At 38.2% G+C, this 53,279-nt stretch overlaps 2 protein-coding genes across 3 annotated transcripts; one reads left to right on the top strand and one right to left on the bottom strand.

Annotated features, from left to right (window-relative positions):
• Positions 1-11,063: 11,063 nt before the first annotated feature.
• LOC130429838 (uncharacterized) lies at positions 11,064-18,473 on the bottom strand. Its single transcript, XM_056758664.1, has 6 exons — positions 18,376-18,473; positions 16,730-17,053; positions 15,317-15,625; positions 13,636-13,785; positions 13,374-13,411; positions 11,064-11,186 (listed from the first exon to the last, which is right to left on the bottom strand). The coding sequence occupies exons 1-6, from the start codon at positions 18,419-18,421 to the stop codon at positions 11,064-11,066; spliced, it is 990 nt and encodes a 329-aa protein (XP_056614642.1). The 5' UTR covers positions 18,422-18,473.
• Positions 18,474-20,695: 2,222 nt separating this feature from the next.
• Positions 20,696-48,171, top strand: LOC130430560 (uncharacterized). Of its 2 annotated transcripts, XM_056759704.1 has the most exons (12): positions 20,696-20,796; positions 21,828-22,148; positions 28,308-28,634; positions 31,381-31,698; positions 33,332-33,652; positions 41,611-41,928; positions 43,118-43,444; positions 43,638-43,964; positions 45,160-45,486; positions 45,787-46,117; positions 46,496-46,575; positions 47,775-48,171. In XM_056759704.1, the coding sequence occupies exons 1-11, from the start codon at positions 20,754-20,756 to the stop codon at positions 46,527-46,529; spliced, it is 2,994 nt and encodes a 997-aa protein (XP_056615682.1). In that variant the 5' UTR covers positions 20,696-20,753; the 3' UTR covers positions 46,530-46,575; positions 47,775-48,171. The 2 variants fall into 2 exon arrangements, with proteins under 2 accessions (XP_056615682.1, XP_056615683.1); XM_056759705.1 differs by lacking the exon at positions 28,308-28,634 and having other exon boundaries at positions 47,775-48,170.
• Positions 48,172-53,279: the final 5,108 nt, after the last annotated feature.

Here is a 53,279-nt window from a genome sequence, read left to right as displayed (position 1 = left end):
CTGAACTGAACCCAACGAAGACGTTTCATTCAAATCACAAAATGAAATGTAATGTTGTGTGTTGACTAAAGTGAACAGGAGGTGAAGAGGTGTGGCTTTAAATGTGTATAAAAAGAGAAGGAGAAAGAGAGAGGTTCTGCTATTATGCTATTATTCACACTGATATATATTGTAAAAAGTTTGTGTTTTTCTTTAAATCTATTGATGTCAAAAGGTTTGCTTTAGATTATTAAGGAAAGACAAACATTCTCCTAAAAGGACAGAATTCAGCCTCCTCAAAACGGGACATCAACTCCAGAAGTGGGGGAGTTGACCAACACTGCTAAAATAACAATTCAACATATTTACGATCAACATTTAAACTCTGACATCAGCTTCCATAACATTTGTGAAAAATCTCTTTTCTTGAGGACACTTCAGTTACTGCACAGCTGACATGAGCTTCACATGAAGACTTCCTTCAGTAGAGCATCAATATTGAGCGATGCATTTAAAATATAAACATGTAAAACTATATAAGACTGCAGCGGTATAATGTTGAGATGACTGCAGTAGTTTGTGTGTCTGTGTCTGACTTATCAGATCATCATGTGTGAACTTGCTGATGGTGTATCTTGAACTTCCCTATAGTTTATCTTTAACTTTATTTTAAACTTTAGAGTATGCAGAAGTGTTTCTTGTATTTAGGTCTGAGGTTAATGTGTTCCGGAAGCTTTTTAAAGATGTTAACATTGAAATGTGCTTATTATCATTCATATGTACTCAAATAAAAATGATATATTCTCTTATCATTCCTTGGGTTAGCATTGTGCTAGAAATGTATGCACGCGTGATGCATTTAACAGATTTATTAGTTTTAATAAAAAACTGTCTGATATACTGTCCAAAAAGACAGTCTCCTCAAACCTCTTTTTTTAACATAATAGTTTTATAATATAAAAAATAAATTCATTTCCACTGTGATGTTGCCTGAGAGGGATTTAAATGTTTTTTTGGTGTGTAGTGTATAAACTAACATATATTGTGACAAAAGCTGCTTCTTATCTGAACAATTAAAATAAAAAACTTCATACCGATCATGTGACTTCAGGAAGTGCAGAGTGGCTTGTAAAGTGGGAGGAGCTTACGGGCAGGAACAGTAATTGGGAGGAGCTTAGACCGCAAGAAGGCTAATGATTAAATATGGCAGGAACTAGAGACAGTGATGAAAAACTAAAATTATTTAGATTGGTTGAAGAAATTGAGCTATAAGATGACCCTGATGTTTAGTAGTTTAATTGTTGGGTTTTTATCTTTTTTAATTTTTTTAAATTTAAATTTATTTATTTTCACTCTTTTGTATTTGACTTTGTACTTTTGTTTGTTTTCATCATAAGTTAGTATATTTTGAATGTGCTGTTTTCCTCAGAACTTCCTATTTAATTTTGAAATGTCGTATTGAATTTGTATGTCTGAAGCTCAATTAAAAAATCTAACTTATAAAAAAAAAAACAATTTTCATTGTAGATTAAAGTTTTGTATTTAATAAATGTGTTCAAATGCATCAAATGAATGTACAATAAAGCCGAAACGAAACTATTCATGGACAAAGCACGTTTTAGTCCAGTTCTAGATGGCTATTTCAAGCGCTCCGGGCACGTAGACGCGTCCGCCATCTTGGTGCGGTCCAATGACGTCACTCACAGTTTGCAAGTGTAGCCCAACTGCGCAGACATGGCTTTGAAAGCCACGGGGATTTAAACTCTCGAAAAATGGGATAACCTTTCGTTGCTATCATGCGTAAGTATATCAGATATGTTCGAGTTTATACAACAATTAATCTTTTTCATAATCTTACACAGTCACCAGCATTGTAGCCGTTCACATATGGCGGACGACCTTATCGGATCATAGAAACAGATTTAAAAAACGGACAGGGTTTACAAACTAAGCTGAATTTATCTTTATACATATAAAGGTTGTTGTTTAGATAATAAGTGTGGCTGTTAAATGTCCATGTTTACGGATTATTTTGTTATTTGTTTTCCAGAAACACACCTGCTGTACATTGATACTTGAGTAAAGCTTCAGTAAACTCATTGTACGAGCGTTCTGATCAATCGATGGAGAATAATATTAAAAAATTATTAATTTATTGTATAAATTCTCACTCTAAAAATGTTGTGTTTTTTAATCCATGGCTGTGTAAATATGAGAGAGAACACACTGCTGGTTAAAAATGACCAAATTGCTTGGATGTTATTACTCAACCATGGTTAGAGACAGTTTTTAAAATATTCACTTAATATATAGCTGTTTTACACGAGTGTTCATGTTTATATTAATGTAGTGTTCTGTCTGACATCTACTGCAGTTTCATCACTTCACTACTAGAGGTCACAATCACAAAGCACAACTCAATTAGATTTTATTTATTTAGCCCTTTTCACAATGTGAATTGTTCCAAAGCAGCTTGACAAGAGAAAAATAGAAAAAACACAGAAAGGTAAATGGTGTTTATCGAAAAAGTAAGATCATTCTAGTAAATGATATATAATAAATGCAGTCTCCTGGTGAGCAAGGCAGCCAACAATGCCGCTGTGGCGAAGAACCCAAACTACAAAGATAAATAACTGGAGAAAAATAGGAGTAAATATTTATAAAGATCAGGGAGAGTTTTTTAGCTGTGATTTAGAAAGTTTCATTGGTTGGAACTGTTTGGGTCTATTTGTCTTATTTTGTATTAAAAAATGTATCGATATGAGGCAACACAGGAACGTTATAATAATAATGTCATAATGTAACTGAGTGCAGCTATAACTTCAAACTGCTGTCATATAATGTAAGTTTAGTTTAACTATTGTAAATTTAGCATTTATGTGACGAGTAGTCCGTCCTTGATCTTGGTTGGAGATAGAATGGTCTGAGATGGAGCTGGGATGGTCAGTCCCTAAGCAGGCTCTGCAGGAGGATGACACGGAGGAGGGAAACAGAGAATAATTAGTGTAGCAGCCGTTCATTAATTTATTATATTATGCATTAGTGAAAGCTTGGCTGAAAAGATGTGTCTTTGATCTAGATTTAAAGTGGAAGAGTGTGTCTGACCCTCCAATAGTATCAGGAAGACTATTCCAGAGTTTAGGTGCTACATATGAGAAAGCTCGACCCCTTTGGTGGATTTAGTTATTCTAGGTGTTATCAAAAGACCAAAAGTGTGATTGGTTGCAGGGCTCTAGACTTACTTTTTGCACTGGTTGCACTGGTGCGCCTAACTTTTTTTCTTCGGTGCACCAGCACAAAAGTTAGGTGCACCCAAATTTAAGACCGCATCACATTTAACATTTACCTGCTTTTACCAGTTCACTTTTTTTAACGTCCATATAGGCAACATTTAATTGTAAATGTTTATCTTACAAACAGTTTAACATTAAGTTCTTTATTTGAAGCACAAATCTACAAGAAAGGTAACTTACTGAAAAAGTGTTGGTGCTTAAAGTACTTCAGTGAAGTGAAATTTAAAAGATCTCAAGATAAATGGACAAGGCCTTGACATAAACTGGGAGGTTGACGGCTCCGTGTCAGAGCATTGCTTATGATTTTCAGGTCTTAACTTTAATCAGGCCTTAACTTTTTACTTTAACATTATTCACGAAAAAGTTGTGAATTGTTCTTTTCATCGTCTCTCATCATCCCCTTCTACATCCACTCTGTTTAACTGATGTCATAAGGCTGCTCACCTCTCTGTCTCACTGCAGCACACGCAGTTTCAAACGTACACACCAGAGGTTGCGCTAGAGTTTTTATTTGTCCATCATTTTGACTGACATGTTCGTAAAAAATCCGTCATAATCTGTTATTACCTGTTTGAATAAAATGAAAGTAATGAAAATGGTGCAGGTCAAGAACGAGAGCTCTGCCATTATCACTACACAAGGAAACTAACAAACATTACGGACAACAAATAATAAACAGTGAAGCAAGTTTTACGTTGTTTATAATGTGCATAGTGTCTGGACTTTTGATCATCTCTTGTATGTTTTGTGATCGCGGTCCGGCTCGCATGAGCAGCGGAGGGGCGACAACTGCTGGTGCTGTAGACTGTGAGCTCTGTCAACTCACAAAAACATTGTATAAAAAAACTTTGCGTGACATAGTTTACACAGGACTGGCGGGAAATGTGCATTAATACTCCTTCATTCTTCATGTTATGTGGTTTACTTTGATAGGTGAATTGTCTTTCCCGCGTCCCAGCGCGACATCCGACAGGTTTTCCCAGATCTTATCACATGTCTAGTCAGTAGCAATGAGGGGTGAAAACACACAGGTCGCTTCGTGAGCAAATCACGCTGAAGGGAAACAGGGATTTACAAATTGCCCTCATTGTGATCCGACAAAATGACGGACGGCCTTCAGATTTTTTGAGAATTTTCAGTTAACGTAACCTCTGGTACACACACGTGCAGGAATGTCAGGACCGCGGCCAATCAGAGGGGGGTCCGCCCTTCACTATCATTGATTGGTTTAGACCACGATATGTGCCTAATGTGTGTCTGTTGTTGAATCACAGGAAGACTTTCAGAATTGCGGAGACTTTTTTCCCTTCGAACGGCTGGTCGCACCGATGCGACCTCTGATAATTTTAAATCACACCATTGAAAAATAAGGTCGCATGTGCGACTAAATTGGTCGCACTCTAGAGCCCTAGGTTGTAATGTGATATAAGGCCTAGGTCTTTAACATTGTTTGTTGGAGTAACAGTGCAGTTAAGAATTTGGTTATAATCCGAAATATTATGTTTACGTGTCTTTGGTCCGATAAGTAATATTTCAGTTTTATTAGAGTTTAAAAGAAGGAAATTACCAGTAATCTAATGTTTTATATCTATGATGCACTCTGTCAATGTGGATAACTGAAGGAATCATCTGGTCTTGAAGAGATATATAGCTGAGTATCATCTGTGTAAGTTTATAACACGCACATACAGCAGGATGTTTAGATGACTGTTCACAATAAGCTTCAACAATAAAACAACAACAATAAAATACATTCAGTGTTGGGACAACAAACTTTGTAATAATCAGCAAATAATATTAACAAACTTTTTGTTGTTGTAGTCAATCCATAACAGGTAACAGAGGAGTCTGATCTTCTTTAAAGCTGTAATATGTATAAACCACCTTCGTCATTTCAGATTCCTAAAAACACAAAACACACAGGATGACAACAGATGACAACTGTCACACTCACACAAACCTCTTCACAGCTTTTCTGTCACATGAGTTCAAACAGTAAAATCTATGATGTAAGATGTGTGAGACAGCACTACACAGAGACATAAAGGACAGAAGGACCTGAGATTCCTCAAGAAACTTTGATGAAAGAGTGACATCATATGACAAATGTGATTCGGTCATGATGAGCAGATGCACTGCAGATATATTTGACAGTATATACAGTACATATAAGGTTGATAATAAACATGAGTGACAGCTGTCTGAGAGAAGTGACACAGAGAGAAGAGGTAGAGAGGATAGATCAGTCGATCTGAAACAGATCCTTTACCTGTGTGTTGTGTTTGCTGAATGTTGAATCAGAACAGATGATTTGGTTTTCATAATCTGAAACAATAATGACAGATGAACATGTTTTATCTGTTAGACCTTCATTGACATCACAGATGGTTTCCCAACATTCCTCATAATGTTAAATATAAAAAATGACATTCTGTGTAAATAAACTACTGCATCAGATATAACATTCGTTAGAAAATATTTATTGAGTAAAGAAAATATGTATTTTAGCCGCACACACACACATTCATGTTTATTTCTCTCTCCTCTGACAGTCTCTCTGATCATCTGTAGTTGTCATTTACCTTGTTGTTGTTGTTGATGTGTGCTTGTGTGTTTTCTATGGATGAAGAACATCAGAAGTGAAGCTACAATCATCACACATCCAACAGCACAAGAGATCACAACTATATAAACTGAATGTGTTCCTCCTTCAGTAAAATAAACATCTACTGCTGCTGCAATAATAAACAACAATAAAACACTTTTAGTTTTAAGAGTGAACACATCTGATCTGTAAATCTGAGTTTATTTCATTCAGAGAATTCTCACCTTCATCATGTTGATCTATTGGATGTTTGTCAGCATCTAAAGAGCACAAAAGCAACACGTATTAAGAATGGGTTGCACATATGCAATATGTTTCTGTATCTAAATGTTCATTTTACATATGCACAACATTAAAATAATATACAAAATATAATAGATTTTTGATAGTTCCTAGTGTTAATATTTAAATAAATACTTTAGTAAAAAAATCAGAATAAAGTCTAATCAAATGTCAATTACAAGCTTTTTATTACAAATAATTAAGGTTTTTTCTTCATCTATGCTCTACTATCTTAATATTACCGTCTCATAATGTCTTCATCTTCTTTAATCCCTAACCAAAATAAGACATTATGTGTGTTAGTTAATGTCCGTTTCATCATATCTGCTGTCAACTCCACTTGAAGACAAACTTCACAGTTCAGACAAAACATGAAAATTATTTCATATTTTTTAAGTGCATTGGACAGGACAGTGTGTAAAGATGATAGGAAACTTTAGGGTGGAGAGAGGGAACAGGATCGGCAAAGGACCTCGAGCCAGTGTCACATGATGCCATCATTTATCTTCCTCATGTCATGTCAAACCTCTATGAGTTTCTTTCTTCATCAGAACACAACAGAAGATATTTTGAAGAATGTTGATAATCAAACAACACTGAACTCCATTGACTTCCATTGTATGAACACTAAACCACTGAGACATTTCTCAAAATATCTTCTTTTGTGATCTACTGAAGAAAGACTCATATACAGTTTCACAAACACATGAGAGAGAATACGTGAAGTTGTATTCTGTATATAAATCATGTTTCAAATGTGAATTTCTAGTAGAATCAATCAAACTGGTTGGATAAACACAGCTAACACAATAAAACATGATAACATAAAAAAACATGATATTTGAACATTTTTTGAAACTGAGTTATCTATTTTTGCAAATGGTGGTTACTTAAGGAGTATCAAGTTACTTTGGATTTATTTATTAATGCCGTTCCAGTATCTGTAAGTATATTCCTACTAAAAACTGGTTAATCTTGGGGAAGGCGGTTTAGTATCCTAAATGTATGTAGACTGACATGTCTTTGTGTGACTAAACTAAATGCCCGAACCGCCAAAGATATAACCCAATTTCAGTCGCAAAGAGCCATTTCTTAAAACCATTTTATATTCTGAAGAGCTTTTTGTGACACAGAAGGTTCTTCAGACCTACGATGGTTTTTGGATCCATCAAAATAAAAGTTCTTCTATGTCATTCTTTAGTATATTTATCTGTGTAAAAGAGCTCAAATAAGCAGACAGTTGATATAAAACTACTCACCATCAATAGTAAGATTGAATCTCTTGACATTTCTCCCAAGAATATTGAATGTATAAAATCCAGAGTGTTGAGATGTGATGTGTGTGATGGTGAGATCTCCAGTCTGATTGTTCATCTTCAGTCTGTCTCTGAATATCTCAGTCTCATCATATGTGGGATTAATGTTGACTGATCTCTTGATTCTGGCGATGCGGATGTCTTTAAACCTCCACTCGATGACATCATCTGTCTGTATGTGAGTGAGATCAGTGTGTAGAGTAACATTCTGTCCCTCCATCACTGACACTGACTTCCCTTCATCACCAAACACACCTGAACAACACAAACCAAATTCAGATAATTTATTTCAAGTGCAATAAGTATGTTTAAAAGTACAATAAGTGTTTTAAAAAGTGTATTTAAATGACAAATATAAATAACTGTAACTAATAAAGTTTCTGACTACAAATGCTTAAAAAAGAAAATAACAATAGATTTATTTCAATAGTAACGTTACACAAAAACGTAACACAAGAAACAACAGCTGAATCCATCCATGGAGATGTTATAGAACCCCAATTAACTTAAGTATTGAACATTGTCTTCTGCTCCAGAGAGAGAATATTCTAGCACCAGTACATTAGAGATTACACTTCATCTCCCACATGCTGTTGAATGTTGAACTGTAGTCTATGAACAACATTCTCTTTAAATATTCAGGCCATATTATTTCTATTAACTGGACAATAGTTGCACATTTATAGATAGTTGTTTGTTCTCTGAAAGAATAGAGATGCTGCTTTAGCTTCAGGTTCTAAAGGAGAAAATTCACAAACTGAATGAAAAACGTTTGAACAGTTGTTACTGTAGGAGACTTCTCAACTTTAGAGGCTTTTGCAAATACTACTGCGGATCATTTATCTTTGCTAATGATAAATAAAATAAACTGTTGAGTCAAGCTGAAAGTTGGTATTGTTTAGCAAAAATGTGGGAAATGTCTCCTAGCGATTGATAACAACTGTAATGGGTCTTTATTGAAGAACAAAACTGATTATGTTCATGACATTTATTTTCAAGAGCATAGCAGCAAAATGATTTAAGAGAGTTAATAACTGGTGAAGAACTCATCACATAAATAATATTTAAATCACTAAGACTTTAACTACAAACTAATGTATTATTGAATATAGTGTTGAATCAGTTTACAGACACAAACACAGAATGTAACTACAGTACTACATTTGACATTATGAATTGAGATTTGCTCAAGTTTAAAAACATAAAACAAAGTAAACTTACCAATCAGACACGAGCAGAAACACAACACAAGTAATGTGTGAAACATATTCAGAATAACATGAAAAGATGAAAAGTGAGCTGAACTGAACCCAATGAAGACGTTTCACTCAAATCACAAAATGAAATGTAATGTTGTGTGTTGACTAAAGTGAACAGGAGGTGAAGAGGTGTGGCTTTAAATGTGTGTGAGAGAGAGAGAGAGAGAGAGAGAGAGAGAGACAGAGAGAGAGAGAGAGACTATATAAGACTGCAGCCGTATAATGTTGAGATGACTGCAGTAGTGTCTGTGTTTGACTTATCAGATCATCATGTGTGAACTTGCTGCTGGTGTATCCTGAACAAATGTGTGAACTTTATTTTGAGCTGTACAGTAAATGCAGAAGTGTTTCTTGTATTCAGGTCTGAGGTCAATGTGTTCCAGAAGCTTCTTAAAGACGTTAACATTGAAAATGTGTTTATTATCATTCATATGTACTCAAATAAGAAATGATATATTCTCTTATTATTCCTTGGGTTAGCATTGTGCTAGAAATATATTCATGTGTGATGCATTTAACAGATGTTTTAATAAAAAAAATCAACAATCCCTTAGAATCAAATCCACAAGGTTTTGCACAGATGATGTCATGCTCTACCACAGGAACTAACAAAACATGAAACAAGCTCATCGCTGGAGCTCCTCTTGATGTCTGGAGTAAAGTTTTACCTGCAGCGCTCTCTTACATTAGATGGCCTCCGTTACAGACGTCACTTATTGAATCATTGGATTGAGTATTGAGTATGAATTATAATATTGAGCTCATTCAGTGTCAACAGTTCTCAACTCACACATCAGACCACTGATGAAGTCTGTACAGGAGTTAGAAGAGCGAACAGAAGGGTTAAAGGTCATCACAGCAGATGTCAACCGTTAAACATCACAAATATCTTCACAGCTTTTCTGTCACATTAGTTTCACAGTTTCCTGTGGAACATTTAAACTGTGAAGAAACACACAAAACACATTTACTCAAGACGTTTATCTGTATGATCTCCTCAAACCTGTTTTTTTAACATTATAATTTTATAATATAAAATACATTCATTTCCACTTGGATGTTGCCTGAGAGGGATTAAAATGTTTTTTGGTGTGTAGTGTGTAAACTAACATATGTGACAAAAGCTGCTTCTTATCTGAACAATTAAAATAAAAAACTTCATAACGATCATGTGACTTCAGGAAGTGCAGAGTGGGTGAAGCTTGTCAAGTGGGAGGAGCTTACGGACACGAACTGTAAGTGGGAGGAGCTTAGACCGCAAGAGGGCTTAATGATTTAGTGAATCGCAGGAAATTTAGACAGTGATGAAAAACTAAAATTATTTAGATTGGTTGAAGAATTTGAGCTATTAGAAGACTCTGATGTTTAGTAGTTTAATTGTTGTTTTCTTATCGTTGTTTATTTGTTTTATTTATCTATTTTCACTCTTTTGTATTTCCCTTTGTACTTTTGTTTGTTTTGTAGTTAGTATATTTTGTATGTGCTCTGTTTTTCTCATAAGTCCCTTTTTAATTTTGAAACTGTATTGGTATTTTTTAAGCTTAATTAAAAAAGTAATAAAAAAACTATTTAAAAATACATTTTCATCGTAGTTTAAAGTTTTCTTTTTATTAAATTATGTCAAATTCATAAATGTATGTACAATAAAGCCCAAAAGATGAACAAATTACGTTTTACTCCAACGGAAGTTCAATGCAACGTGATTTTACGTCGAGCGGGGCATAATAAAAGTTTCAACAAATTAACACTCAGAAACGCAAATGTCTTCTCGTTGATATAAAAGTAATATTTATGCATATTCTTGTCTTTATCATTCCATTGGGAATTTTAAATATCTGTTTTCAGTCATCAGATACGCAGCGATGGCGCCATCTTGTGGACATACATAAGACATTCACACTACTGCAGACAAACACGTGTTTGTTGGATCAGTGTGTGAACAAATCTATAGAATGGCCGATTTTCTTTAAATGTCAATAGTATGCTTAAATGTATAGCTAAATATCTTTAAACATGTAAATATTGTTGTTTACATGATAATTGTGCATTTTAAACGTTCATATTCACAAATTATTCTTGTTTGCTCCAGTTTGCGGACCACTCTTCTTTGTGGACAAATTAATTATGAAAGTTTATTTTCGTACTTTGTTTCAGAAACATACATTGATACTCGGGTATCAAAAACACAGCCTTCAATAAAATATCATAGGCCTAAATATCACAATCTAGAGAGAAAAACACACTAACACTCAAACAGACTTTGTTGAGAAATCAAGATGATGGAAAGGCACAACATCAAAGTGACACAAATAAATCAGTTGTGTTAGTATTACTTTAGTCTTTTATTTGTGCGAGCATTATACTGTACTTCACTGAAGTACTCGAACTGTCCTTTAGTACAAATGTCATCTGGTTTAATGCTCGTGTAAACCAACTCTGTCATTTCAGATGTCTGTAAGAAAACACAAAAGAGAAAAACTTAGTTATGAGAGATGAGACTTAGATGAGAAAGTGTTAGAAACTTTCAACAGTCAGAAGGAAAATCTGACATTGATGGATTAGACTGATTCTTGAGTTCAAATTTTCCAATATAAACATGCACAACGTAAACCAATATGATTCATCTAAATGATTAAATGTAAATGATTCAGGTTATGGGTGCACTAGAGGATTTCGTTAACTGGATTTCAATACATTTCAAACGTAATTTAGAATAAATAGAATGAAATTAATGCACAATGTAATGTGATGGACTGACACCTGTTTGAGGTCACAGAGATGAGAGGTATAGAGGACGTGACACATTTACATTTAGGCATTTGGCAGACGCTTTTATCCAAAGCGACTTACAGTGCACTTATTACAGGGACAATCCCTCTGGAGCAACATGGAGTAAAGTGTCTTGCTCAAGGACACACTGGTGGTGGCTGCTGGGATCGAACCAGCAACCTTCGATTTACCAGTTCAGTGGTTTAACCCACTAGACCACCATCTCCCACGTGACACAAACAGATCATTATATCCGGTGGTGATGCCTTTTATATATATTTTATTATTTTTTATCAGCCAGTAGGTTATCAGAATTTTATATGAGCCTCGTCTTCTTAAGACCAACATGGACTTTTATGGCAACATTTTTAAAGCCTCCTCAGAGACAGACTCTTAAGTTGAAATCGTTGCTATAGTAACAGTTCCGCTCTATCCGGAAGTCGTGTTGCTGTAGCGGAGCTGTCCAACTCCGGCAGTCTGCTGGGGCCGAAGTTAATAGTTCATACTTCCTGTTTATTTGTCGATTAATCGATTGTTTTGCATGTGTATCATTAAGGTATTAGTCACTGAAGAAAAAGTCAGTAAATTTGTTACTATGTTTTGGTGATGCGCGTTGAATTATTTACTTTCGGTTTCGATTGGACATGTTCAGACAGGTGCTGATCGGTTTATATTTTCCCGGTTGGGATTATAATTTAATCATTGTTAATTCATTCAAGTATCAATATGCTCAGAGTAAATAATATTGATGTTACAGATAAATACTGTAATTGTTGCTTTCGGTTATATTCTGTTCATTTAGTATACATGCATATTATATATAAAGACAAATGTGAAACTATAGCTTCAGTGCATTTACTGCGAGATATGATTACTGAGATAACTCTTGTTAACCCTTAATACTCTGGGAATATTTTTAGCATTTCCGCCTGGATTTAGCCTAACCAAATTGAAATGCAGAGGTCTAAATACAAAAGTTTGTTATCATTTTACAGGAAACACTTTGAAGTTAGATAAAACACTGTTGAAAGTGATACAAATGATTGTAAATGTTGTCTGTGTTATAAACACACAAAAAACAAGCGCTCTTTGAGTTTTATTACAACCTGAACTTAGAAAGTATATAACTCAGGCCATGAGGGATCCAGTTCTCTGACAACAATCGTATTTGTCTACTGCAAATATAAGTAAATAGAGGAAAAGGGAAATGTGCCATACTCTACCATAATAAATTCAATAGTTATTATAATCTAACTGAGGAGAGGAATAATCCCCTTTTATTACAATTTCCACCAACCAAAAACTGAAGTCTACCAATACTCACATACAGTTGAATAAATGCAGTAAAACTGGTGTCATTTTACAGAAAACCCTTTGAAATTACCTATAAAACTGATGAAGGGAATGAAAATTATTAAATATGTTGTCTTTCTTGTGATAAACCATCTTAATACAAGGGGAATTTGTATTTGTTCTAAAGCATGTCTTTGAAAGTGAATAAATCAGGCCCTGTTATTTGAGGGAGACTACAGACACTTTTGTTTGATACCAGCAGAGGACAGCAGACACCTCTTGTACCGTTATTTCAGTTGTGAACATCACAACAACTAAAAAGCCAGTGCGCAATGCGCAGTGGAGAACAAAGACCAGTCGTCTAGAAAGCGCAATAACGATGATAAACTATGATACAAATAATATATTCAAAAACATTTGGATTGGGAAAGTTCATAATCGTAACTTAGATACACATCCTCTCCCTGTATTTATTTACTTACATATTGTGTCATTGTGTGATTTGGAAATGCAGCATTCACACAGCCCAAGACAGATTTCCCCAAGGGGACAATAAAGTATATTGTATTGTATTCACCTGTGTTTTGTTGTATGTTGAATCAGCGCAGGTTTGATCTGTAAGAATAATGACAGAAGTTTTATCTGTTAGATTATCACTTTATCATATCAGTTTCCCAACAGTCTTAACATGGAATATAATGCATGACATTCTGTGTAAATGAACTACTGCATCAGCTTTAACACTTGTTATAAAATAAATATTTCTTAAATGTCTGGAGAATGTTTGAAGTTTTTCTCTCTCTTTTCAGTATCTCTGATCATCAGTAGTTGTCATTTACCCTGTTGATGTGTGTTTGTGTGTTTTCTGCAGATGAAGAACATCAGAAGCATCAGAGGCGCAGCTACAATCATCACAGATCCAACAACAGCACAAGAGAGAGGAATGATATAATCTGATTGTCCTCCTGCTGATGTATGAAGTTCTTGTGCTGTAACGATACACAACAACAGACACCTTTGAGAGAAAACACATCTATTCACAAAGTTTTTAGTTGAGAGTTTCCTCTTAAATCTATTCACAACACTGCTGAGAGCAACTTTTACAAAGGTGTAAAGTAAAAAGTCCCCATGAATGAGTGAATGGAGAGGCTCAGAAATGAAGTATTTTTGCAGGCCCGGAAGGAAACTCTGCACTGGTTCCTTTGGACGATCGTAAAAATTAAGCTCTGTGATTAACAAAGGTTATGTTGTTTACACGTTTGATCATGATAATCTTTACAAATCAACACAACATTTGTTACTTTTGAAGCCGAAATACAGTCGGCAGAAGTAAAAGCGAACACAATGGTATAAACAGACTTAAGGTCGCTCAATATCAACATCACCACCACCAAACCTCCGACAACTCTTTTCAAAATGTGATCCCTTGTAAGTAATTGAAGAATTTGCATCTACGTTTTGAGAGATTTGTGCCCATGCTGCTTTTTTTTGTGAGCTTTAAATACTTGATGACATCTAACATGCCCGCCAAAGCAAGTAGCTGCTTTTAGCAACCGCCCTTTTAAAAACACAATAAGGCTTTAAAAAAAAATCACAAGCTGGTTATAATGGGTGTGTTTTATGTCATAGATGAAAACGTGAAAATATTTCAAGGTTTTGTTTACCACAGACCTTATTTCGGTGTGATTTACCCAAAATCCATTCAAACCCATAGACTTTGGGCCGATGGAACCGGAAGTCCTAAAATGCTAACTGGCCTCCAGGGTTTGCATACAAACATACTTCATCTCTGTGGCTCCCTATAGCGAATGAGGAAAAAGGGTGGACGTGTATGAAGCTATTTTTGGTGCAAAACAACCAAGCGCCTGTGAGAGTGGAATTTGTGGTTGTAGATGTTGGCCACACTGTGTATCAGTAAACTTGAAGTCAAAATTTGAAATTGCAAACAGTTACACCTTCTTGAAACCTTCAATGCAAGTGTACAAATCCAATTCTACAAATCACAAACTAAGAATGTGCAAAAAACATTCGCACACCTGCACCAAAAGACGTGCGTTCACAGATGAGTTTACTGTGTAGTAAAACCATGGTTCATTTTCGTAAGGGATTGACAATGTAGCTGACCAGCATACTTATTTAATGCCAAACCAAAGTACTCTATTACGGTCAGTGATTTCAGGAAAAATGTTGCTTGTTTGAATCTCACCAACCTTTCACTTGCGTGCTAGGTCGCCACCTGCTGGGCGCCAAAACTAGCTTGTTTGGCCTCTGCAAATGCACAAATCGCTTTTGCTCCATATAACACACAGCTTCAAATTTTGACTTCAAATGTACTGATACACATGTGTGACCGTCCGATTTCTACAACTACAAGTTCCACTTTCACAGTTGTTTTGCACCAAAATACCTTCATTGCCGTGGTTTGTGGACTTAAACACAGCCCAGTTCTGGATATACATTTGTATTGTGCACATGTGTGCAGCTAAAATAAAAAGAAAGATGCTATACAACTCTACTCACCATGAACAGTAAGACTTAATCTCTTGACCGTGTCCTTGTTTCTCCCAAGAATATTGAGTTGATAAAGTCCAGAGTGTTGAGATGTGATGTGTGTGATGGTGAGATCTCCAGTCTGATTGTTCATCTTCAGTTTGTCTCTGAATATCTCAGTCTCATCATATGTGGGATTAATGCTGACTGATCTCTTGATTCTGGCGATGCGGATGTCTTTAAACCTCCACTCGATGACATCATCTGTCTGTATGTGAGTGAGATCAGTGTGTAGTGTGAAAGGATCTCCCTCCATCACTGACACTGACTTCACTTTATCTAGATCACAAACACAAACAGATATTCGGGAACAGATTAATGTTTCATATCTGTCAACATAAAACAAGTCATTGTTGTGTTGAAGTGAGTATAGAAAGTTTTTAAATGTTCACATTTATTATAAACTGAGATACATCACACACGACCTAGTTAATGGAAATGATGTGCAATTGCTTAAGATTCATCATCTGCTGAAACATTATTGGTATAGAATGGGCGAGTTGCACAAGATGGCGCTGGTGAGCATTTTTGATGCAAGAGTTTGTAGACAATTTTCCGGTCGTGTAACACTATCAAGTGGTTCTGTCTAAATGAAGTGCTCAGCAATGTAAACAGGATCTGTCATATCCCTGATATATTACTTCATTATTTTAAACACCCACATTTGCAAAAAATCATATTTTTCCGCCGACTCTAGCATCCCAAAAGCTCACCGGCCTCATCTTGTGCAAACAGCAAATTGTGTGTCATCATGATATTTGGCGATGCATTCCAAATGGGATTTATCGCCCTCCGAAGGGCACATTTGGAATGAAAACAATCATGGCCGCCATATTGAAGGGTCGTTCCAAAACAAAGTGCTCATAACTGGCCACGTCAAAGGGCCCTTCGGAGTGAAGGATTTTATAGGGTACAACTGATGGATACTTCGGCCCCCCATGATTTTTTGCGGAGATTCTTTGCGTGGCGAGGGCTCCTTCTAAAGCCACGGGATGTAATACGACCTCAGGTTGTGTCCCGATTACACACTGTCTCCGATATTTATGTCCGTCATAAAAAAATTGTGTTTGATTCCGTAGCAAGCATTTTGAGAGTTTTTTTGACAATTCAGAGACATCATATAAACGAGTGCCAAAAACAAAAACAACAGATACAAAAATGTTTGACTGTATGTGTCCGGAGGGTAAACCCTTTGAAGAGCTTAAGGCACAGGGGTGAGCACTTCGAAATGGAACGCATGATAAGTTGGTTCTGTTTCTTTTGTTTAGTCCTCCTATTTGTATCATTGATTTTTAAGTTACCGTAATAAACCCTGCACATGCATCCATGTATTCACTGAAGAGTGTAAAAGTGTAAACAGACAGGTGATATAAAACTACTCACCATGAACAGTAAGACTGAATTTCTTGACCGTGTCCTTATTTCTCCCAAGAATATTGAGTTGATAAAGTCCAGAGTGTTGAGATGTGATGTGTGTGATGGTGAGATCTCCAGTCTGATTGTTCATCTTCAGTTTGTCTCTGAATATTTCAGTATCATCATCATATGTGGGATTAATGTTGAATGATCTCTTGATTCTGGTGATGCGGATGTTTTCAAACCTCCACTCGATGACATCATCTGTCTGTATGTGAGTGAGATCAGTGTGTAGAGTAACAGATTCTCCCTCCATCACTGACACTGACTTCACTTCATCACCAAACACACCTGAACAACACAAACACAAACCTGTAGTTCAGTAAGTTTTGAAAAGCTCTCAAGAAGTAATTCGTCTTTGGTGGTTTAAGTGGTCTGGTACATTATTATTTGTGCCAGCTACATCAAAGTTATTTTTCAGATCAATAACTGTAATTTATAAATAATAGTTTGTGAAAAATGCGAAAGGGCAGTGCGCTCAACGCACACTAAACCCAATCTTTAGAAAAACTACATGCTCACTTGGGATGTTCACGCCCACTAGAACAATAGTGCCAAAAACAGGAAATACGTCATGAAAGTAGTCAAGTGGTCAAGTGCAAAGACCTCAAGTGAAAGTATTTGGATGCAGAACAGGCAAACGCAGGCAAAACAACTGAAACATAACAGGGGTCCTTTTTGAACGAATCTTTAAAGTGTCTCTGAGAGTGATTCCTTCATTTTGTGTTGACTGCGCATGTGCAACAGTGATTGTACCAGAAACAGTAATGATAAGTTCATCTCTGGAGTCATTGGGTCAGAGCCCTTTGGTTCTTTTGTCAAATAGCTCCGCAGGCAAACCTGCAGCCTGTCCCGGAGTCTTTGAGTCTTTAAAGACATGACCACTTCCTGGATCATCACTATGTGCTTTATGTTGTGTTATAGGAAGAAATATTATAAAATGATCAAAAGATATGTGCAATAAACATCTTCTCTAAAACGTGGCCTACCGTTCGGTTATTTTTTCTGTCAGCAGCTTAATACTGGTAACACTGGTAAAGTCAGTGTTTATGACTAATGCATATATTACACAAGTGATCTCTTATCCAATAATTGCATATTAAATTGATTTCAATAGCCTCTTATGATATACTTTGCTAACTGCATGAGACGTTTTAGTAAAACAAACATGTAAACCTTATTGCATAGCTGAGTGACTCAAAAATTGTTTATTATTAATACAATGCTTTACAGAAATGCATCAAAAACAAGAGTTTAAAATGACATGGATATGTTATTTTTGAATGTAATACATTAAACAAATATATCGGTCATATCACGTGACAAAAGAACGAACGACTAAATTAATCTGCGTATAGACGTAAACTTTAGATATGTACGACGTTGAGGCAGTTTTGTGACATATATTTAATTTACCCATAATAATATATAAACATTCAATTAAAATAATAACATGCCAAAGTTTAAAAGACACCAAAGGTGTTTCAGGGAGCTAGAACCGCAACTGATCTGAATACACCTGAAACTTGGGAAAAAAGCGTCTGACATAAGGATGATGTAAAATTGTTATTTAAATAATGACTTTATAAAATACAGAAACTAAGTAAACTTACCAAGCAGCCACGAGCTCAGACAGAACACGAGTAACGTGTGAAACATTTTCAGTATATTGGGCTAGAATACCACAAGAGATCAGATTAAAAGACTTCCACCCCATGTGTGAAGATAGGAGGCGTGGCTTCAAGTGTGTGTGTGTGTGTGTGTGTGTGAGAGAGAGAGATGAGGGTCAAATTTACTTAAATCTTCACAGTTTGATCAACATTGACCAAATCATGTTTATCTTCAAATCTTCAGATGTCTCCAGGTTTATAGCAGGATTTGTTTTAGAAGTGAAGAATGACAAACATTCTCTTAAAAAGACTAAACCCCGCCCTCCCTCCAGAGAAGGGGCGTGAACTCCAAGAGGTCGAGGCGTGCCGTATCAATCTGTCAATGGGAGGAGCCATGACAGCACATGTAGTGTATGAATATGGAAATGGAAATGGCTTTTGCAATGTAGCCTCATACTGACGTTATTTATTATGTTTTGATCAATATAATGTAAAAACAATAATAAGAAAATATCAATGTAAAACATTGTATGAGAATGCAACAGTATGTTAAGACTGCAGTATAGTTTGGGTGTTTCTAAATGTCTCATCCTGTGTGAAACTTCTGCAAATGTATTTTTAACACTTTAAACTTTCACACAGCCTTTACAGTATATTCAAATGTGTTTGTGTTCTTGTTTACAGGTCTGAGGTCACTGTACTCAAAGAGCTCTTTGCAATAAAATTGCGCTTCTTACAGACTTATGTTTTTTTATTCACATTAAATTGGTTTAAATAAAATTACTTTGAAAATATGGACTTGTCTAGAGATACATCAGGAAGCCCTTCACGTCTTCTTCTGCATCTGCTGATTTTGAGCTAAAAAGCAAAAAAATATATATGGAGGATTTCATTGTCTTTCAGTGTCAACAGTTACCCTCGACCCCCAACAAGAGAGTTAAAGGCCATCACAACAACACATGCTTACCCTTAAACTATCACAAACATCTTCACAGCTCTACTGTCACATTAGTTTCACAAGTCCTCTGTTTCCTGTGGAGCGTTTAATAAGTGAAGAAACACACAAAACATATTGACTAGTTAAGACTTTTCTGTTTTAATCTTAAATTCCATGTCCTAATTGTATAACTACTTTTTTATGAAGTATTGAGGTTTCCATGAATATTTCCTTTAGGATGATGTCTGGGTGCAGCTCTCCATGTTATCAAACATGAATGTTTTACTTTATTATCACATCACTTCACAACTGACCTATGCATATAAACCGATCAGAAAAAGAAACGACGAGCTTAAAATATACACTTTAGTTAATTTTTATATTTTAGATTAGCTTTATCTTTATTTAACTCTATCTCTATTGTGTTCAGTCATCAGAATTCGGTGAAATGGGGCCCTCTTGTGGACAGCTATAGAATAATGTTTATAACTAGATGCCGCATTCAAGCACTCCAGGCACGTTGACGCGTCCGCCATCTTGGTACGTCAAGTGACGTCACTCACAGTTTGCAAGAATGTCACATCTCTGCTCCGCGCAGTGTAAAAAGGGCAACTTTTCCTGCCAACATCTCACAATATACATTCTGTTATGAGTTAATAACAAGATGTCCATTAGATTAAAATTATAGAGATTGATAAACTTCTTAGAAAAGGCAGTTTTACATCAATTCTAAATAACCGTGAATGTTATTAACATGTATATAAGTTGTGTTTAGATTTTCCACTGCTGGTCTTAAAAACATCATCTACAGTGACAAAATCACTCATCACCACACAAAGCTGCAGTCACAAACACAAATATACAGATTAATAATCACAGTGGCAGAATGAAATCAATAATTGTGTAATTCGTTTCTTTTCAAAAATCCGTAATGTTTCACCTCAATATAATCACATCTGCTGCAGTTTCCTCATCTCACCACTAGAGGTCACAATCACACCGCGCTCAACAATTGCGAGGCGCGCTTCCTGAGACGCACGAAACTATATGAAATGGTGAATAACAGACAGAACAGAGTAACAGTGCAGCACATGTCTTCTGTCAGATCCAAAGAGCTTTTGGGCATAGATCATGAATATAATGTGTGACTCTCTATCACTGATATATTTACACCTCATGTTCACAAAATGTGTTTCAGCATACAGACATTACTGATCAAATCTACCCTGTTAATAAGCTTCTGTGTTCATTTATATAGTAGAGGGGTACATTGTGATTTTAAATAATTACACTGTTTGTTCTGGGGTTCATTTCAGGACACTTTCAATGAGTGTGACGTGAGCAGCATCCTTTGCAGAGATCACGTGACATGGTCTGACTGGTACAGTGCGTCTGTATCACTGATCTCAGACCGTTTGAGAGTTCACATCAGAGAAACATCACCATGAAGAATCTCTCACTACTCTTGTGTTCTTTGCTTCTGAATGGTGAGAGAAATTTATTTTATAGCTTTTACAGATACGATTTCTCTTTAAGTCGGTAACAGAAATTGCGCATTTTTTGCAATCCTCCAGTTTTGTCATTTATTTTAATACAAACATAATATTAATTGTAAGTGGTAGAAAAATATAGTGTGTAAAATGTGTTACATGATTGTGTTCTTTAAACTCTTCATACACATGTTTAGTAGTTGTGGTGTATAAGTTAAGGATGTGGGTTTTGGCAGTTGACCAATAGGAGGCGCGTAACGGTTTTCTGAGAATCCATCAGGAAGATGTTGGGCAACTCATTTCTGTCTTTTGTGAACACAAATGTGTTTAACACTATAACAATAATTATAAGAACGAATGTGATATGCTTGTGTTTATGAGTGGGGTTTGTGGGTCACGACGAGTCCTCATTTGATCTTAGATTTTGTTGAAATAACTTTACAGAAATATAAACACATATCAGTGTAACTGAACAGAAAACACAAAACTACACATTTGTTTAAAATGTAAAAACACATCCAGAACATCCATTCATGAACATCACTGTGTTGATTTCATCAGTGAAATGACACATGAGAGACTGAACTACACTCAGACATCACAGACCGCTGACTGAACGTCTGATATAACACACTTAACTGGAAGCACTTCACCAGATTTGAAGTCGTCCTCTGATTGGTTGAATTCTTTGACGTCTTTTACTGTCTAAACTCTTCATCTGTGGGTCATGTGACCTCTTGGGTGGTCTTTGGCCATTGAAAGCAGCTGTTGTTGCCAGACCTACAGTATGAAAACTAGAACTACAGTCACATGAGCTGCTTGTATAAACACAGCATCACTGTAGACAGCTGAATAAATAACTGTATTTATTATCTGATAAAAGAACACTGTAATCTATCAACACAATGATAAAGCTGAACACATATGACACATTCATCACAAGTCTGTCTATGCAACACACATTTAACAATACAGTGTTATACAAGATTATATTTGATTAAATAACAGTTTGTGTTTGTGTTCTTCAGGGGTGTTTGGTGATACAGAAGTTAAAGTGTCAGTGAAAGAGGGAGATTCTGTCACAATAAATATTAATCCTGAGGATATAAACAGAGCTACTGATCTGGTGTGGTGGTTCAATGACAGAATTATAGCACAGATTGATTTAGAGGTGAAAGATACACCATCAGTTTACCCTGATGGGAGATTCAGAGACAGACTGAATCTGGAGCGTCAGACTGGATCTCTCACCATCACAAACATCAGATATCAACACTCTGGAGAATATAAACTGGAGATCAGAAGCATCATAGGAATCATGAACAAGACATTCAGAGTTTCTGTCATTGGTGAGTAACTTGAGTGTTTTAATGTCATAATTATCTGCATTTAGTGTATGAAAACAGTTGATTTGTTCTGGAATAATCAAGATTCATCATTACAAACAATCATTTTGATGTTTTATTTGTTAAAAGATGTAAAATGCAATCCTTATTTTGTAAGACACAGCATACCGGTATATTTATATTTGTCAACATCAGAACATTTAAACAAACTAACACCAGCAGCAGCATCATTGTGTTTTTAAATGTGATCAGTGAATGAAATAACTGTAAAAAAAGTTTATGTTCAGGGTTTAATCTTCAGTGTGTTTATATACAGAGTTCAAGAATTGTTTTTCACGTGCTTGCAGGGAAACACCAAAACAAACTTACAGGGTTCTTATTTTTCACGTTTTCTGGGTTGCTAGATGAACCGGGGACCTGATCATAGCCCTCAAACACAGAAAAAGTGGTGTTTTCATATGATGTCTCCTTCAAGGCTTATGAGGGGTCCGCAGGCCCGTTATTCTCAAATATTTTCATTTTAGTCTTTATCAACGTTTATGCTACAAGAGTTATTTGTCCACTTGTTAATCTTTATTTGTGTACAACAACCTCGCGACTGTGTTACAGTAAACGGCATTAACGAGAATTTTTGTGTACTTCTTTAGGCTGTTATGACATCATAATTTTTTCGTGTTTGTAAACATGTTGCAATGTAAAAGGATTGCAAGGGATTATCTAATAATGAAGGCTAACTATTGATAAAGTATATATATATATCTGAACTAGTGGTGGGCCGTTGTCGGCGTTAACGTGCTGCGTTAACGTGAGGCTCTTATCGCGCGATAAAAAATGACGCCGTTAATCTATTCTCAAAGTTGGGTTGGGAGCTGGGTCTATACTACGCAAACTATGATGACTTTCACCTTGATATTTTAGCGCGGATATATACCAGCTTAACTGCACTGTACGGGGCGAGAACGAGATTTTTCAACTCGCGTGATTCGCGCAATTCGCCATTCGCGCTGCCATGTATTTACTCTTTGTTTACCCGCTGTCCGCTTAGAATACATTTCTTCCCGACCCGACCGTTCCCGCTAAATTTAAATATCTTTTCCACAATATAACATTTCAATTTCCACCACCGAAAGAGAGAGATAACAAATAAAACTGTTGGTTGTACAAAACATATTTATTTGTATTCGTCTTTTCAAGATGCTTTTAACACTTAGCCGTCAACACAAAAGGAACACGTGTTGCAGAAAAAATGTCTGTTAATAATTTGTTATTTTTATTCAAAGCAAAAAGGGTATGTTTTTTCTATCTGCGTCTATAAAACACGACTCCCATACATCAGACTTGCCTGACGTGGGTTTCTTAGCAGTAAGCGGACTGTTTTCCAGTCCATGTTGTCGAACATCCTTCAAGGACAGCGCGTACCCACTTTGCTCTGCCATCTTTTTTCGGTACAGCCCGCTCTGAGGAGCGTTATTTAATGCTGCGTGCACAGACTTTGCCAAAAATGCATAACGCAGAAAGCACCGGTCTATGTTTGCAGCGCGTGCACAATAGTCCAAAGTGCAGACTGTAGGCCCTAATTGTGGTTGATACGAAGGCGGGTACGGGATGTTTTTAGACTGCCGTTCCCATTCAAATTACACAAAAGTTCCCGACCGCTACCGTATTTAATTTGGAAATGTATCCCGCGTCGCAAGAACTCTGGTCGGGTCCCGCGGTTTCCGCGGGAGAGGCCGCGGGAATGCAGACCTCTAGCTGAAGCCGCCGGATTTGCTTCAGGGAAAATTTACTTTTAAGAAGCTTCCCAATGGAAACCTTGACAAGACTAAGGTTGTTTGCAACTTGTTCAATTTGGAATTGGTTTACTGTACGAAATTGGTTTAAAAAAAAAAGTCTAGCTTTAGTTGAATCCAGTAACTTTGTATTGAGATCTAATGTATTATGGCTCCTGTATGACATATCGCTTGTTGCTCCCTCACTCTTTGTAAGTCGCTTTGGATAAAAGCGTCTGCTAAATGACTAAATGTAGATGTACTGAAGGAGCTCTTGCAGTCTCAAGTACCACCTAAACGCAAAGCATCCCTTAGCTAATGCGGAAGTAAACACAAGTACATCTTATTGAACATAATTTAATTTTCATCACCAATTATCATAGTAGAACAGCTTTCTCAAGCAGTTTGAGATGCATTTTGGAAACAGGAGATGAGCCCCTGGTCTAATGCGCCACCTGGCTTGAGAAACCCGTTCTCAAAGACTTACTTTTAGTCATTATTTGGGTAGCACACATATTCTGAATGCCTTCGGCAGAATTCAAATATGCCATTTTAATCTAGATTAATCTAGATTTAAAAACATAATCTATGCCCTCCACTAATCTGAACATAACAGTGACAGGTTTTATTGAATAGTAAGGCGGTAAGGATTGTAGTTCTAAGGATGTTTTAAGGTCTCTAGCCTTCCTTTTGGTATGTTGCTCAGAACACAAGAGGTAATCACTGGTCAGGTTCAAAAGGGGGTTTATTAAGTTCTTGTATGAGTTTCACGATGTGTGTGTGTTAATCATTCAAAGACGCACAGAAACCCATAAAAGGTGAGGAGAATTTTCCTGGATTCTAGCCACGTCTTTCTTTTATCTCCTTCCTGGTGATCACTCTCGCCACGTGTGCAGAGGCTACTTGGATATGTCATGTAAACCCCGCCTCCAGAAACAAAGGGGTGTTGGATTGTTTGAAAATACTATTCCGTCTCTCAACGTTTTCGAGCTTTGTTTTGACCCCAAAATGCAGAACGAAAGCGCAATTCTCCTGGACTATGCCGAGTCCTTAAGCGTGTTGGAAGAAATGAGGGAAAAGAAAAAAAAGCTTCATCTGAATCTACTTTGAATCCGCCGCCATGTTTTGTACAGCAGCGATAAACTGACAAACAACTCTACAACCCGCGCTTCCTCTTCCTCTCCCTCACAATATTTACTGCTGGTGATTTGTACATTTGTACTATTTGATGCAAGATTAAATGCAACCATAAAAAATGTGCTGAAGGCTATCAGTCTCAATGTATTTTTATTGTACAATTTCACTTTTCAATCAAAATAAATCATCCTCCCAAAACAATGAAAGAGCAGATGTTTTAACTTAGCTGCAAATAACCGTGCTGGTCATATAATTAGAATATCATCAGAAAGTTGATTTATTTAGCTAATTCCATTTAAAACGTGAAACTTGTATAATGTACACATTCATTCCACACATACTGATATATTTCAAGTAATTATTTCTTTAAATGTTGATGATTATAACTGACAACTAATGAAAAATGGAATAAGTGAAATTAATCAACTTTTTGATGATATTCTTATTACATGACCAGCACCTGTATAGCGTAGGTGCTCAGCGCCATAGCGCGTCACTCCCGGATGATGGAGAATGGGCAAAAAGGCAGAACGTGGTTAGAGTCGAGGCGCCTGGTTTGTGACTCTAGTGGCCACGCATCTAATTTGCGGAATTTTAAGGCTCAATACAAGTTAAACGGATGAGTTATACAAATATTCACCATCCTAACTGTTGTCATGAAGGGTAAAGTGAGCTATCTAGACCAAAATCATTTTTTGTACCAGGCTATAAACGTGTTTTTTCCTGCTGTAAAGTTCCCATTTTAACATTAAGGTCAATGAGATTGTGCTCTCTTTTGGAGCCAGTCTCTAGCAGCAAGTCGATAAATTGCAATTAAAGTCACGTCAGTGTTGGCTTCACGAGAGAGACCAGAAGGCTGCCGCTCGTGTGCAACACAACCAACTTTGTATACATCTAAATAAATGTTGTTTAGTGTTTCGTGGCTCTATAAAGGTTACAGACACTTATAATCCCCTTCATTAACATTCACACATCACCACATCACACTAACATTACAAATATCTGCTTTAAGCCCTAAACTGTCCTACAAAGTAAGTGTTTGTGTGATTAGTGTCAAAGCATCTGTGATCAAGAGTTCATGAGGACCAATATTCTACACAAAACAGCTTCAAGCTCAACCAGGAACATTTGTATAATAAATGCCTGATTATGAAACCATAGTATTTTTTCTGTTTGATATCTGATCATGTTTATATCATGAGTTATAAGTTTATACACATCTGACTTTATTTCAAATGATTTTTCTGTGTGTGACGTCATCTTCAGTGTAGTTTGAAACTTTAAACCAGGGTTACCCAGACTTGGTCCTGGAGGGCCACTGTCCTGCAGAGATTAGTCCCATCTTGTCTCAACACATCTGCCTCCAGGTTTATACAGTTGCTGCGTCCCAATTTGATTACTTACTGTTTACTACACACTTAAAGTATGTAGTGTTTTTTCATGGAAAGGTATTTACATTTTAGTGTCTAGCAAAACATGCATGTACTGGGACACACTAACTCAAATCGGAAGTCGTCATTGGTGCCGACAACATTGTGGCCATTAACTGTCAGTCATAAATACAGAGAGACTAACTGAATATATTTACTATCAAACACTCATTTATCAACATAATGATGAATAACAAATGTCTCTATACTGAAGAAACTGCAGTCATTCATAGACAGCACACATTTAACAATACTGTGTTATATAAGTCTATCTGTTCTTAAAACACTGTTTGTGTTCTTGTGTGCTTGGTAGAAGATGTAGAGAATCTAAATCAGTTAGAGGGACGATCTGTTACCCTAAAAACTGGTCTCAATGAACTACACACAGATCAGGAATTACTGTGGAAGTTTAATGATGAAAGTCCAATCTTAGCAAAGATCGACAGAGAAACAAATGAGACGTCAATACCTGGAAATGCTGATGAGAGATTCAGAGACAGACTGAAGCTGAACGATACGACGGGAGATCTCATCATCACACACAGCAAGACCTCAGACTCTGGAGATTATAAGATGGAGATCAGAGACAGCACTGATACAAGACACATGAGATTCAGAGTTAATGTCAGGAGTGAGTAACTCAAGTCTTTTGATTTCATCAGTATCTGAATTTAGTGTCTATTAAGAATGATATGTTCTGATATAATCACAAGATTTATTGTCATGAACAATTCTTTTCATGTTTATTTGTTGTTTTGCTCACAACATCACCTGCTGTACAACAATGACATTACATCCAGTTATTAAAAACTATTAAACACACTGGAGAAACGAAACGTCTCTGTGTTCATTCACTTATAGTCTTTTAAAAGTTCTGTCACACTGTTGTGTAAATTCTTCAGTGATCACAGTAAAGGAGATGAAGTGAGAGTTGAACTCTTTGACCCTTTCATGCCTAGAGGTCACTACCATCATCACTGGTTGTATTTAAGTCTACAGCCTTACTGAATAAAACACATGAATTTCATCTTGACCACCTGCGCTCACATGTTTTTATGCACGTGTGATATTCATCTGGCTTTTGTGTATGGGCTGAGCTCAAGAACCCTCAGGGTATATGAACCCAAACCCAGTGACTGGGACCGTACACCTTTCTCATACGGGACATATACCCTTCGTTCCATTCTGAAGGGCTCACCCCTAAACCCTAAGCCCTAAGGTTAAAGGGTGTAGGGGACCAAACAACTTGAAGTGCCCTTCTGCGTCATCATCCCGTGCCCATAAGGAGGCGCCGTCGCCACGCAAGGAATCATGAGGTGCCAAGTGTTCATCAGTTGTACGCTTCCAAATCCTTCATTCTGAAGGGCCCTTTAAAGTGACCAGCTTTGAGCACTTCAGTTTGGATCGACCATATGGCGGCCATGATTGTTTTAACACCGAGGGTGATGTATTTCATGTAGAAGGAAACAATTGAGACACACATGACGCTTCAGTGAGTTTAGCTGTAAGCCCAGAGAGACATGACAGGGACTTATGATTATCTGTCTCTTCAGATCAAAACAAACAATACATACTAGTCCACTCAAGTGAACATCTAAAAATCTCACTGACTGTTTTATTTTCATACAGCACTTGACCTGCAGGATGATCTGATGATCATGTTACATTTGTTTTTCATATTTTACAATCTTGTGTTTTGTATGAAGATTTACATTTTAATTGTGTCCTCAACTTGAACACAGTTTATGTTTTTTTTGTGTAATTATGTGGAAAAGTCTTTGTTTTTTAACTGTTTAAAATAGTTTTGTGTTTGTGTTGTTCAACAGAGATTATTGTTCCAAAGGAGTATGTGCCGGTGACGGAGGGACGTTCTGTTACTCTAAAAACTGGTCTCAATGAACTACAGACAGATCAGGAGATACTGTGGAAGTTTAATGATGAAAGTACAATCTTAGCAAAGATCAACAGAGAAACAAATGAGACGTCAATACCTGGAAATGCTGATGAGAGATTCAGAGACAGACTGAAGCTGAACGATACGACGGGAGATCTCATCATCAGACACAGCAAGACCTCAGACTCTGGAGAATATAAGATGGAGATCAGAGACAAGACAGAGACAAGACACAGGAGATTCAGTGTTAATGTTTATAGTGAGTAACTCAAGTCTTTTAATGTCATCATTATCTGAATTAAATGTCTGTTAAGAATTGTATGTTCTTACATAATCACAAGATTTATTGTCATGAACAATCCTTTTGTGTTTATTTTAGTGGTGGGCATAGAATTTTATTTTTTAATCTAGATTAATGTAGATTAATCTTGGAATTAATCTAGATTAATCTAGATTAAAATGGCATATTTGAATTCTGCAGAAGGCATTCAGAATATGTGTGCTACCCAAATAATGACTAAAAGTAAGTCTTTGAGAACGGGTTTCTCAAGCCAGGTGGCGCATTAGACCAGGGGCTCATCTCCTGTTTCCAAAATGCATCTCAAACTGCTTGAGAAAGCTGTTCTACTATGATAATTGGTGATGAAAATTAAATTATGTTCAATAAGATGTACTTGTGTTTACTTCCGCATTAGCTAAGGGATGCTTTGCGTTTAGGTGGTACTTGAGACTGGAAGAGCTCCTACAGTACATTTACATTTATTCATTTAGCAGACGCTTTTATCCAAAGCGACTTACAAAGAGTGAGGGAGCAACAAGCGATATGTCATACAGGAGCCATCATACATTAGATCTCAATACAAAGTTACTGGTTTCAACTAAAGCTAGACCACTACCTGTTGAGAGAAAGTGTTAGTGTTTTTTTTTCATTTGTTTAAACCAACTGTATGTAAACCAATTCCGTACAGTAAACCAATTCCACATTGAACAAGGTGCAAACAACCTTAGTCTTGTCGATGTTTCCATTGGGAAGCTTCTTAAAAATACATTTTCCCTGAAGCAAACCCGGCGGCTTCATAGCTGCATCCATGTTAGCACGTCACTTTTGATGTGTTCATTTCACAGTAACGTTATGTTGTGTTCAGACCAGACGCGAATGGCGCGTCAAGCGCGAGTGATTTACATGTTAAGTCAATGCAAAGACGCGATAGACCTACTTGCTGCACGAAACACCTGAATGAAGCCCTGGTCATGAGATGAGGGGCGGCGGGAATCGCGCGAGTTGAAAACTCTCGTTCTCGCCCCCGTCCCCTACAGTGCAATTAAGCTAGGTATACATCCGCGCTAAAATATCAAGGTAAAAGTCATCATAGCTTGCGTAGTATAGACCCAGCTCCCAACCCAACTTTGAGAATAGATTCACGGCGCCATTTTTTTTATCCCGCGATAAGAGGCGCGCTGCGTTAACGCCGTTAACGGCCCACCACTAGTTTATTTGTTGTCTTGCTCACAACATCACCTCCTGTACAACAATGACATTACATCCAGTTATTAAAAACTATTAAACACACTGGAGAAACAAAACCTCTTTGTGTTCAGTCACTTATAGTCTTTTAAAAGTTCTGTCACACTGTTGTGTAAATTCTTCAGTGATCACAGTAAAGGAGATGAAATGAGAGTTGAACTCTTTAACCCTTTCATACCTAGAGGTCACTACCATCATCACTGGTTGTATTCAAACCGTTGGTTTGTGAAGAGTAAAGATGAAGCCTAAAGTAGGCGTAGGTGCTCGTCGCCAAAGCACGTGACTCCTGGATGATGGAGAATGTCCAAAAAGGCTAAACGTGGTTAGAGTCGAGGTGCCTGGTTTGTGACTCTAGCGGCCACGCATCTAATTTGCAGAATTTTAAGGCTCAATACAAGTTAAATCGATGAGTTATAAAAATGATCACCATCCTAACAGTTGTCATGAAGGGTAAAGTGAGCAAAAATCATTTTTTGTACCAGGCTATAAACGTGTTTTTTCCTGCTGTAAAGTTCCCATTTTAACATTAAGCTCAATGAGATTGTGCTCTCTTTTGGAGCCAGTCTCTAGCGGAAAGTCGATAAATTGCAATTAAAGTCACTTCAGTGTTGGCTTCACGAGAGAGACCAGAAGGCAGCCGCTCGTGTGCAACACAACCAACTTTATTTACATCTAAATAAATGTTGTTTAGTGTTTCGTGGCTCTTTAAAGGTTACAGACACTTATAATCCCCTTCATTAACATTCACACATCACCACATCACACTAACATTACAAATATCTGCTTTAAGCCCTAAACTGTCCTACAAAGTAAGTGTTTGTGTGATTAGTGTCAAAGCATCTGTGATCAATAGTTCATGAGGACCAATATTCTACACAAAACAGCTTCAAGCTCAACCAGGAACATTTGTATAATAACTGCCTGATTATGAAATCAAAGTATTATTACTGTTTGATATCTGATCATGTTTACATCATGAGGTATAAGTTTATAGACATCTGACTTTATTTTAAATGATATTTCTGTGTGTGACGTCATCTTCAGTGTAGATTGAAACTTTAAACCAGGGTTACCCAGACTTGGTCCTGGAGGGCCACTGTCCTGCAGAGATTAGTCACATCTTGTCTCAACAAGTTACTGTATACTACGCACTTAAAGTATGTAGTGTTTTTTTTTAGATATGTATTTACATAATGATGGCTAGCAAAACAATATGCATGTGCTGGGACACACCAACTCAAATCGGAAGTCGTCATTGGTGCCGACAACATTGTGGCCATTAACTGTCATTCATAAATACAGAGTGACTAACTGAATATATTTACTATCAAACACTCATTTATCAACACAATGATGAATAACAAATGTCTCTATACTGAAGAAACTGCAGTCATTCATAGACAGCACACATTTAACAATACTGTGTTATATAAGTCTATCTGTTCTTAAAACACTGTTTGTGTTCTTGTGTGTTTGGTAGAAGATGTAGAGAATCTAAATCAGTTAGAGGGAGGATCTGTTACTCTAAAAACTGGTCTCAATGAACTACAGACAGATCAGGAATTACTGTGGAAGTTTAATGATGAAAGTAAAATCTTAGCAAAGATCAACAGAGAAACAAATGAGACGTCAATACCTGGAAATGCTGATGAGAGATTCAGAGACAGACTGAAGCTGAACGATAAGACTGGAGATCTCATCATCACAAACCGCAAGACCTCAGACTCTGGACATTATAAAATGGAGATCACAGACAGCACAGAGACAATACACAAGACATTCAGAGTTCATGTTTATGGTGAGTAACTCAAGTCCTTTAATGTCATCATTATCTGATTTTAATTCCTGTTAACAATTATGTGTTCTGATATATTCAGAAGATTTATTGTCATGAACAATTGTTTTCAATGTTTATTTGTTGTCTCGCTCACAACATCACCTGCTGTACAACAATGACATTACATCCAGTTATTAAAAACTTTTAAACACACTGGAGAAACAAAACCTCTTTGTGTTCAGTCACTTATAGTCTTTTAAAAGCTCTGTCACACTGTTGTGTAAATTCTTCAGTGATCACAGTAAAGGAGATGAAGTGAGAGTTGAACTCTTTAACCCTTTCATGCCTAGAGGTGAAAGGGTTCCCTCCTTGAACTACCACCTTACCGTGGTGGAGGGGTTTGAGTACCCGAAAGACCCTAGGAGCTATGTTGTCTGGGGCTATATGCCCCTGGTAGGGTCTCCCAAGGCAAACAGGTCCTAGGCGACGGGTCAGACTAAGAGAGGTTCAAAAACACTGCGGAATCTAGCTTTAGGGACATGGAACGTCACCTCCCTGGCGGGGAAGGAGCCTGAGATTGTGCGTGAGGTTCAGAGATTCCGACTAGAGAAAGTCAGGAACACCTCTACGCACAGCTTGGGCTCTGGAACCACACTCCTAAAGAGAGGATGGACTCTTCACCACTCTGGAGTTGCCCATGGTGAGAGGCGGCAGGCTGGTGTGGGTTTGCTTATAGCCCCCCAGCTCAGCCGCCATGTGCTGGAGTTTACCCCGGTGAACGAGAGGGGCGCTTCCCTGCGCCTTCGGGTCGGTGATAGGTCTCTCACTGTCGTGTGCGCCTATGGGCCAAACGGCAGTGTGGAGTACCCGGCCTTCTTGGAGACTCTGGGAAGGGTGCTGGAAAGTGCTCCGACTTGGGACTCCGTCGTTCTGCTGGGGGAACTCAACGCCCACGTGGGCAACGACAGTGACACCTGGAGGGGCGTGATTGGGAGGAAGGGCTCCCCTGATCTGAACCAGAGTGGTGTTCTGTTATTGGAATTATGTGCTAGTTACAGCTTGTCCATAACGAACACCATGTTCAAGCATAAGGGTGTCCATCAGTCCACATGGCAGCAGGACACCCTTGGCCGGACGTCGATGATCGACTTTGTTGTTGTTTTATTTGACCTCCGGCAGTATGTCTTTGACACTCGGATGAAGAGATGGGCGGAGCTGTCAACTGATCACCACCGTGAGTTGGATCCGATGGCGGGGGAGGAAGCTGGACAGACCCGGCAGACCCAAACATACTGTGAGGGTCTGTTGGGAACGTTTGGCTGAATCCCCTGTCAGAGAGATCTTCAACTTCCAGACTCCGAGGGAGACTGGAGATATTAAGTCAGAGTGGACCATGTTCTCTACCTCCATTGTCAACGCGGCCACTCGGAGCTGTGGCCGTAAGGTCTCCGGTGCCTGTCAACGCGGCAATCCCCGAACCCGGTGGTGGACACCAGAATTAAGGGATGCCGTCAAGCTGAAGAAGGAGTTTTAGATTTACATTTTTATTGTGGCCTCAACTTTAACACAGTTAATGTTTGTTTTGTGTTATTATGCGGAAAAGTCTTTGTTTTTTGAATTTGTACAATAGTTTTGTGTTTGTGTTGTTCAACAGAGGTTCCAGGGGATTTTCTGGTGGTGACGAAGGGACGATCTGTTACTCTAAAAACTGGTCTCAATGAAATACAGACAGATCAGGAGATACTGTGGATGTTTGATGATGAAAGTACAATCTTAGCAAAGATCAACAGAGGAACAAATGAGACGTCAATACCTGGAAATGCTGATGAGAGATTCAGAGACAGACTGAAGCTGAACGATAAGACGGGAGATCTCACCATCAAACACAGCAAGACCTCAGACTATGGAGAATATAAGATGGAGATCAGACACAGCACAGACACAATACACATGAGATTCAGAGTTATTGTCAGGGGTGAGTAACTTAAGTCTTTTGATTTCATCCTTATCACAATTGAATGTCTGTTAAGAATTGTATGTTCCTACATAATCACAAGATTTATTGTCATTAACAATTGTTTTCAATGTTTATTTGTTTCTTTTGCTCACAACATCACCTGCTGTAAAACAATTACATTACATCCAGTTATTAAAAACTATTAAACACACTGGAGAACGAAACCTCTTTGTGTTCAGTCACTTATAGGGCCCTATTTTAACGATCTGAAACGCAAGTGTCAAAGCGCGAAGCGCAAGTAACTTTGTGGGCGGGTCTGGGCGCTGTTGCTATTTTCCCAGCGGGATAAATGGCTCTTGCGCCCGGCGCAAATCTAAAATGGGTTGGTCTGAAGTAGCTTCATTATTCATAGGTGTGGTTTGGGCGTAACGTGAAATAAACCAGAGCGTCATCCAACATTCCCTTTAAAAGCAGGTGCGCAAGTTCCATTATGGATTGCTATTATTATGGCGTATTTACCAGGCGCACGCCAGGAGCGGTTCACAGCCGAGGAGACTGATGTTCTTGTAAGAGCAGTGAAAGACAGCGAAGTTGTGTTGTATATATAAATATATAAATAGCGTCGGTTAACAGGCGTGGGAGGAAATAGACACAATTGTTTCATCAGCTGGCATCCCCAGGACATCGCACCAGTGCCGCAAGCGCTACAATGACATCAGAAGACGGGGAAAGTCCAAGCTTGCCAGCATCAATCGGGCACGCCATGTAACGGGAGGTGGATCTACCTCTACTCAGGACCTGACGCCATCAGAGGACATCGCTGCGTCCACCCTCACCGCTGAAAGAGTTGAAGGATTTGGGGGTTTTGAAATCGGCACCCAATCAGAAACGCATGCAGTCCAACCCCAAGGTACACAAATTCACATACAAGGTTTCTTATGAAAATATTTTAATCGTTATTTACATGAAAAACATTTAACGCAGCCACACAATAAAGAAAAACAATGTAACAGCTTCGCAGGAAAACCCTGGCCTCGCGAGCCGTGCGCACGGGCCATCTGAAGAGGGAACAGCGCAACCATCAAGGTCCAGACCCACTACACGCCGTGGCAGCATTGCTAGACCGGAGGACCACCCCTTCCTGCAGCTCCAGCAAACCGGATTTGAAATGCTGGGGCGGGAGCTGTCTGGGATGCGGCAAAGTGTGAATGGCCGTCTTGACCGGATGGCGATGTTGCTGCGGCCTCTCGGGCGCATCTCCTCAAGCCTGGAGAGGATTGCTGCAGCCATGGAGCGTGGCCTTTCAAGCGCACCACCACCTCCTGTTGTGCCTCTTCCTCCTTCCCCCACTCCATCTCCAACCACCCGTTCCACCGTGGCGCGCGTCACAAAACTACCAGAGGAGGGAAAAAGAAAAACTTTTTCTGTTTAAATATTTTTTTAACCTCATTTTCCATTTGTATTTTTTTTATCAATTACTGTTTGCTATTGGTTTTTCTTTTTGACAAAATACAAAGAAATTTCACAAATAAATACTTTTGAATGTGTTATGAAATTCAATGGAGAACCCAATTGCAGGCAGAGGCAGGACGACAGGAGTTGAATGGATAACAGATTTATTAACAAAACAAAGAACACTACAAAACAGGCAAAACAAAAACCCACGAGGGGGAAAACAGGACAGGAATATATATGTATAAATAAAGACAAGAACAAAGACTGACTAAACTACAAAAGCAAACACTAGGAACAAACACTAAACCAAACTTACAAGACAAGAGGGAACAGGAACTTGGGGAACGAGGAACTTCAACAGCAACAAGGTTCAAGAAGTACAGGTAGGTACAACTTACAACAGACAGGCAAGGCAAGGCAAGGCAAGGCAAGGCAAGGCAAGGCAAGGCAAGGCAAGGCAAGGCAAGGCAAGGCAAGGCAAGGCAAGGCAAGGCAAGGCAAGGCAAGGCAAGGCAAGGCAAGGCAAGGCAAGGCAAGGCAAGGCAAGGCAAGGCAAGGCAAGGCAAGGCAAGGCAAGGCAAGGTAAGACTAACATCAAACAATGAACGCGCACAGGACAATGAAACATGAGGATGTTTTATATGAGAGAAGACAAGAGGGAACAGGTGCAAGGGATTACACTCAAGGAAAGCTAATCAACACAAACTAGGGAACAGGAGGGTAGGAACGATGACAAGACCAGAGAGAGAAGAAATCGTCTCTCTCAAACATGAAACAAAGGATTCTGTATTATTCCACCTCTAAACCAAGAAATACCTGACAAGGAGAGGTGAAACCATGACAGAATGTTTTGGACTCGTTCTCTCTGAATCACGAGTATGGTTATATTTTTGCAATGTAGTATAACATTAGACCGAGATAAATTTGCTTACCTCACTGTAGACGATGCAGCAGTTCTTCTGTCAAATAAGCTCTCCTCTCCCGTGCTGCTGCTGGGGCATTTGGGTTAAGTGGCATCGGCACATGCAGTTCACCATCACGTCTCCTTAAGTCCTCTAATATTTCCTCATCTATGTCAACAACACAACCTTGATTTATGGAAATGTTGTGTAAAACACAACACGCCACAAAGAATGCTGCGACCTTTTGAGGACTGTACTGTAAAGTGCCTCCTGATCTATCCAAACACCTGAAGCGCATTTTCAGTATGCCGAACGTTCGTTCAATTACACAGCGTGTTTGTGTGTGTTTTCTATTAAACTGCAATTCACGAATTGTTGCTGGCATGAAATATGGTGTTATCAGCCATGTCTTTAACGGATACCCGTTGTCCCCTAACAGCCACCCATCCAACAGGGGATTCCCCTCGAAGATGGCAGGAATGGTAGAGTTTGCCAGTATGAATGAGTCGTGGCTCGAGCCAGGATAATTAGCAGAGACATGAGTGATTTTACTATAAGCATCACAAATGACTTGTACGTTGATTGAATAGGTTCCCTTGCGGTTGATGTATACAAGTGCGTTTTCTGATGGGGCACGTAGCTGCACATGGGTGCAGTCTATAACCCCAAGGACACCAGGGAACCCATACTTCGCACAAAATGTCTGCTTTGCTCTTTCCTGGTTGTCAGGTGTGACGGGGAATTTGATGTATTCCCCAGCATGTCGGACTAGACCTGATGTAACTGCATGTATAGCTGAACTTATGGCAGATTGTGAAATGCCTCCAATGGAGCTAAGGGGGTGCTAGAAAGACCCAGATGCATAGAAATGCAATGTCGCTGTAACCTTTACCACGGGGAAGGCATAGGGACATTGTGCATCAGTCCCCAACTCAACTGCCAGGAGATGGCAAATGTCTGTCACAGCCTGTCGGGTCAGGCGTAGCTTTCTTATCCATTCCTCCTCACTGAGGGAGAGATAGGTCTGTCTGGGCCGGAATACCCTCTCCCTCCGGCGTCTAATTCGTTGTCCCAAGACATACTCCATCTCACTGTGCAAAAGAAAAAAATATGAGCAAGCACAACTTAACTGGTAAGTTGAAGACTAAGGTTTTGAATGTACTTACATTATGGTAAAGGTGATTTTACAGTCTTTTTTTTCAGTCTTTCAGTTTTTTCAGTTTTTCAGTCGATTTTTTTTCCTGGTTCTTGACGGACAAACCAATTTGTCAGATGTCCTTATATACATATATGTCTTGCCACTATTGGGCAAACAGGTCTGATCCTTAATTACTACAATTTGCCTGAATAATTTGTAAGCTAGATTTATGCCTATTTTTTCACATCTTGATGATTTCCGTCATCTCATGTGTTAATATTTTTTAGTGTAACAATTTATGATTTGCAAAAATAACTGTTGGATCTGTGTAGATTACATGAGCAAAGTGTATGCACTGACTTTAGACTAGGTTTTTTCTGGTCAGTGGCGCAATTGTTTAATGGAACAGCAAAATAGCACCAGGGATTGTTTGCGCCGGAACACACCTCCTTTTTTGCGCTGAACCGCCCAGGGAGCGCAAGTTCATTCACTAGTTTAGCGACGTGCTTCTGTGGAGGGAAAAGCGCGCTTTGTGCGGGTGCAAAATAGGAATGACACATGCGTCGGTGTACAAAGTCAATTGCGCTGGGTGCAAGATAGGGCCCATAGTCTTTTAAAAGTTCTGTCAGACTGTTGTGTAAATTCTTCAGTGATCACAGTAAAGGAGATGAAGTGAGAGTTGAACTCTTTAACTCTTTCATGCCTAGAGGTCACTACCATCATCACTGGTTGTATTCAAATCGTTGGTTTGTGAAGATTAATAATGAAGCCTTAAGTAGGCGTAGGTGCTAGTCGCCAAAGTGGGTCACCTCCGGATGATGGAGAATGGGCCAAAAGGCGGAACGTGGTTAACTCAACTCAACTCAACTTTATTTATATAGCGCTTTTTACAATTTTCATTGTTACAAAGTAGCTGTACATGAGACACATTGAATACAAGTAAAACAACTAAAGGGATATACCTGTAAAAACAAGCAAAGGGTGAAAACAACAAAAAAAAGAGACAGACATACAAATGCTCCACACACACAATATGAAAACATACTTACACACATTGACATAGACACACAATAACACTCGCACAGTGAAAGCACACATTGGCAATAAAGGAGAGAGAACCACAGGTCAAATATTAAACAGACTATAAATTCTTATATGATATATTAATTATGTCTAATTTCGGAATTCTAAAGCAGCCCCCCCGGCCAGTGCAAAACAATATGCTAACGGTGGTGAGGAACCAAAAACTCCAATCGAGAAAAAAACCCTCAGGAGAACCCAGGCCCAACCAGGGGATTCCAGTTCCCCTCTGGCAAAAGCTGCTGCCTCTGCACAAGCTCGACAGTCCTTGCACGACTAGGCTAAATAAAAAAATAAAATAAACTTAATAAGGTAAATGATAGATTTAAGATTATCATTAACAATCTAATAGCATTTGAAATGTTGTAGGAAGATCATAGTTGCCGCTTCCTTTATCCAGCTCTATCCTCTTAGCTCTTGTCAGGTCACAGCTTCCCATTCTCATCTCTGCCATCTTGTCTGGGCATGAACTGCATGCTGCGATAACCTTGAAACAAAGAGACAAGACTGGCGGAGAGTAGAGTACTGTTCTGCACTCTTTGATGCAACAAGTACATCATTTGTTGTTGGATGTGTTCCTGGTTCCGGTTGGTCTAAATACTGCAGCCTAAATCCTCTGAGGATTAATATTATGGAAGTGTAGTGTATGCAAGATTAAAAAGATGCGTGTTTAGTCTAGATTTAAACTGACAGAGTGTGTCTGCCTCCCGGACAGTGCAGGGAAACATATTCCAAAGTTTAGGCGATAGATAAGAAAAGGATCTACCATCTGCACTTGATTTTGAAATTCTAGGTATTACCAACTGACAAGATGCCTGAGAGCGTAATGCACGTGGAGGACTGTAATACAATAGAAGTTCAATCAAATACTGTGGCTGTGTTGACAGAACCGGGGTTATATGCTTTTTCTTTTTTGTACGTGTAAGAACTCGAGCGGCCGCGTTTTGAACCAGTTGCAGTTTTTGTAAAAGGTCTGCAGGGCAACCACCTAGAAGTGTATTACAGTAATCTAGTCTTGATGTCATGAATGCATGAATTAATTTCTCTGCATCTGACAGTGACAGCATATGACGTAATTTAGATATATTCTGAAGATGGAAAAATGCAATTTTAGAGGGGTTGGCGACATGGCTTTCAAATGACAGAGTAATATCGAATACAACGCCAAGATTCTTAGCTGATGACGAGGATTTTATTGAGCATCCGTCAATCGTTAAGCAGTATTCTTTGTTGTTACGTATAGCGGTTTGCGGTCCAGTAAGTAACACTTCTGTTTTGTCCGAGTTCAGTAGTAAAAAATTGTTACTCATCCAGTTTTTTAAGTCAACTATGCAATCCTTTATTCGATGGAACTGCTGGGTTTCATGAGGCTTCGAGGAAATATAAAGTTGAGTATCATCAGCGTAACACTGAAAGCTCATTCCGTGTCGCTTTATTATATCTCTTAGAGGTAGCATTTATAATGCGAAGAGCAGAGGCCCCAAGACTGAGCCCTGTGGCACACCGTACTGGACTTTCGATTTGCGGGACACCTCATTGTTTATTGCTACATATTGAAAACGGTCGGATAAATAAGACTTAAACCATTTCAATGCTATGCCGTTAATGCCGACGTAATTTTCGACTCTATGTAGAAGTATGCTGTGGTCAATGGTGTCAAATGCAGCACTAAGGTCTAGCAGCACCAATAACAAAATACAGCCACGGTCAGACGCTAAAAGCAGATCATTTGTAACTCTGATCAAAGCAATCTCTGTACTGTGACATGCTCGAAATCCAGACTGGAATTCTTCATTAATGTCATTCCTTAGGAGGAAGGAGCATAATTGAGTTGAAACGACTTTTTCCAGAACTTTAGATATAACAGGTAAATTCGATATAGGCCTGTAACTCCATAGTTCTTTAGGGTCGAGTTTGTTTTTTTTGACAAGGGGCCTTATAACAGCCACCTTAAATGCTTTAGGCACATGTCCTAATGTCAGAGATGAGTTAGTAATACTAAGAAGAGGATCTATAATTTCTGGTTAGAGCCGAGGTGCCTGGTTTGTCACTCTAGTGGCCACGCATCTAATTTGCAGAATTTTAAGGCTCAATACAAGTTAAACGGAGGAGTTATACAAATATTCACCATTCTAACAGTTGTCATGAAGGGTAAAGTGAGCTATCTAGACCAAAATCGTTTTTTGTACCAGAATGTAAACGTGTTTTTTCCTGCTGTAAAGTTCCCATTTTAACATTAAGCTCAATGAGATTGTGCTCTCTTTTGGAGCCAGTCTCTAGTGGCAAGTCAATAAATTGCAATTAAAGTCACGTCAGTGTTGGCTTCACGAGAGAGACCAGAAGGCAGCCGCTCGTGTGCAACACAACCAACTTTATTTACATCTAAATAAATTTTGTTTAGTGTTTCGTGGCTCTTTAAAGGTTACAGACACTTATAATCCCCTTCATTAACATTCACACATCACCACATCACACTAACATTACAAATATCTGCTTTAAGCCCTAAACTGTGCTACAAAGTAAGTGTTTGTGTGATTAGTGTCAAAGCATCTGTGATCAATAGTTCATGAGGACCAATATTCTACACAAAACAGCTTCAAGCTCAACCAGGAACATTTGTATAATAACTGCCTGATTATGAAATCAAAGTATTATTACTGTTTGATATCTGATCATGTTTACATCATGAGTTATAAGTTTATACACATCTGACTTTATTTCAAATGATATTTCTGTGTGTGACGTCATCTTCAGTGTAGATTGAAACTTTAAACCAGGGTTACCCAGACTTGGTCCTGGAGGGCCACTGTCCTGCAGAGATTTGTCCCATCTTGTCTCAACACATCTGCCTCCAGGTTTATACAGTTGCTGCCTCCCAATTTGATTACTTACTGTTTACTACGCACTTAAGTATGTAGTGTTTTTTCATGGAAAGGTATTTACATTTTAGTGTCTAGCAAAACATGCATGTACTGGGACACACTAACTCGAATCGGAAGTCGTCATTGGTGCCGATGTAACAGAGTCAAGCCAGTAGTGTGCTGAGCAAGTATGTAAACCTCACTCCTCTGCCTCAAGGACTCTCTAGCGACAGACGCTAGAGACTGCGGTCTTTAGCCTCCTCGCTAGAGCGTCCGACTCCCGTGCCGGGCCCGCCTTGTGCAGGTGTGGTTCATTCCGTTACACCGACAACATTGTGACCATTAACTGTCATTCATAAATACAGAGTGACTAACTGAATATATTTACTATCAAACACTCATTTATCAACACAATGATGAATAACAAATGTCTCTATACTGAAGAAACTGCAGTCATTCATAGACAGCACACATTTAACAATGTGTTATATAAGTCTATCTGTTCTTAAAACACTGTTTGTGTTCTTGTGTGTTTGGTAGAAGATGTAAAGAATCTAAATCAGTTAGAGGGACGGTCTGTTACTCTAAAAACTGGTCTCAATGAACTACACACAGATCAGGAATTACTGTGGAAGTTTAATGATGAAAGTCCAATCTTAGCAAAGATCGACAGAGAAACAAATGAGACATCAATACCTGGAAATGCTGATGTGAGATTCAGAGACAGACTGAAGCTGAACGATACGACGGGAGATCTCACCATCACACACAGCAAGACCTCAGACTCTGGAGAATATATAATGGAGACCATAGACAGCACAGATACAAGACACAGGAGATTCAGAGTTTCTGTTTTTGGTGAGTAACTCAAGTCTTTTAATGTCATCATTATCTGAATTTAATGTCCGTAAACAATTATGGGTTCTGATATAATCAAAAGATTTATTGTCATGAACAATTGTTTTCAATGTTTATTTGTTGTTTTGCTCACAACATCACCTGCTGTACAACAATGACATTACATCTAATTATTAAAAACTATTAAACACACTGGAGAAACAAAACCTCTTTGTGTTCAGTCACTTATAGTCTTTTAAAAGTTCTGTCACACTGTTGTGTAAATTCTTCAGTGATCACAGTAAAGGAGATGAAGTGAGAGTTGAACTCTTTAACCCTTTCATACCTAGAGGTCACTACCATCATCACTGGTTGTATTTAAGTCTACAGCCTTACTGAATAAAACACATGAATTTCATTTTGATCAGCTGCGCTCACATGTTTTTATGCACGTGTGATGTTCATCTGGTTTTTGTGTAAGGGCTGAGCTCAAGAACCCTCAGGGTATATGAACCCAAACCCAGTGACTGGGACCGTACACCTTTCTCATACGGGACATATACCCTTTGTTCCATTCTGAAGGGCTCATCCCTAAGCCCTAAGGTTAAAGGGTGTAGGGGACCAAACAACTTGAAGTGCCCTTCTGCGTCATCATCCCGTGCCCATAAGGAGGCGCCGTTGCCACGCAATGAATCATGAGGTGCCAAGTGTTCATCAGTTGTACGCTTCCACATCCTTCATTCTGAAGGGCCCTTTAAAGTGACCAGTTTTGAGCACTTCAGTTTGGATCGAACATATGGCGACCATGATTGTTTTCACACCGAGTGTGATATATTTCATTTAGAAGGAAACAATAGAGACACACAAGACGCTTCAGTGAGTTCAGCTGTAAGCCCAGAGAGACATGACAGGGACTTATGATTATCTGTCTCTTCAGATCAAAACAAACAATACACACTAGTCCACTCAAGTGAACATCTAAAAATCTCACTGACTGTTTTATTTTCATATAGCACTTGACCTGCAGGATGATCTGATGATCATGTTACATTTGTTTTTTAAATTTTACAACTTTGTATTTTGTATGAAGATTTACATTTTTATTGTGTTCTCAACTTTAACACAGTTTATGTTTGTTTTGTGTAATTATGTGGAAAAGTCTTTGTTTTTTAACTGTTTGAAATAGTTTTGTGTTTGTTTTGTTCAACAGAGATTAATGTTCCAGAGGAGTTTCTGGTGGTGAAGGAGGGACGATCTGTTACTCTAAAAACTGGTCTCAATGAACTACAGACAGATCATGTGATACTGTGGAAGTTTAATAATGAAAGTCCAATCTTAGCAAAGATCAACAGAGAAACAAATGAGACGTCAATACCTGGAAATGCTGATGAGAGATTCAGAGACAGACTGAAGCTGAACGATACGACGGGAGATCTCATCATCAGACACATCAAGACCTCAGACATTAGAGAATATCATCTGAAGATCACAAACAGCACAGAGACAGAATACAAGATATTCAGTGTTATTTTCAGGGGTGAGTAACTAAAGTCTTTTACAACACTACCTAAAACTACAACAATGACATTACATCTTATTAATAAAAACTATGAAACATTTTTATTGTGGCCTCAACTTTAACACAGTTTATGTTTATTTTGTGTAATTATGTGGAAAAGTCTTTGTTTTTTGACTGTTTACAATAGTTTTGTGTTTGTGTTGTTCAACAGAGATTTTTGTTCCAGAGGAGTTTCTGGTGGTGACGGAGGGACGATCTGTTACTCTAAAAACTGGTCTCAATGAACTACAGACACATCAGGAGATACTGTGGACGTTTAATGATGAAAGTAAAATCTTAGCAAAGATCAACAGAGAAACAAATGAGACGTCATTACCTGGAAATGCTGATGAGAGATTCAGAGACAGACTGAAGCTGAACGATACGACGGGAGATCTCACCATCAGACACAGCAAGACCTCAGACTCTGGACAATATAAGATGAAGATCAGAGACAAGACAGGGACAAGACACAGGAGATTCAGAGCTCATGTTTATAGTGAGTAATTCAAGTTTTTTTAATGTCATCACTATCTGAATTTAATGTCCGTAAGCAATTATGTGTTCTGATATAATCACAAGATTTTTTGTCATTAACAATTCTTTTGTGTTGATTTGTTGTTTTGCTCACAACATCACCTGCTGTACAACAATGACATTACATCCAGTTATTAAAAACTATTAAACACACTGGAGAAACAAAACCTCTTTGTGTTCAGTCACTTATAGTCTTTTAAAAGTTCTGTCACACTGTTGTGTAAATTCTTCAGTGATCACAGTAAAGGAGATGAAGTGAGAGTTGAACTCTTTGACCCTTTCATGCCTAGAGGTCACTACCATCATCACTGGCTGTATTTAAGTCTCCAGCCTTACTGAATAAAACACATGAATTTCATTTTGATCAGCTGCGCTCACATGTTTTTATGCACGTGTGATGTTCATCTGGCTTTTGTGTAAGGGCTGAGCTCAAGAACCCTCAGGGTATATGAACCCAAACCCAGTGACTGGAACCGTACACCTTTCTCATACGGGACATATACCCTTCGTTCCATTCTGAAGGGCTCATCCCTAAACCCTAAGCCCTAAGGTTAAAGGGTGTAGGGGACCAAACAACTTGAACTGCCCTTCTGCGTCATCATCCCGTGCCCATAAGGAGGCGCCGTCGCCACGCAAGGAATCATGAGGTGCCAAGTGTTCATCAGTTGTACGCTTCCAAATCCTTCATTTTGAAGGGCCCTTTAAAGTGACCAGTTTTGAGCACTTCAGTTTGGATCGACCATATGGCGGCCATGATTGTTTTAACACCGAGGGTGATATATTTCATTTAGAAGGAAACAATAGAGACACACAAGATGCTTCAGTGAGTTCAGCTGTAAGCCCAGAGAGACATGACAGGGACTTATGATTATCTGTCTCTTCAGATCAAAACAAACAATACACACTATTCCACTCAAGTGAACATCTAAAAATCTCACTGACTGTTTTATTTTCATATAGCACCTGACCTGCAGGATGATCTGATGATCATGTTCAATTTGTTTTTCATATTTTACAATCTTGTGTTTTGTATGAAGATTTACATTTTTATTGTGGCCTCAACTTTAACACAGTTTATGTTTTTTTTGTGTAATTATGTGGAAATTTCTTTGTTTTTTGATTGTTTACAATAGTTTTGTGTTTGTGTTGTTCAACAGAGATTGATGTTCCAGAGGAGTTTCTGGTGGTGAAGGAGGGACGATCTGTTACTCTAAAAACTGGTCTCAATGAACTACAGACAGATCAGGAGATACTGTGGACGTTTGATGATGAAAGTATAATCTTAGCAAAGATCAACAGAGAAACAAATGAGACGTCAATACCTGGAAATTCCTATTGGAGATTCAGAGACAGACTGAAGCTGAACGATAAGACTGGAGATCTCATCATCACAAACCTCAAGACCTCAGACTCTGGAAATTATAAAATGAAGATCAGAGACAGCACAGAGACAAGACACATGAGATTCAGAGTTCATGTTTATGGTGAGTAACTCAAGTCTTTTAATGTCATCATTATCTGAATTTAATGTCTGTAAACAATTATGTGTTCTGAAATAATCAAAAGATTTATTGTCATGAACAATTGTTTTCAATGTTCATTTGTTGTTTTGCTCACAACATCACCTGCTGTACAACAATGACATTACATCTAACGATTAAAAATTCTTAAAATTTATTGTGTCCTCAACTTTAACACAGTTTATGTTTATTTTGTGTAATTATGTGGAAAAGTCTTTGTTTTTTAACTGTTTACAATAGTTTTGTGTTTGTGTTGTTTAACAGAGATTAATGTTCCAGAGGAGTTGCTGCTGGTAACGGAGGGACGTCCTGTTATTCTAAAAACTGGTCTCAATGAACTACAGACAGATCAGGAGATACTGTGGAAGTTTTATGATGAAAGTAGAACCTTAGCAAAGATCAACAGAGAAACAAATGAGACGTCAATACCTGGAAATGCTTATGAGAGATTCAGAGACAGACTGAAGCTGAACGATAAGACGGGAGATCTCACCATCACAAATATCAAGCTCCCAGTCGCTGGAGGATATGAGATGGAGATAAAAGACAGCACAGAGACAATACACAGGAAATTTTATGTTGTCGTCACTAAAGGGTAACTCAAGTCTTTTAATATCATCATCATCTGAATTTAAAGTCTGTAAACAATTATAAGTTCTTATATAATCACAAGATTTATTGTCATGAACAATTGTTTTAAATGTTTATTGGGTGTTTTGCTCACAACATCACCTGATGTACAACTATAACATTTTATCTAATTATAAAAACTATTAAATTCAAACAGTCTGATTTACAAAAGAGAAATTAAACCTCTGAACATGATCACGTTGAATTTGTTTTTCACCATTTTACAACTTTTTATTTTGTATGATGATTTACATTTTTCTTGTGGCCTCAACTTTAACACAGTTTGTTTATGTGGAAGAGACTAGAAAAGTCTTTTTTTAACACAAAATATTCTTTGTCCCAGGACCCTTTACGCTGAGCGTGTCATGAAACACTAAGGGTGGTGAGGACATGGAGACAGAGGATCCAAGTGTAGACAGGGAGGTAAGGGGTTTAAACAAGACTTTAGTAAATCTTAAAATACAAAAACAAACACCCACGAGGGGGTAACATAACAAGACATGGAAACAAGACCAGAAACAGGAACAAAGACTAACTTAACTAACAGGAACAAAGACTAACTAAACTAACAGGACAAGACTAGTAACACATGACAACTAAATAAACTAGACTCACTAACCAGACAAGAACTCACAAACATGACACAAACAATGATCCAGCACAAGAGACACGAGGTCAATATATAGGGAACCAAATCAAGAGGGGACAGGTGCAGGGGCTGAACTAATTAACACTAACTAGGAAACAGCAGGGCAGGAACAATGACCAGACCAGAGAGAGAGAGAGAGTATTGAAACCTATAGGTGCCAAAATAGTCTCTCTCCAACATAAAACAAAGGATCCTTTCTGATTCTGCCTCAAAACCAAGAAATACCTGACAAGGAGAGGTGGAATCATGACAGGCCGTTATTAAGCCTCTTATCAAGACACCAAACTTAGACCACAATGAACTAAACTATAGACCGTTTCTTAAATCTCTCTGACCTTTGTAAAATACTAGAGAAACTAGTGTCAACTCATATTACTTGCCTTTAAAAGTTTGTTATTGACAGAAAAGTAACCAATGAACAATGAATAATTGATTTCAAAAACTGCCTACCTAGGTTTTAATTGAGTGTTTTTAGACTTTGAGCACGAACATATAACACAAAAGAGTCTTCAGACCAAATGGTGAGGATTTGAAATCCTTCTAATTTAGGCCGGACTTGACTTACTTTACCTAACCTGAGAATAATAAATAAGAGTGTTAAAGACAATAAGACAAAAGTACACAGTGTTGAAACATTTACAGTGAGATTTCAGTCCTGAAGTTTGTGTAAACTGTTATTATTAAACCATTATTAATTACACTTTGTGTTCAAACACTGTCCTGAGTCTTTTATCATTTAGTTATTTAAAGTGATAGTTTTGTGATGTAAAAGTTAATGTGTCATTTCATTTGTAACAAATATTTATTTTAGTATACTTTTAAACATTTATATTTAGCAGTCAGAATCTGTTTAATCTGCACACATCTTTCACACAATAAATGTATTGATGATACTTCCTTTAAATAATATTGTAAATATCATTTCTAAATGTTATTTCAGTGGCAAATTATTGACATTTCTCTTTTCTGACAGATTCAGTAAAAACTAAAGAAAATGAATTAACAACAGTTGTGAAGACTTTACTGATTAAAGCAGAAGATGAAGTTTGATCAGCTGATAGATGCTTATCATCACATCTGTTACATCATCAACATCTACAGTTTAACTATCTCATGATCCGTCCTCTTTAAAAGATCATCTTCATATGCTGTTGAGCTCATTTGAAAAATATATATATTTTTTAATAATTACTTAAACAACTATCAGCTAAATATAAACATTATTAAAAAAGTGTTTGTGTCTGATCATTTATGTGCTTTAATGGATAAACTGATTATTTAGTAATGGCTTTTTTAACAGTAAACACATGCTAGTGTTGTGTTCGAGCTGCTTTAATGTCATTATTAATAAAAAATGTCAATCACAATGTGTGGTTCTTTGTGTTGCTCATAAATGTTTTGTGATTTCAAAGTAAAACCTCACGAGAGAGCAGAAATAACAGTTTTATAACAGACATCACATATTAATCATTCTGACATTTATCAGGTTGATGGAGAATACAGCTTTAGAATAAATGAAGATTTTATCAATGACATAAACAACATATTCACCCTTTATGAATGTTCTTTATATTTTTTGAAGATAATCCACTAATAAACTCAAGAGTAACTATTATAGAAACACAGGAGTAAAACCTGTTTGTCCACAACACACACCGCGCGGATAGAACGGCAGAGGAATCCGGTAAGACAAGAGGAGGTGGACTGTGCATTTATGTCAATAAAGCTTGGTAAACGAACTCTGTTATTGTCGGGAGACACTGCTCGGCTAACCTTGAGTTTCTCATGGTTAAATGTAGACCGTTTTATCTGCCACGGGAATTAACTTCAACCATTATAACGGCAGCTTATATTCCACCGGATGCTGATGCCAAGCTTGCGATGAAAGAACTTCATGCAGCCATCAGTAAACAACAGACTGCTCACCCGGAGGCTGCATTTATTGTTGCGGGAGATTTTAATCACTCAAACTTAAAGACGGTGCTCCCTAAATTTCATCAGCATGTTTCCTGCCACACAAGAGGAAACAAAACTTTAGACCATGTCTATACAAACATGGCTGAAGCTTACGCCGCGACACCCCTCCCCCACCTGGGTCAATCTGATCACCTTTCTTTGTTCCTCACCCCCAAGTATTCAGCTCTCATTAATCGTGTGAAGCCATCAATGAAGACCATCAAGGTGTGGCCTGCGGGGGCAGACTTCACACTCCAGGAAAGGTTTCTACACACAGACTGGAGTATGTTTGCTTCTCAGGTCACCAGTGGCTCTCACACGGATATAGACACCTACACCTCCTCTGTATTGGACTATATCAATACCACCATTGATAGTGTCACAACTCAAAAGCAGATCACCATATACCCTAATCAGAAGCCATGGATGAACAAGGAAGTGCGCCTCCTGTTGAAAGCACGCAACACCGCCTTCAGATCAGGTGATGCACAGGCCTATAGTACTTCCAAGGCAAATCTGAAGAGGGGCATCAAAAAGGCCAAGCACTGCTACAAGTTGAAGTTAGAGGAGCATTTTACCAATTCTGACCCTCGACGCATGTGGCAGGGCATCCAGGCCATTAGTGACTATAAACCCAACCACTCCATCCCCATAACCACAGATGCTGCCTTTCTGAACGAGCTTAATGACTTTTATGCACGCTTTGAGAGAGACAATAAGGAACCCGCCACCAGGCTCACACCTTCCACCGACCACCCAATCATCACACTAAATTCCACAGATGTTTTCACTGCACTAAGCCGGATAAACGCGCGCAAGGCTGCTGGCCCTGATGGCATCCCTGGTCGCGTACTCAGGGCATGTGCGGAGCAGCTCGCTGGGGTCTTCACGGACATCTTCAACCTGTCCCTCGCTCAAGCAGTGGTTCCAGCATGTTTCAAATCCACCTCCATTGTGCCCATTCCAAAACATTCCAGCCCGACATGCCTGAACGACTACCGCCCTGTAGCACTCACACCCATTGTTATGAAGTGCTTTGAGCGGCTGGTCCTGTCACACCTAAAAGACTATTTACCATCCACACTGGACCCATACCAATTTGCCTACCGTAGCAATAGGAGCACAGATGATGCGGTGTCCATGGCGCTGCACTCCGTGCTCACACATCTGGACAATAAGGACACTTATGCACGCATGCTGTTTGTAGACTTCAGCTCTGCATTCAATACCGTAATCCCTTTCAAGCTAATCATCAAACTTGGAAACCTAGGCATTAACAATTCAACCTGCAACTGGATTATGGATTTCCTGACGAACAGGCCTCAGCTTGTTAGGTTAGGCAACATCTGCTCCACCACAACCACCCTCAACACTGGTGTACCACAGGGCTGCGTACTGAGCCCCTTTCTCTACTCCCTTTTCACACTCGACTGCAGGCCTGTGAATGGATCTAACTCCCTCATCAAGTTTGCAGACGACACAACACTGATTGGTCTCATCAGCAACAACGATGAGACTGCTTACAGGGAGGAGGTACGGCACCTGACCACATGGTGCTCAAACAACAACCTGCTCCTTAACACCTCCAAGACAAAGGAGATCATCGTGGACTTAAGGAAGGCGAAAGGAGACACACACGACCCCATCCACATTAACGGGACGGCTGTTGAACGTGTTTCCAGTTTTAAGTTCCTGGGGACCCACATTTCGGAGGACCTGTCCTGGACCACCAACACCTCATGCCTGGTCAAGAAGGCTCACCAGCGTCTCTTCTTTCTGAGGACACTGAAGAAGAACCAACTGTCTTCAACTATCCTGGTGAACTTCTATCGCTGCACGATAGAGAGCATCCTGACCAACAGTGTCACAGTCTGGTACGGGAACTGTTCTGTTGCTGAGCGCAAGGCACTGCAGCGGGTGGTGATAACAGCCCAGCGCATCACAGGAACTACACTCCCTTCCATTGAGGACATCCAGAAGAAACGCTGTCTGCGTCGAGCTCGCAGCATTCTCAAGGACTCCTCTCACCCCGTTCATAGACTGTTTACTCTACTGCCTTCCGGTAGGCGCTTCAGGTGCCTCCGGACAAGAACCAGCAGACTAGGAAACAGCTTTTTTCCCAGCGCTGTTTCATTATTGAACTCTGCCCCCCCCACTGATTTCACTACCTCTCATAACTTTAACTTAATGCTGCTATTACAATGTTTACATTGCACTACAGGGCTGTCATGCATGACTGAACTGTACACACCAGTACTTCATGTATCTGCTCTACCGGACTGTTTACACACACAGAGCATCATTTGCACTCTATACTGCTCACTTGCACACCAGGAATATTACACTGAATGCTCATTTGCACTAATGGACTACTTTCATAACTGCATTAACTCATCTACTGCACTGTAACCTTAATAACCACATTAACTCATCTACTGCACTGTAACCTTAATAACTGCATTAACTCATCTACTGCACTGTAACCTTAATAACTGCATTAACTCATCTACTGCACTGTAACTTCAATAACTGCACTAACTCACCTCCTGCACTGTAACTCATCTATTACATTATTGCATCTATTGCATAACTAACTGCATCTACTCATCTATTAAACTATAGCTTCAATAACTGCACTAACTTATCTACTGCACTGTAACTGTATATCTGCATCTACTCATGTATTGCACCGTACCTTTAATAACCACATTAACTCATCTACTGCACTGTAACTTTAATAGCTAATGTATAACCTCCTGTACATTAATGTTCACAGTATATAGCCTTCTGTATATATTGTTCATGGTACATACCGATTGTCATATTTTTATAGTACATGCCCATCGTAAATTATTTTCCTAATATTGTATTCTGTATTTATTCACACTGTATATCTGCACTTGCTAATTGCACTTCTGGTTAGACCTAAAATACATTTCGTTACACTGTACTTGTATATGTGTAATGACAATAAAGTTGAATCTAATCTAATCTATCTAAAACATACTGTAAACTCTCTTGACATTCCTTATTCAATGTTCAAACATTTTTGATGAAAGTGTCTGTTAAATGAAGACAAGTGGTCCATGTTTACTGATTATTTTGTTCCAGAAACACTTCTTCTGTATAGGCAGATTGTGTAAATGAGTACAGACTCATTGAAAGAGTGTTCTGAAGGATCTATGGTGACTAATAATACAAAATGATTTATTTATGCTCATAAAGTGTTGAATTAAAGTGAAGTTCACATGCTGTGATTTTTTATTCACTTTTAATAACTGGTAAAATAATCTAAAGACCAACATAAATAATATAAATTTGTTATTTAAACACTTTAGGTTTGTTGTGTAGTAGTGTGTGTAGTTCATATGTAAACAGGACAGGAAGAACCCATCACTCCCCACATACCCACACACACACATACACAACCTGTTTGTCCATCTATCAGACAAAACCACATTTCTTCTTCGTCCTCAAGACATCAGACCACATCTGATCTCTCACTGATGCACAGACTGATTTAAAAACAAAACCAAGAGCAGCGTCTTCCAGGATGTGTAACAAAACTCTTTGTGCACATTTAAAATATTTGTTCATGTTGAGAAAAAGCTCCTATTTTTAAACTCAAGAAGAAAATCAAGAGATTCACACAGTTTCTTCATATCTGTAGATACGATGATAAACGCAGGACAGAGGTGTTAATAAACTCAATATCAAGTTACAACACAATGCTTTTTTAAATTAACATGACTCAATCATATAAAAGGTGGATTTAACTTTAAATTAAATTATAAAGTTCCTGTCTTTCATGTCAGTGTTTGTCCACTAGAGAGCTGTGAAGTTTCTGTTCAACAGTAAAATCATTATTATCATACAGCAGCTGAACATCAATATATCGTCATATATACAGAACAAGAGTGAGTCACTGACCTCACATCACATCTAACACACAGAAAAACCACAAAGAAATCCACGAATGCAACTGATCTAAATGAAGACAAGATTTAACATCTGAAATCCACCACAACACTGTTCTTGCGTTGTGTTATGTTCAATTCACAATTTACTCGTATTGTTCTCATCTGTTCATCGCCGAATGAATCTCATCTTTTGTAAACACACACAAACAGATTTAGGAAAAGTTTAACATATGAAAAACACACACAATGTGCAGGGGCGTGTTTACCATTCTGGGGGCCCTAAGCAAAATCGAGACATGAGTCCACCACACATTGCCTAAAATTTTTGTTCGAATTGCACAGTATTGAGAACGTGGATTAATATGATGTATACAAATATAAACTGGATTTATGTTACGGTGAAACACATAACAGCACAATATTCTCTACAGTTTGTTATAACAATAAACCTTCTTTGTTTTGGGATGAAAACGTGTCTTTTAGCTACAGAATAAGAAAGTAAAAGGTGCAATCTTCTTCTTTTCATGTTTCTTTCATATCGTTTTGCTATTTTCGTAAAATTTGCTACTGACAATGTGTGAACTTTAGTCAAGGTCATCAAT

This window comes from Triplophysa dalaica, chromosome 10 (genome assembly GCF_015846415.1).
Source record: "Triplophysa dalaica isolate WHDGS20190420 chromosome 10, ASM1584641v1, whole genome shotgun sequence".
Taxonomy (NCBI): Eukaryota; Metazoa; Chordata; class Actinopteri; order Cypriniformes; family Nemacheilidae; genus Triplophysa; species Triplophysa dalaica.
This window is presented reverse-complemented; position numbering and strand designations above follow the sequence as displayed.

Bases quoted from the DNA above. Each gene is read 5' to 3' on its own strand.
- LOC130429838 (XM_056758664.1), bottom strand. From the start codon at position 18,421: ATGTTTCACACGTTACTCGTGTTCTGTCTGAGCTCGTGGCTGCTTG. The intron at 13,412-13,635 runs GTAAATGACAAC...TTATTCTTACAG, and splicing joins CACAAACACACATCAACAGG to ATCAAACCTGCGCTGATTCA. The intron at 11,187-13,373 runs GTGAATACAATA...GTTTTCTTACAG, and splicing joins CAACATACAACAAAACACAG to ACATCTGAAATGACAGAGTT.
- LOC130430560 (XM_056759704.1), top strand. From the start codon at position 20,754: ATGAAGAATCTCTCACTACTCTTGTGTTCTTTGCTTCTGAATG. The intron at 41,929-43,117 runs GTGAGTAACTCA...TTTGTTCAACAG, and splicing joins ATTCAGAGTTTCTGTTTTTG to AGATTAATGTTCCAGAGGAG. The intron at 46,118-46,495 runs GTAACTCAAGTC...TCTTTGTCCCAG, and splicing joins TATGTTGTCGTCACTAAAGG to GACCCTTTACGCTGAGCGTG.